This window comes from Euleptes europaea, chromosome 21, assembly GCF_029931775.1.
Source record: "Euleptes europaea isolate rEulEur1 chromosome 21, rEulEur1.hap1, whole genome shotgun sequence".
In the NCBI taxonomy this organism is placed as follows: Eukaryota; Metazoa; Chordata; class Lepidosauria; order Squamata; family Sphaerodactylidae; genus Euleptes; species Euleptes europaea.
In genome coordinates this window covers 7093998-7163125 of record NC_079332.1, presented here as the reverse complement: position 1 = coordinate 7163125, position 69128 = coordinate 7093998, and the positions used below count along the sequence as shown (strand labels likewise).

Here is a 69128-nt window from a genome sequence, read left to right as displayed (position 1 = left end):
TTGGGCATGCAGGGGGACGCCGATTCAGAAGCAGCCACGTCCGTCGCAGGAGGATACTTGGCTTGAAACATCCCGACGTCTTGTGGAGCCTCCCAGCCCTGGGTGATGGACCCCCCACCCGTCGCCCTCACGTCAGCCGTTTTGTGACGGGCCCCATCCACGTGGCAACCATTTCCCACTACCTTTTCTCAAGCTCCTTGCTGTAAAACAGCCTGCCTGTTCCCCCTGCCCCCTTAGGAACAGTTCTTGTGATTCACAAAGAGGAGGAAAAATAATAATGGGACTGGGGGTGGAAGATAACTTTCAAGGCCAGACACTGCAGCCTCGATGAGTTGGGGAGGGGAGGGGGCTCTTGTTTGCCGGCACCCCTCTCGGACAGATAAAGCACGGTGGCTCGCTTTCTTGGCAGCCATCGCACGCATTCCATTTTCAGTAGCTCAGAGACAGATTTAGTGATGGTTCCAGGACGAGGAGCGCTTTTCCATAAACAGGATTGCTCCCGCTCTCTGTCTGTCTTGCCAGACCCACCAGGATCTTGATGTTCGGGCCACAGTATGCACCCATCAACTGTTCCCTAGAAGGGAGAGGACAAGATGTCTAAAGGCAAGCCTTTCGGAGGGTGAGAGCAGAGCTGTGGGAATGCATTGCACCCCAAAAGGAGGCTGTTTGGGTGGTAAGGGTAGAAAAACTTCAGGGCGGAGGCATGAAGAGCTCCTTGAGATCCTGGAATGGGGGTGAAAGCCCTTCTTTTCCAAATAGGGAGGGGGCTTTGACAGTCATGTGCCTCTGAGCATGTGCAGAGTGATTTCCTCCAGGGCTGGCACCATGAGGAGGTGCGGTGTTCAGGTGAAGGGGTATGCCTGTGACTTCCAGGAACTCCGAAATGACTCAGTGAACCTAAGATCCCTGCGGGATCATACCAGGGGCCCATCCAGTCCATCATACTGCTCCCACAGTGGCCGGCCAGATAGCCCCAGAAGGCTTACAAGCAGAGAACAGAGCCTTCTCCACCGCGGCTGTTATTCAGAGGTAGACTGTTCCTGGATGTGGAGGTTTCATTTAGCCATCATCTCTAATAGCTATCTGTGGATCTCCCTTTTAAATCTCCCTTTAAAGACATGGCTATGGTAATGGCCGTCACCACATCCGGTGGCCATTCCACAAGTCAGTTATGCATCATATGGAGAAGAATATCCTTTGGTCTATTCCAAAGCTACTGCCTGGGGGGGTTACCCCCTCCCCTTCCTAGTTCTAGTATTATAGGTGAAGGAGGAAACCTTTTCTCACTCCACTTTCTCTACCCCATCCACAGCTTTATAAATCTCTACCATGCCTCTCTCCGCCCTGCTATCTTTTTTTGCTGAAGTAAGATTAAGAGTTGACGGCACTTTACACACACACACACATGGGGGATTTTGCCCATCTTAGAGCCATCTCCCAGCAGTTCAATCTATATGTGCCCAGTGGGCCCCTGAGTCCAAAGACGGTTCTCCCTGGGAGTAAGTCTGTGCTGGTCTTTCCTAATAATTGTGCCACCCGCTCCGGTCTTCATGGCTAGAGTTACAAAGATCTGCCGGTTCGGGCAAGAAAGGTCAGGCTGCTGCCGGAACGCCGTTACCCTCCTGTCAGCTTCCCTTTCTAAAGCCCTGGAAGATTCAGTAACAAGATGCTAAAGGTCTGCCCCGGATAAGCCTTCTCCAGGACCAGCCACGGGCTCAGGCTGCTGGCTTATCGCGGATTTAGAATCGTTCTCCCCCAACACACCACTTGATAGATGAACCATCTAAACCCTTGGGCCAAGTCAGAACGGTGGTCCTGGCTAGCTCAGTGTTGACCTCTTGGACAAGCAACGATACTTCAGGGTGTCAAACATATACAAGAGCTATCTTAGATACCTGCTGAACCCGGCATTTCCTGATAGACCAAGGGAAGGTCAACAGAACTTACACACCTGGATGGAAGCCTACCACGAGGTCAGGCCGAGCAGCCTGCTGAGTCTCCACTTGCAATTCCCAGAAGTCGTGATAAAGGCCTTTGTAGCTGCTGAGGTAGACCCTCTCCCGAGGCCCAAAGGCCACCAACGGAGGTCTCATGATGGGCCCGTCAACCACGTCGACTCCTACCATCACCACCTCGATGCCCTGGTGTTTAGGAAACATGCGGGACAGCTCGTCGTAATCCGTTACCCGGGCATTGAGGGTCTCCACGTGGGAAGCTCCAATCACGTGCACAACTATCGGCTTAGCGTAGGGGTCAATCTGAAATGCTCGCAGCCCTAGGCCGATGGTGGCTGGCCTGGACACAAAGTCTGCGGTCACCCTCTTGACGGACTCCACCAGTTCCCCCTCATCTGGTTTTGGCTTCCCGGCGTTGGCCCAGAGGATGTTCATGTAATGGCTAGTCAGTATGGAGCTGAGCTTTTCGTCCAGATCTTCTTGCATGGAGAACCAGTCCTCCCAGCCTCTTACTTCCTGGATGTGTTTCGTCCAGCATGTCGTGGGGAAAGGGATGTCACCTACAGAAAGAATCGGGGAAGTATGGAATTTACAGATCTGTACCTTTTCTTCAACCAAGCAACCAAGATCAGGTTAATTCATGCTATTGTATTCCCTATTACTATGTATGGGTGTGAGAGCTGGACAATGAAGAAAGCTGATTGGAAGAAAGTGGATTCCTTTGAAATGTGGTGTTGGAGGAGAGGGTTACGGATACTGCGGACCGCCAAAAAAACAAATCAGTGGGTTATAGATCAAATCAAGCCGGAACTGACCCTAGAGGCTAAAATGACTGAGGCTATCATATTTTAGTCACATTATGAGAAGACAAGAGTCACTGGAGAAGACAATCATGCTAGGAAAAGTTGAGGGCAGCAGGAAAAGAGGAAGACCCAACAAGAGATGGATGGACTCAATAAAGGAAGCCACAGCTCTCAATTTGCAAGATCTGAGCAAGGCTGTCAAATATAGGACACTTTGGAGGACATTGATTCATAGGGTCGTCATGAGTCGGAAACGACTTGATGGCACTTAACACACACACCCTTTCTTCGAACGCCAGGATGGTGTCTTACAGAACATTTCATTGGCTACGATAAGACTTAGCATTTATATAGCGCCCAAAATTGTTCTGAGTGCTTTATACGCACTAATCTTTGTTATGCTCTGACCTGGATGGCCCAGGCTAGCCTGATTTCGTAAGATCTTGGAAGCTTAGCAGGGTTGGCCCTGGCTAGTATTTGGATGGGAGACCACCAAGGAAGTCCAAAGTCGCTACACAGAGGCAGGCAATGGGCAAAACCACCTCTGTTCATCTCTTGCCTTGAAAACCCTATGGAGTCACCGTACGTCGGCTGTCACCTGAGGGCACTTTCCCCCCTCACCCATCTTTCTAACAAAAACTAGGATGGTCACAATATCTCCTCCAGCCTCAGGCTTACCTGTGAACACGAGCCACTCCATCAGCCGGTCCAGGGCCACCAGCTTCAGCTTCTTGCAGAACTTCTTGTGGACGGGCCAGTTGGCCCGTTGGCACTCTGAGCCACAGTAATAGACGTTTTGGCACCTGGGGGTGGAAAGGAGGGCAAAAGGTTACCGCTGCCAGGTAGGGTTGCCAACCTCCAGGTACTAGCTAAAGATCTCCTGCTATTAAAACTGATCTCCAGTCGACAGAGATCAGCTCCCCTGGAGAAAACGGCTGCTTTGGCAATTGGACTGTATGACACTGAAGTCCCTCCCCTCCCCAAACCCTGCCCTCCTCAGGGTCCGCCCCAAAAGCCTCCCACCGGTGGCGAAGAGGGACCTGGCAATCCTACTGCTGGACCACATTTGCCATCTGCGGCCACAACAGTGTCCACCGGCATTGGGAGCCTCTGCAGAGGTGGGCCAGCCCAAATCTCTGCCGTATTGGCCCTTCTGAAGCCTGTTTTTCAAAACCAGCTCTGGAAGAGATGAAGAAATAATACAGGAGAGTGCCTCTAAACATACCCAGGGTATTGTCGAAGGCTTTCACGGTCAGAGTTCATTGGTTCTTGTAGGTTATCCGGGCTGTGTGACCGTGATCTTGGTATTTTCTTTCCTGACGTTTCGCCAGCAGCTGTGGCAGGCATCTTCAGAGGAGTAACACTGAAGGACAGTGTCTCTCAGTGTCAAGTGTGTAGGAAGAGTAATATATAGTCAGAAAGGGGTTGGGTTGACAATGATTCAGCTCAAACCCAACCCCTTTCTGACTCTATATTACTCTTCCTACACACTTGACACTGAGAGACACAGTCCTTCAGTGTTACTCCTCTGAAGATGCCTGCCACAGCTGCTGGCGAAACGTCAGGAAAGAAAATACCAAGACCACGGTCACACAGCCCGGATAACCTACAAGAACCAATACCCAGGGTACTTTCCCCTGATTTTCGAGTAACTATAGGCTAGTTATTGGACTCTGGGGGGGAAAGACTGACTTTTGGGCTCGCCTCAGCATTCGTTCTGGGGTGTTTGCACCTTTAAAAAAATGGTGTGCTTGACAGGTTCCTTCAGAGCAGTAAAACAGAGTTTGGGGAGGGGAAGGACCTCGGTGGGTTATAATGCCCCCAGAGTCCACTCGCCGAAGCAGCCATTTCCTCCAGGGGGACTGATCTCTGCAGTCTTGGAGATCCGTTGCAAACCTGGAAGAACTTCAGGCCCCACCCTCTAGACCCTGTGGATCCAACAGAGTTATGTTTACCTTTTGCACCTCCGCAGGCTTTTGGGATTGGGCAGCGATTCGGGAAGTTTCTTGCACTCGACGCAGAATTTGAACGTGTCCTCCATTTTCTGAAACATCTCAAAATACGACCGGATGCCGAAGTCCACGCTCCGTTTCTTGCCTTCCATCGCAGACCTGTAGAGAAGCCCCCCCCCCCCCAAGCAAAAGAGTTTGGATACGGAGGCAAAGGTCCTGATGCAGCTTTAAAATTCCAGGAATTTAAAGAGAACAGCGGTAGTTAAGTTTCTCTGCCTCTTATATTTCAGAAGTAGGGCATCGCGGTCCATGAAGAATTGGGGAGAGGGAATGATTTTTAAATCCTCCCCACCCCAAATCTCCCATTTCCAGGATGCTTTAACCTCTTGGGGGCTTCTGCCGGCTATTTTCCCATCCGCCCCCCCACCATATCTCTCAATTGCTGGTTTGGAGTTTTGTTGGGTGGGGCTGGCCAGCCCAGGGTAACCTGGCGAGCTAGCTCTGTGGCAGACTGGGGATTTGAACTCCTGGATATCGTTTCGACTGTAACCACTACACCACCCTAGCTGTCCTACCAGGAGTTGCCGTTCTGCTCCAGTGTGGCACTACCCAACTGACTGCTTTCAGACCTCTGTCTGGGGGATACCAGCCTGTCCACCTAGATCCTAACACCTTGGAGAGCCAGCGTGGTGTAGTGGTTAAGAGCAGCGGACTCTGATCTGGAGAACCGGGTTTGATTCCCTGCTCCTCCACATGAGCGGCGGATGCTAATCTGGGGAGCTGGATTTGTTTCCCCGCTCCTCCACACGAAGCCAGTTGGGTGACCTTGGGCTAGTCACAGCTCTCGTAGAGCTTTCTCAGCCCCACCCACCTCACAGGGTGTCTGTTGTGGGGAGGGGAAGGGAAGGTGATTGGAAGCCGGTTTGAGTCTCCCTTAAGTGGTAGAGAAAGTTGGCATATAAAAACCAACTCTACTTCTTGGGTTAGGCTTGTTACCCAAAAGAAGAGCTTTTGCCATCCTTTCAGGTGGGGCCACCACTGTGTCGATCATCGGGGCTCACCTGTATTCATCGTAGCTCTTCATGTTGAGCTTTTGAAGGATGACTTGCGACAGGCCAGGGACGTTGCTATCCATAGCCAGGAATCCCAGAGAGTCCATGTTGGGTCCGTTGACCACAGGGGTCTCCATGGGGCCGTCCTTCGAGCAGCTTTGGACTTGGGAAGGCGTGCTCTTCTTCTGGTGAGCCATCTTGGTGGGGGAGGTAGAACCAGATTGGAAACAATGAACACCCTGGCTACGGAAAGGTAGCCTAGCAGGGTTTTAGTCACTCCTTCCTGACATGCTAGCCTTCTAAGCACAGAGGCTTGTATGGCAGTGCCAATATTCCATTTCCATCAGTAGAGCCCCTTTTCAGTTTTCTGTTGTGTTGCCTTTCATGCCAAGGGGTCTACATCGTTTTGATGTGTTAGCCGCCTTGAGCGCACCAATGGGAAGCAGCAGGTAAATCAATTAGAAAATAAGTATTCATTGGTGGTGAAGCACCTACATTCGGAAGTGGTATGGTCCCAGCAGGGCTTTTTCTGAAGGCACAATTTGAGCTGTAAATCTCGGTGGCACTGATTTCCTTTCTGTATTCTCACAGCTCTAACAACCTGTTTTCCTAGGTGTTTGGAAGTCTTGTGTGTGTGTGGGGGGGGAATCCAGTTTTGTTCATTTTTTTCCTCCCTCCTGTTGGTGCAGGGGACCCCACCCCACCCCGTCTTCCTCCGTGTGCATTTATTCATCCCCCCCCTTTCTTTTTAATTGGTCTGACCCAGCACAAAATGTTCACGGGGGAAAACTAGCCGCCCCAAAGTTAGCAGCAGAAACATTCCCCATCAGCTAACGGGCCGGCCCCCTTTCTCCGCACCTGCTTCCATAAATCATCCCATTACACGATACCCTGGGGTAGGGAATCTGCCTCGGAGCGAGGCAGATGGCGGGCCCAGAGCCAGGAAGGACTGCCTGTATGCACAACTGATATCCATTTGATAGCATGCCTATAATCCGACAGTTTGTCACTCTTTAGCAGTGGACTTATGGGCACCCACTGAGAACTGCAGGCATTACGGGGCTTCACCGGAGCCTTGGAACCCGTTTCTAGAGTTGGTGGCTTAATAAAAGTAGGGCTGCCAGGTCCCTCTTTGCCACCGGCGGGAGGTTTTGGGGGCGGAGCATGATGAGGGCGGGTTTTAGAGGGGAGGGACTTCAACGCCATAGAGTCCAATTGCTAAAGCGGCCTTTTTCTCCGGGAGAACTGATTTCTATCGTCTGGAGATCACTTGTAATAGCGGGAGATCTCCAGCCACCACCTGGAGGTTGGCAACTCTAAATAAAGGGTACATCTGAGCGTGCACAGTGCTGCTGGATAATTCCCACCTGCACTAATTCTGTTGGGGGTTTTGGGGTGGGTTTCTCCTAGAAGCTGTCAGAGCTAGAACCCACAGATGTGTGGGTTTATTTTATTTATTTATTTATTCATTCATTCATTCATTCATTCATTCATTCATTTGATTTAGGACCCGCCCTCCCCGGCCAAGGCCAGGCTCAGGGCGGGTGACATCACTTAAAACTAGGGCTGCCAGGTCCCTCTTCGCCACCGGCGGGAGGTTTTTGGGGCAGAGCCTGAGGAGGTCGGGGTTTGGGGAGGGGAGGGACTTCAACGCCATAGAGTCCAATTGCCAAAGCAGCTATTTTCTCCAGGTGAACTGATCTCTATTGGCTGGAGATCAGTTATAATAGCAGGAGATCTCCAGCTAGTACCTGGAGGGTTGGCAACCCTAGCTATTGGCCGCCTCTGATGTGTGAGGACTACAGAGGTTTCCTCGGTCAGGTGGCAACTTCTCCCGAGTAACAGAGGGATTCACCATGCCTGATTCCTGAACCGGCTGTCCCTCTGTGGCTGCCTGTAGACCAGCACTGGCAACTTGAAACCAAGGGCCTTCCGTACCGGCTTGACCCCTGATCCTCTATTGGAGCCCCTTCCTCGTGAGAAAAGGCGAATGGGTTTGAGGCCTTTCAATGAAGAAAGAGGATGGCTGAGGAGGGACTTGGCAGAAGCTTGTAAAATGACGCCCAGTACAGAGAAAGCGGATAAAAACAAACTTTTCCTCCCTTCTCCTATAATTCCAGAACTCCCAGCGAAGTAGGTTAAGGACACCTTCCCGGGAGGTTTTTAAGAAGAGGCTAGATGGCCATCTGTCAGCAATGCTGATTCTATAACCTTAGGCAGATCATGGAGGGGGGGGCACCTTGGCCATCTTCTGTATATGATGGGTCACTGTGGGTGTGTGGGGGGAGTTCAGAATTTCCTGCATTGTGCAGGGGGTTGGACTAGATGACCCTGGTGGTCCCTTCCAACTCTGTGATTCTACGACAGGCAAAAGGAAGCCCTTCGTTACACCGTGTGGCTCTTGTGGAAGTCTCTGCCTCAGGATGAAGATACAAAGATATGTTTCCCCTGCAGGATCGACAACACATAAGTAGAGCTGGAAGGGGTCTCAAGGGTCATCTAGTCCAACCCCCTGCACAATGCAAGAAATTCACAGTTTTTGCATTAACTGTTTTTGCAGAATGCACAGCATGCCATTGATCATTCCCGCATTCGCAGAGGATAGCCAGACGCACTGGCCCCCGCAGTGCAGGCAGATAGGTGATCAGTTTGGTGAGAAGCATCCTGAAAGCCTCCCGGGGGGTGGGTGGGGGTGGAATCAGACCTGCTGAAGACAGAACCTGTGCCTGCGGTCTTCAGAAATGAGAACCAGAGACAACCCTTGCGGGAGACTTTGGGAAAGAATGGCAGAGGGAAATGAAGGTGGATCCGGACCTGGGATTTGGGGCCACTCCAGCAAGAGATGCCAAGGTGGGGGGTGGGGAGAGACACTCAAATGTCAGTCGCCAAGATGATAAAACAGCCTCGGCCAATTTGGATGAGGTAGCAGTACTATTCCAGTCTCATGCTCGCCACCAAGCCAGCCAATCGAAGTGATAACACACATATTTTCCAACATTTCAGGGACACCGTTGTGGACTCTTTCCCACAAAGAATCACTCTCCCCTCCCCGCACAGACACAAAAAACACACCGTTATGGGCTTTTCTCCCCCTGCCGCTCACTGCTATCAATTTGTCTGTTCCTTCCCATCCCTGATCTAGTTTCTGAAGCAGGGAGTCTTAGTAAACGGGCCATAATTCTTTACAAACAATAAAAATGCAAACATTGAATGGCACACCTTTGTATCCACCTGAATTGCAGCTATTTCCAAATAATTTGACGTTTACCCTCTGGAGCTTGTGTGTACCTGTTTTGCGTGCAGTTGTCCGTTAATTTGGAGTTCGCAATCCCTCGGTCCAACATCTACGTTGCTTTTCTAAATAATAAAATATGTACCCGTGCATCGGCCAGAGAACTGAGATGCATCCTTTTCCCTGACCTCCGAGAAGGAACTTCTAGAGAACCTGGGGGCAGCATGTGTCTGTTCTCACCGGCCACATTTTTAAAAGGCATTCTCCAAATCTTTCCGAAAGGCAAAACGGGGACGAAGATTGCCCTGAAGAAGGGAGCGTGAAATAGGGATTGCCCCTGATCAATGGGACAACGTAAAAGACGGCGTTTTCTAAGTCATTTGGGCCCTGGTGTTGATTTATGGAAGCCCACAGGGAGCTAGTTGGCAGTTGGACGTGGAGGAGAACGTGGAGGAAGAAAAGAAGATTTGGGTACTATTAATCAAAACTCTGAGGAAGGTACAAGAACATCAAAGCATTCCCAAAAAGGACATACTGAAAGTCCAGGTAGCAATGAGGGTGGACTTACCTGTTTGTGCAGGTAGCGATCTTCGGCTGTTCGAGCACTCCCTGCTTGCTCTCCGCTTCCCACTGGAAGATCTAGACACGTCTCTCTCGCTGGACAGAGGGATTGCGAGACCCCGAGAGGCGGCTAGCCAGCCTCTCGGCAGCCCAAAGGCTGTCACGGGAGGTCTGCCTCCCACAGGGAAATGCAGGCTGCTACAACCCGTTCTCTCCTTTTCAGGGCCATCTTCCGAGAAAGGGAAATAATCCTGGTTCCCCTGCACAAGGCGGAAGAGTTCAGTGAAACTGGCCTGAAGTTAAGATTCCCGTCTGACACTATAAATACCCAGCTTTTGTACAACAGCTTCTGCCAGATGTAAGTAGTAATGCCCAGCAAACGGCAGTTTTGTCTGACGTGGGCACTTTCCTGTTTCTTGGCAGGGGGAAGGATATACAGGCAGCCCCTATGGAACAAATCCCAGTTAGTCCAAAGAGCAGTTAGCCAACCAGCTCCACACCTTTGTTTGAAATCCCAGCTTGGCGCCAGTCAACAGAAGTCTTTTGGGTCTGGCGGTTTGCATTCAGACATTACGAGCTAGCAGGGTTTAATCAGATTACCTTTGACCGTGAACACAGCTTTGGGGGCATGCTGATCAGTACAGGCCCATGGGACTGGCAGCTACTCTGCAGGGTTTCAGGCAGAGAAACATATCCCCCCACATTCTGATAAAAATCACAGGGTGGCAGTAGTCTGCCTTACAAGATCGTTGTGGTGACAATATGGACGGTGGAGGAACAGCCCTGAACTTCTGGGAGAGGGGTATCTACTCCAGGTGGGGTATGGAGTTTTGGATTGCAACTGATCTCTAGACTACATAAAACCATTCTGATGGGGTGGGGAGTTGCACAGTATGTAGGTTTGCCAACTCCAGCTCGGGAAATTCCTGGAGATTTGGGGGTGAGGTTTGAGGGGAGGGAGCTCAGTGGAAATGCGATCCCAGAGAAGTCCACCTTCCATTTGGTCCAGGGGGAACTGATCTATCAGTTGTAATTCTGGGAGATCTCCAGGCCTCACCTGGAGATTGGCAACCTTAACTGTGGTATGCCATAGCCTCATGGAGAAACTGGAGTCCCTCCCAAGTAAGGTTGCCAGCTCCGGGTTGGGAAATACCTGGGGATTTTGGGGGCGGAGCCTGAGGAGGGCGGGATTTGGAGAGGGGAGGGACTTCAATGCCATAGAGTCCAATTGCCAAAGTGGGCCATTTTCATCAGGAGAACTGATCTCTGTCACCTGGAGTCATAATAGCGGGAGATCTCCAGCCACCACCTGAGTCCTTACCTAGAGTGGAAGGAATTCAGCATCTTACCCCTTATGGGGAAGCATAACGCACTTTACTCCGGAAAAGGTTATTAGTTTGAAACCAGTTAGTATGGATAGTGATATATAACTCCACACTGTATTTTTGAAGAACTAAAGAAGGATCGGGCTCCATGCTCCGAAACGATCGTATTCTCCTTGAACTTCTTGGAGCTGATATAACGAGGAATTGCACCCAATGAATTTTTACTATGAACTTTGAACTACTACTTACCTGTTATAGGGACGTATTTAGACTTACCTGTTAGGATTATTAAAAATTGTACATCCTTTCTTTGCAGTATATAGGGTGATTGGTGGATTTTTTACCACATACTGTGAATTGCATAGCTACAATATATTTGGCAATGTTAACAGCTATTTTACTGTACTGATTTTCTCATCATTCTGATATATGTACAGAGGTGTCTGTTTTCTCCCTCACCACCTGGAGGTTGGCAACCCTACTCCCAAGGCAGTGTATGTGTGTGTGTGTGTGGGGGGGGGGTTCGCATTCAGCCAGAGGCCAATGTTAGCTCATAGAGGCAGCATACGATCAACCACGGACTACACTTCAGGTTCCCATTCGAGAGGCATCATTAATCGGGGGTACCATGCAGAATTGAGGAGGGGCCGCCTTTCTACCCTGTCCTCAAACTTCCCTGGCGGTCCTGCCTTGTTTCTTAGGAGATAGAATTACCTATTTCTCCACCCCGCTATGATGGATGGATGGATGGATGGATGGATGAATAGATAGATAGATAGATAGATAGATAGATAGATAGATAGATAGATAGATAGATAGATAGATAGATAGATAGCAAGGTTTGCCCCGCATGTTCGAAACCAAAGTGTCTGTAAAATCATGGTTCTGTCTTCCAGCTACCCCTTGGGAAGTAAATATTTTTTGTTTCTTAGGAGAGAATTACCTATTCCTCCACCCCGCTATGATTGATAGATAGATAGATAGATAGATAGATAGATAGATAGATAGATAGATAGATAGATAGATAGATAGAAAAGGGCCAGAGTCCAGTAGCACCTTAAAGACTAACAAAAATATTTTCTGGCAGGGTGTGAGCTTTCGTGAGCCACAGCTCACTTCTTCAGATACAGCTAGAAGGTGAATCCATCGGCCTTTAAGAAGAGGAGAGTGAATCCTCTACTTAAAGGCCGATGGATTCACCTTCTAGCTGTATCTGAAGAAGGGAGCTGTGGCTCACGAAAGCTCACACCCTGCCAGAAAACATTTTTGTTAGTCTTTAAGGTGCTCCTGGACTCTGGCCCTTTTCTACTATTGAAAAGAAAAGTGTGTGTGTGTGTGTGTGTGTGGGGGGGGGGGAAGTGCTTCCGAGAAGGGGGAAAGCATAGAAGCGACGCCAAGCCTTGCCCTTGACAAATATGGCGCGCGCGGGATGGGGGGGGAGAGTTCTGAGATGTCCTCCCGCGAGACTTGAGCGGCGGAGGAAGGCGAGGCTGGGGGGACGCCGTCGTCGTGGCAACGCAGGAGTCCCTGGCAACGGTTGCCGTGGGCCGCGGTGCCTTTGTTCTCGGGCAGGTAAGCGGCCGGTTGCTCTCGCCTCTCTCCGGCCCCGTTGTTGCCCAGCCTCGCCTACCTCTCAGGGTTGTTGTTGAGAGGCTTTTAAAAGTGGGGGGGGGGGCGTTGTCAGAACTCAGGGGGAGAGGAGAGACCTTAATTGACGGCTGTGTGTGTGTGTGTGTGTGTCGGGGGGGGGGTCTGAATGGAGCTCTAGGCTAGGGTTGCCAACCTCCAGGTGGTGGCTGGAGACCTCCTGCTATTACAACTGATCTCCAGCCGATAGAGATCGGTTCCCCTGGAGAAAAAGGGCCGCTTTGGCCATTGGACTCTATGGCATTGAAGCCCCTCCCCAAACCCCGCCCTCCTCAGGCTCCACCCCAAAAACCTCCCACCGGTGGCGAAGAGGGACCTGGCAACCCTACTCTATGCCCAGAGCTACTTGAGAATCCCAAATTATGATATAGGGTTGCCAGGTCCCTCTTCACCACCGGCGGGGTTTTTTTGGGGTGGAGCCTGAGGAGGGCGGGGTTTGGGGAGGGGCTTCAGTGCCATAGAGTCCATTGGCCAAAGCAGCCATTTTCTCCAGGGGAACTGGTCTCTATTGGCTGGAGATCAGTTGCAATAGCAGATCTCCAGCTAGTACCTGGAGGTTGGCAACCCTAACTTCAATGCCATAGAGTCCAATGGCCGAAACAGATGGTTACCGGACACCTGTCGAAGAAAGAACCTGCAACACTCCTCTTGGACAAAGTGATGAGCTACACATGCTATGATGCACAGTGTACTTTTTGAATAATTATACCTGTATTATTTTTGTACTAATTTTTGTAATGGGCAAGGTTGCCTCTCTATAGAATTAATTTTCCTATGCAACAGTGGATATGATAAATTAATACCACTTGTATTTTTCACATAAGTTGCTGTCTTTTGTTTGCCAAAGTACCTGGAGGTTGGCAACCCTAACTATGAGGGGTAACTGTAACCGTGAGGACCTTGTGTTTCTGCCTCCTTATGTCATAAGTACGTAATCAGCAGGCCAATCCTAAGCACATTCACCCACAAGTAATTCCCATTCACCCCAGCGGGCTTTACTCTTTAGGAAATGTGTTTAAGGTTGCAGTCTTGATTTCTATCGCCTGCTGCGCGCAAGGAAGGTATGAGAACCTGACAGCAAGCAGGATTTATCCATGTCCTGGCATAATATTGATGAAAAGTGACATCCAACCGTAGCCCATCCAGACTCAAACACTGTCTTTTATTTCATAGCCATAAGTAGGGTTGCCAACTTCCAGGTACTTGCTGGAGATCTCCTGCTGTTACAACTGATCTCCAACCGATCAAGATCAGTTCCGCTGGAGAAAACGGCTGCTTTGGCAATTGGTCTCTATGATATTGAAGCCCCTCCCCAAACCCCACCCTCCTCAGGCTCCGCCCCAAAATCCCACCGATGGCAAAGAGGGACCTGGCAATCCTAACCATAAGTGGGGCAGACTTCCCAAGCACCCAGCCTGCCAATTGTCTTGTCAGGTTGATGAATATTGGATCATTCCTTATCCTCTTTTTCTTTTTCTCAGGTGTGTTGCTTTCTCAGTTTGCTGGCAGGGTAGCTGAGGTTTACTTCTTATGGCGGCCTCTCTTTCCTATGCCTATCTGGAGAACATGCAGAATGTAGCCAAGCCGGTGAATATCACAGTGTTGGAAGGACACGATTTGGTAAGTGTTCCCTCTGGGTGCTGGGAACAGACAGCCCTCTGATCGGATCCGGCAGAACTCCGGCCTGACGTTGCCCCTTAGCACTAAAAGGAAAATGTTTTCCATGTTCTTGCAAATTCTGCATCCAAAAAGTCGAATTTTGCAACCTCTGCGAACCATGGAAACTGAACAAAGATCAGCGATAGGGCATCCACTTGGCATGCAGAAGGTCCCTGGTATCTCCAGTTTAAAGAATCTGGCAGTAGGTAATGTGAAAGACCCTGGAGAGCCGCTGCAAGTTGGAGTAGACAATACTGACCTTGATGGACCGAGAGTCCGATTCAGCCTGATTCATAAGGCGGCTTTATTCCCTCTAGTATCAGAGGAGCATGCCTATTATTTTAGGTGCTGTGGAACAAAGGCAGGACAATGCTGCTGCAGTCGTCTTGTTTGTGGGCTTCCTAGAGGCACCTGGTTGGCCACTGTGTGAACAGACTGCTGGACTTGATGGGCCTTGGCCTGATCTAGCAGGGCTTTTCTTATGTTCTTATGTCCATGCGTCTATGTGAGTTTTTGCTGATTTTGCATAACTGATCTTGTTTCTATTAATTGTCCTTAAGGGGCAAGGAATTCTGAAAATCCTTCTGGCCGGGAGAAATTACAACTGAGCGCCACCCCACCTGTGGCTTAGGAGGTTCTTCTAGGCAGATGGTGTGATAGTTCATGATCTGTTAACCCCTTGTGCCAATGGTATAATACTTGGACTGGCCCTGGAGGAAGGAAGCTAATTGTGCGCTGATTGACTTTTCAACAGAAAGGCATCAAAGGAGACACTCCGGTGACCTTTGTGCGGGCTGAGTACAATTCCCTCATCCTTGGTGACTCTCCGAAAGTGGACGTCTCCTCAGATGGGAGTGTGAAGTACAATTTCTCCACCTCCTTCGACGTCCACCCAGAAGGGCCACATGTGCTGGATGATGTGGCGCACAAGCCCTTGTTGTGTGAGTAAGAGGATCTGCCTCCTGTTCAAGTGGGTTTCCTTGAGGAACCCACCAGCGAAGCAGTAAAAGAAAGCAGAGATCAACTTCTCGAGGAATAAAGGGAGCTTGGGTGGACGGTGGGAATGGAGGGCCTGGTAAAGAAGGGAAACAAAAGGGGTGGTGGAGTGGCGGATTCCTTCTCTCCTGCTCCTTTTTAAAGTGGTCGGCAGGATTTCTGGTTTGACAGGCAAGGAGCTGGGCTACAGTCCTCTGAGATTCTTAGAATCATCGAGTTGGAAGGGACCACCAGGGTCATCTAGTCCAACCCCCTGCACAATGCAGGAAATTCACAACTACCTCCCCCCACACAACACCAGTGACCCCTACGTGCCCAGAAGATGGCCGAGTTGCCCTCCCTCTCATGATCTGCCTAAGGTCATAGAGTCAGCATTGCTGACAGATGGCCATCTAGCCTCTGCTTAAAAACCTCCAGGGAAGGAGAGCTCACCACTTCCTGAGGAAGCCTGTTCACCTGAGGAACCGTTCTGTTAGAAAATTCTTCCTGATGTCTAGATGGAAACTCTTTTGATTTAAATTCAACCCGTTGGTTCTGGTCCGACCTTCTGGGGCAACAGAAAACAACTCGGAACCCAGCTCAATATGACAGCCCTTCAGGTACTTGAAGATGGTGATCATGTCCCCTCTCAGTCTTCTCCTCTTCAGGCTAAACATACCCAGCTCCTTCAATCTTTCCTCATAGGACTTGGTCTCCAGACCCCTCACCATCTTGGTTGCCCTCCCCTGGTCATGTTCCAGCTTGTCTACATCCTTCTTAAATTGTGGTGCCCAAAACACAATACTCTAGGTGAGGTCTAATCAGAGCAGAGTAAAGCGATACCAGCAGCCAGTTCCAGGCAGGGTCTGTGTCCGGCTGCTGGGGGTTACATACGACCAAGAGCTATTGCGGGAGATCCTCAGAGGCTTATTGGTGTGGGCGGGTCCTGGGTGAGAAAATGGGGGGGGGGAGTTGTCAAGAAAATGGCCAATGTTTCATTTGTTTGCGCCACTGAAAGCTGGTGCCGCGTAGATCAGGGAGGAGCATAACCCCTTCTGCTTGGCGTTCCCAGTCACTGTGATCGAAGTCCTGCCAAAGGAGAAAAAGCAGAAGGAGGAGAAGACGGTGACTCTCGGCCAAGCGGCATTGGACCTGCTCCCTTTGATGAAAGGTGAACATCAGAGCTGAGCGCCCTTTGGAATCACACACGCCCCTTCTCCTTTCTTGCCTTCATGTTCCGGTGGGCCAAAACGATAATCCGAGCAGCACGTTCCCTGTGCGTCCCTGCTTGGGGGCAAAGGCTTGTCCCCATGATGAGACAAACCTTACAACCTTTTCTCACACTGGGGCTCAGTGGCAGAGCATCTGCTCGGCATGCAGAAGGGTCCCAGGTTCAATCCCCAGCATCTCCAGCTAAAGGGACTAGGCAAGTAGGTGATGGGAAAGACCCCTGCCTGAGATCCCGGAGAGCCGCTGCCGGTCTTAGACAATACTGACTTTGATGGAACGAGGGTCTGATTCAGTAGAAGGCAGCTTCATGTGTTCATGTGTTCCCTGTGTCCTAGTCTTATTACTTTGCTTATCTGATGTCTTACACGATTGACTGCACTGACTTAAATGGTGTAGTCTGCCTTGAGTCTCAACAAGAAAAGCAGGCTGTACATTACGCGAACAAAGGAATAAAATTTTGCATTTTCCCAGGAGTCCCGGCAATCCAGACCCCTCCATATGTGCCCCACCAACATTTCCTCGGGGAGACCGTGAGCGTGCTGGTCGGTCTGTTTTCTCCCCCCCCCCCAGGTCTTCCGTCCTGCGTACCGTCCTCCTCCTGACTTTCTCACGCCCTGTTTTTATTTCGCAGGGTCCCGTGACTTTAAAGCCACTCTTCTGCTCTACCCTACGCCTGGCTCTCCCCTGGAGACCCTCCGACCAGATGCCAAGGTACTAAAAAATAGCCACCCTCTCAGAGGCATTCTTGCTAGTGACGACTCAAAGTGCATGCGGAACTCATTTCGTATGGTGGTTGACGCCCAAACCCCAAGTATGTTGAGCTTGGAAGTGTTGGCTGGTTCATTCATGTGCAGTCATCATTCCGTGATTATTTTATTTATTTACTTATTTATATTTGAGAGAGCCAGCGTGCTGTAGTGGTTAAGAGCAGTGGTTTGGAGTGGTGAACCGGTTTTGATTCTGATCTGGAGAACCGGGTTTGATTCCCCACTTCTCTACATGAGCTGCGGAGGCTAATCTGGTGAACCAGGTTGGTTTCCCCACTCCTCCACATGAAGCCAGTTGTGTGACCTCGGGCCAGTCACAGCTCTCTTAGAGCTCTCTCAGCCCCACCTACCTTGCAGGGTGTCTGTTGTGGGGAGAGAAAAGGAAGGTGATTGTAAGCCGATTTGAGTCTCCCTTAAGTGGTAGAAAAAGTCGGCATATAAAAAACAACACTGCTTCTTCTTCTTTAGACTTATAGCCTGCCCTCTGTCCCCGGCCAAAGCCGGGGTCAGAGCAGGTTACATCAGATAAAAACAATATGCATAATAAAATACAGAAAAATTAAGTTGCCAACTTGGAAAGGGTTATTCATGGCTACTACTTAAAATGGATACTAGTCATGATTCATGCCTATTCTCTCCAGGATCAGAGGAGCCTGCCTATTATATTAGGTGCTGTGGAACACAGGCAGGATGGTGCTGCTGCAGTCGACTTGTTTGTGGCTTCCTAGAGGCACCTGGTTGGCCACTGTGGGAACAGACTGCTGGACTTGATGGGCCTTGGTCTGATCCAGCAGGACCTTTCTTATGTTCTTATGTTCTTAAGTCCTTATTAAAATTACTCATTTCAAAATTTAAAACTAAAACAGTGGCACTCAACTGTCTGCACGGAGGAGCAAGAACCAGCCTGAGGGAAGCAATCCGAATCCCCAGAAAGATCAGATGGAAAAGAGATGAGAGGGGAGGGAGGCCAGCCATGATGGGAAACCATTGCTGCCCCCAACCTGGTGGGACATTTCAGTCTCGCAGGCCTGATTATAGCATCGGAGAGATCCTGCCCTGATTGACAGTCCCCCCCTCCACACACACACACACACACACCAATTTCCCTCTCCCCCAGGGAACCTGCGGATTGCAGTTCTGCAAAGGGGATTTTCTAACACTGAACTCTTAACAAACGACAGTCCTGTAGAGTTCTTTGCGGGATACCCAGGAAGGGAATCGGATCTCAAAGTGGACTTTCGCCTTTGTTTTCCAGTGTAGCCTCAATGTGGTGGTGACCGTCCAGGACAGCCTGCTCTCTCCGTACCAGCTGTCGGAAGGCAATCTTCTACGGGTCACGGTGGAAGGTGCTTACGCGACCCCGGAAGCATTTGTTCCCACCGGACCCCTGCAGAACTACATGGTCGGCTTCCAAGTGCCAGCTGTGGGCGAGGTGGGTGGGCCGGTTGCCAAGCTCCCTTCTCCCACTGTAACCCCCCTAAGTGGCTTTTCCTACCACAAAGGGAAAAGTGGGTGATGGGGGAGAAAAACACCTGTCTTGCTTCTCCTTTCCAGAAAGAGTGCCCCTTTGTCTTCAAGAATGGGGCCCTGAAGATTGGTGGCGAACGAGAGCCAGTGCCCCGGCCCAAGAGATGGCCGGTCAGCAACATCTTAGCGATGGGGGCTCAGAACATCCCGGATTGCTTTGTCGCCGGCTGCAATTATGAGGAGGAAGATGGAGAGCTGACCGCACCGGAGGTGCTGGGCAGAGTCGGGGTGGGGGGAGAGGGGAGTTGCTCCCAACCCTGAGGCGATTAAGGGCTGCCTTGCCAAGGGAGGCAGGGGGTCAGGCCTGGGCCTGTGAGGCAGAGGCATGCCGTGGGTCACATGAAGACAGGAAGATGCCTTACCCGTATACTAAATCTGACCCTTGGTCCGTCAAAGTCAGTATTGTCTACTCAGACCAGCAACAGTTCTCCAGGGTCTCAGTCTGAGGTCTTTCACATCACTACTTGCCTAGTCCCTTTAACTGGAGATGCTGGGGATTGAACCTGGGACCTACTGCATTCCAAGCAGAGGCTCTACCACTGAGCCACAGCCCCTCCCCATCTTGCTCCATCTTGCTCTGGTGGTGATTCTATGCTGATTCTGTGACCTTAGGCAGTTCATGAGAGGGAGGGCATCTTGGGCATCTTCTGGGCATGGAGTAGGGGTCACTGGGGGTGTGTGGGAGAGATAGTTGTGAATTTCCTGCATTGTGCAGGGGGTTGGACTAGATGACCCTGGTGCTCCCTTCCAACTCTGTGATTCTAGGTCTTTCTCAGTTCCTGCCAGCCCATGGAGGATTGAATTGGGAACTTGGCACATGCGAGCCACAAAGCTTGTGCAGCCATCCCATTCCCCCCAGAATCCCATTATTTGGCCAGCCATAGGGGAGCTCCAGAGGTGCCAACAATACCCCCCTCTTTGGCCAGTCCCTTGTGCAAAATAGGCATAACTGGCTGGCTTATTTAAAATACTGTTTTGGGGGAGTTTTCTTGATTTCTAGACCCTCCAAAACTCTGGGGCCTTTTTTTTTCCAGGATAGAGAGATCAGGATTCAGGGAGAAACTTTCAAGAAAAGGATCATGTGGGACTTGGAGAGGCGCTGTTACCTCGATCCTGGAGCTGTGATCTGGTGAGAAAACACAGGCTGTACTCTGGGGGTGTTTGTAGCTTAGGGGGGTGGGATAGATCAGCCCAAGGAAAAGGCAGGAGATCCGTAGTGCAGCAGCTCTAGAGGATGTCCTGAGAGCTAGGATCTCATCATAGTCATAAACACCAGTGGTGGCCTTAGGAGAGCTCCTTCATTGGAGGCTGACGACGATTCCTCAGCGTCTTTCTGTTCCTTTGTGCCTCAGCTTTCGGAAACGTATTGCAGAGTGCCGGTACTGGCCTGTGGAGGTTGCCAGAATGCCGGCGGTCACATCCACCAAAGGAAAAGGCGGCAAAGCAGAGAAGGTGAGGCGTCCGGGTACCATTCAGGCACGGGAAGCTACAAACGGTGTGTTAAAACAGTAAAATCCATTTAGGTCCAACAGGACATTGTATTGTACATAATTCAATTTCTTTCTGTATTTCTGTTTGTTTATTTTTTTCTGTGTGTTTGTTGGGGGGGATTCTTTTTTAGCCTCAGAATTTCCAGAGGTCTTTCACATCACCCACTCCCTGGTCCTTTTTAACTGGAGATGCTGGGGCTTGAACCTGGAACCTTCTGCATGCAAAGCAGAGGCTGTTGCACTGAACCACAGCCCTGCCCTGTTAAAGGGAGAGAAGCAATAAAATAAATAAAATCAAACAAAAACTTAGCACAGCAGGAAACAGGTGATAATAAAAAAAATCTCTCTGATATACTGGGGGGTTCCCCCCACACCTTGCAGCGAGTTTTATTTGGTTTTGCTGGGGATGGGGGAAATTTGCTTTTGGTGCTTGTCTTTAGGATGGCGGGAAAGGGAAGAAACTAGACATCTAAACCAATTGATCGGTTCTAGGGAGGAGGTGGCGGCAGCAGCGCCGGCGGCGGAGGAGGAGGAGAGGAAGAATCCATTTCCTTCCACGGGGTTGCTTATATCAACATGGTGCCTTTGCTGTATCCGGGGGTGACGAGCATACGGGGCGCATTCCGGGTCATGCCCTTCCACGAAAGTGATGTGTTTGAACGGGTAGGTAGGAGCTCGCTGCCCTGGCAGACTTCCCTGGTGTCGGCGAACAGATTTTGTTCACTGAGGATGACGGGGCATCTTTCGGAGGGGTGTCCATTCACTTGGGGGGCCATTCACTGCAGAAGCAGCATTGCCGGCTTTTCCCGGGCAGTGGGTACAGAGGAGGGGGAAGAAATCAGGACTGTGTCACGCCTGGGCTGTTGCTGGCTTTTCCCTGCCCATTGTCCTGCCTCCTTGTTGCGCTTTAGAAGAGTTAGCGCTATTAAATGTTTTGTAGGAGCAGCCACGCTGGATGGGAACCAGGGTCCCCTCTTGACCGGCATGCTGTTTCACACAGAGGCTGAGCAGTTGCCCCCATGGGACCTTCAAGCCGAGCACGCTGGCCTCCCCACCCCCTTTGTTGATTCCCCAGCGGGTTTTACAGCCTCTGAGATTCCATTGAGTCCTTGGGGCTGATGGCCACAGATGGCAGAATCTGCCAAATCTCCCTTTTCAAGCCAACTAAACGAGCGGCCATCGCTGCATCCTGAGGCCACAAATCCCACAAGTTAACAACTCTTTGAGGTTCTTCTTCCTCATTTTGAGAATTGTCACGGCGCGAGGTCACCGGCCTGCCCGTGGTTCCCCCCAGTCATGCTGCACTCCTCTGGGCAGCCACTGCTGGGAAAACCTCCTTCTGCTTTGGGAGACTCTTCCCGTGTTCTTTCCGAGTCCACTTTCAGGTGCCCCCTGAGCACCGAGGCAAGGGGCCAGTTCCGTAGAGCCGAGAGCCACGCAGTCTCACACCATCGTGGGCTGTGAAATGTTCCATGGGCCAAATCCCCAAGGATGACCACTTCCCCCTTCCATTGAGCAATGTCTCTCGAGTGCCCGCATCTGCCGTACTCGCCTGGGTTATCCGCCAGGCCTTTGGCGGCGGCGTTGCGATTCCCCTTCCACTCTCCTTCTTCCAGACCAAGTGCACCACCAGCCTCTTCCGCGAAGGCCACCACTTGGCGGCCAACAGGTTTGGGGCGACGGGGCTGCCTGTCAAAGTCGGGGGGAAGAATATGAAGGAGGAGCGGCCGACCCGGGAGAACGTTGTGAGAAAGGTGAGGCCGCTGGCAAAGAAGGGGAGTCCCCGATGGGCCTGCTGGGAAAGAATTGCTTGGGAACAGGGCCACGAGGCGCAGCAATGAGCTTGCGCTCCTGACCCCCTGGCCGTCTCCACATCTAGGATAGTGAGACCCGGATAGTGACCGAAGAGGATGGGAGAATGACCCAGCCCTGGGGAGGGGCTGTGGCTCGTTCTTTGCCCCCAGAAGCCGGTATTCGGAGGCATCCCTGTGAGTTCGACTCGCTTGGGTGTTTCCCTTCCGGGCCACTCAAAAAAACTAGCGCCTCAAACCATTCCTGCCTCGAAGGTGTGCTGAACCCCCAAAATCTGAAGCTCGGCGAGATGTCCCACTCAAGACCTCGCTGGTCATCAGTGGACACAGATTTTGACTGGGCCCAGAGCTCTGAACATCTGTGGGGCCCTGGCGTGTTGATCCGGTCACTGCTCACAACCCCGCTCGCCTGGCTCCGGTTGCCCCAGAGAGCGAGCGGCGGAAATCAGTCCTGCTTGGGGGGTGTCGAGCCCAGGAACCGGTGAAGACGTAGTTGTGGCCCCGCAAAGCAGAACCGTGTCGCTCTCTTCCCCCCCTGTCAGATGTCCAATATTGTGAAAGCGCAAGGCTCCGAGATCGCCATGGAAGCCGTCATATCAATGTGTCAGAACGTGGAAGGGCAGGTAAATCCACTCCCGAAACCATCTGGGGCTTCATCAGAGATGTCTGCCCCTCGAAGCTGGAAGCGAGTAGCAGCGCCTCTGGGTATGTGCAGGGTGCCTCTGTGTCCGAGCTTTATTTTCTCGGCGGCGAGAAGGTTGTGTGGGGTTGGAGAGTATACTCTGTTTTCTGTTTTTTTAAAAAGAAACACCGGCTCAAGCATCCTTGGGCATAGCAGCAGAGGCTCAAAGGCTGAAGCCGCTGAAGTGCGTGTTGTAGTGAGGTTTATGTCCTCAGAGACCCAGCGTGGTGTAGTGGTTAAGAGCAGTGGTTGGAGCAGTGGAGTCTGATCTGGAGAGCCGGGTTTGATTCCCCCACTCCTCCACATGAGCGGCAGAGGCTAATCTGGGGAACTGGTCTGGTTTCCCCGCTCCTACACACGAAGCCCGCTGGGTGACCTGGGGCTAGTCACAGCTCTCAGCCCCACATTCTGCACAGGGTGTCTGTTGTGGGGAGGGGAAGGGAAGGTCATTGTAAGCCGGTTTGAGTCTCCCTTAAGTGGTAGAGAAAGTCAGCATATAAAAACCAACTCTTCTTCTTCCTCTTCTTCTTCTTCCTCTTCTTCATGTGTTGCAGCAATACGTGGATGCCGGGACATTTTTGGTGCTGGAATTTGCGCTGGACAAAGCCTTGGTACCCAAGCGTTTGCCGGAGGAACTCGCCAGCCGGTGCGCATAGGGAAGCTTAGCGGTGGGGAGGGGCGGCAGGGTCAAGGAAGATGGCATAGGATGTGGACTTTGTTCAGTGTGAGCAGGGAGAACTTTAGAACCCTGCATGATTCTAGTTGCATTTGGATCGAACAGGGCTTTTTCAGTGGTGGCTCCTAGCTTGTGGAACACCCTTCCCGTTGAGGCTCGCCCAGCAACCTACGCGACTCTCTTTTAGGCAGTGGGTGAAAATGTTTCTCTTCATCTGGGCTTGTAAGAAAAGGGTTGATCTCTTAACACAGTTTAATGGAACTTGGGGGAATTGCGGTGTGTGAGAGACTAGAGAGAGGGCAGTTGTATCTTAGCAGTGAATCCTCTTCGCCCCTGACTAGCGATGCTTCTTTCTTTGAGGAAATCCCTGAGAGTTAAAAGGGACCCAAAAGGGAGGTGCCATGGCTCAGTGGGTGAGCATCTGCTTGGCATGCAGAAGGTCCCATGTTCAGTCCCCGGCATCTCCAGTTAAAGGGACTAGGCAAGTAGGTGATGCGAAAGACCTCCGCCTGAGACCCTGGAGAGCCGCTGCCGGTCTGAGTAGACAATACTGACTTCGATGGACCAAGGGTCTGATTCAGTATAAGGCAGCTTCATGTGTTCATGTGTTCAATGTATGTTTTTGATGTGGATAGAGCCACAGATTGTTCTTTGTTAGAGGAGAGAGCAGTTTCACTCCCTGCTCATTAGAGCCTTTTAAAAAATCTCTCACATGCAGGGTGCAGGAGATGATCCCTCCACGTCCTCAGCTCCCTCGAAAGACCACAGGAGCAAAGAAGGTATGGAGCAGAACCGGCAATGCATACTAGGCGTGAGTGTGTGTGTTTGGGGGGGAAGCGAAATCCCACCACACCCAAGTTCCACATCGAGCCAAAACTCAGTTATGTGACTGGATAAAATAGGCAAAATGTGCCCAATTTCTCCTGTGGTGTAATATTTCTGTTTGCGGCTTTGCACACATTTCCTAGGTTTCCTAATCAACAAGCTAGGCATAGGACATTACATAAAGTCCCGTGCCTGCCTCATGGGAATTTTTGTTCTGCCACCACCTCTCTGATTTCTACAGGGTAGTGGCAGAAACAATGGACATGCCATGCATCCCTGGCAAGAAACGTCATATGAATTGGGGGACGGTTCCTCACCAGGGCAGGTTTAGATGAGTCACTCTCTGTGCTGACATCTTTCTTTAGGTTTTTTCTTGTTGTTGTTCTGTATTTTTAAGGCGGTAGAAGATTACCACGCTCAGATTATCAGCATCGCTGAGACCCTCCTAGAAGAATACCACGAGCTGTTCGGGAGACAGTTGGCCGAAGGCCTCGTGGTTGACCACCAAAACCTGGAGGACCAGAAGTGCCAGCTCAACTATGAGCTGAACAGCTCAGGGAAATATTTCGCTTTTAAGGAGCAACTCAAGGTATTCGCTTGGAGCTCTTGGAGTTGCCCAGTTGCCGATTCCCCGGTCCTTGGCTGAAACTCACAATGACATTTGGGGATGCCAGAATTTTTTGGAAACGGGGAGCAGACGAATTGTCAGTTGCCAGCATGGTGTGGTGGTTAAGAGCGGTGGACTCTGATCTGGAGAACCGGGCTGGTTTCCCCCACTCCTCCACGTGAAGCCAGCTGGGTGACCTTGGGCCAGTCACAGTTCTCTCCTAACTCTCTCAGCCTCACCTACCTCACAAGGAAGAGGTAGAGACAGGAAAGAGACTAAACCGGTTGGATTCTCCTTAAAAGGTAGAGAAAGTTGGCATATAAAAAACAGTGTGGTGTAGAGGATAAGAGCGGTGGTTTGGAGCGGCGGACTGATCAGGAGATCCGGGTTTGATTCCCCACCCCTCCACATGAGCGGCGGAGGCTAATCTGGTGAACTGGATTCGTTTCCCGCTCCTCCACATGAAGCCAGCTGGGTGACCTTGGGCTAGTCACAGCTCTCTCAGCCCCACCCACCTCACAGGGTGTCTGTTGTGGGGAGGGGAAGGGAAGGTGATTGTAAGATGGTTTGAGTCTCCCTTAAGTGGTAGAGAAAAGGATATAAAAACCAACTCTTCTTCCTCTTCTTCTTTGATTAAAGCGGGTGCTTTGCACTTTCCACCAGCCAGAGAGCTTGTAGCTTCCACCCCCTGCCAATAAGAACTCTCTTCCCTCTGCCAGTGGCTTTGCAACTGGCTGGCCTCTGCCACCATCCTGGCGAGAACGTTGGCGGGGCCTGGTAGGGGGCGTCTGCGAAACAAGGCGGCGGAGCAGGTGGTCCGCCGGCGGCCCGCACTGACGTCGCCCCTCTCGCGTCCCTTGCAGCACTCCGTGGTGAAGATAGTGAGGGAGAAGTACCTGAAGACGACTTCCTTCGAGAATCTGGACGAGCTCCAGGCCTTCCTGAGCGAGCTGTACGTGTACCTGGTGGACCAGATGCACGTGGCCCTGATTCAGGTGCGGCACGGTAGGAGGAACGCCCGCCACGTTGCACGGCTGTCCCATTCTGGATGAAAACTTGGATGGGTGGGGGAGGCCACCGTGGGTGCTGTTACTCTCCTGCGGTTGATGTTGGGAGGGGGGCACATGAGGGGGTTCCCTGTAAAACACGGGCCTTTGGTTTGTGTATTGATGGTGGCAGCAGTGTGGAGGGTCTGGGAATTTTGTTTCTCATACAGTGCGGAATGGGAGGCAGAATTGGGGATCTCTCCAGGATCAGAGGATCATGCCTATGATATTAGGTGCTATGGAACACAGGCAGGATAAATGCTGCTGCAGTCGTCTTGTTTGTAGGCTTCCTAGAGGCGCCTGGCTGGCCACTGTGGGAACAGACTGCTGGACTTGATGGGCCTTGGTCTGATCCAGCAGGGCCCTTATGTTCTTATGAGGATAAGGCTGTTTGTGGCTACTAGTGAAAATGGATACTAGTCATGATGCACACCTATTCTCTCCAGGATCAGAGGAGCATGCCTATCATATTAGGTGCATTGGAGCACAGGCAGGATGGTGCTGCTGCAGTTGTCTTGTTTGGGGGCTTCCTAGAGGTACCTGGTTGGCCACTGTGTGAACAGACTGCTGGACTTGATGGGCCTCGGTCTGACCCAGCAGGGCTTTTCTTTCAACACCGGGATCATATTCTTGGTGTCAGCTGTGACTCCTGCTTGGCCTCATTGAATGTGCCGCGTGTTTCTTGGGCAGGTGCTGTCCCAGCAAACCCCCAGCCCGCCTCCTCCCATCTACAACACCTCCGACCACCTCCTGCTGTTTGCTCGTGAAGCCCAGATCAACGGGGACTTTGACTTGGCCTTGACTTACTACCAGGAGGTGAAAGAATGGGACTTCTCCTTTCCCTCGGGAGAAACCCCTGTGGGAACTGAGATCCCTGTGGGTCTCAGAGCAGATTTGGGAGGCATCAAACGGGGGGGGGGGTCCGTTTAATTTTGTTCCAATGCTCCGTTGTTGACAAAGTTGTGGCGGGGGGAGGAGCATACCTTTGCCCGAGTTTCCACACCAGAAGAGACTGGGCACGGGGGTATTTGAACTGGTATGCCCTATTAAAATGCCCCGGTTACATCATCACATGAAGCTGCCTTGTAGTGAATCAGGCCCTCAGTTCATCAAGGTCAGTATTGCCTACTCAGACTGGGAGCGGCTCTCCAGGGTCTCAGGTAGGGGTCTTTCTCATCACCTACTTCCAGATGCCTTTCCTTTATTATTAGCTCATATGACCAAAGATCTCGAGCATGAATACTTCCAGGTGCTTTAACTGGAGATGCCGGGGATTGAACCTGGGACATTCTGAATGCCAAGCAGATGCTCTGCCACTGAGCCACGCCCCCCCCCTCATTGCTGAGGGTCAGGCAGTTCCCCGAATCCAAGCCCTTCCAAAAATCAGATCAGCCACTGTTAGAGAACACACTTTGCATTCAATCCCCACCTTTGGTTCACAGAAACTCTGGCAGGAGGTCCTAGAGATGACCTTTCTCTGTCTGAGACCCTGGAGAGCCGCTGCCGGCCGAGGAAGCCAGATTGAGCTAGGTGGGCCTAGGCCCCGCTTCTTGTGGTGGGGGATGCAACCCTGAGGCCGACTGGAGATTCTCTGCTGATTTTCTGCCCTTTCTGCTCCGAGCCCTGGAGCCCTGACTCCTCCCCTGGTATCTCTCTGTGCCCAGAGACTGGCCCGTGACCGGCAGGATATCCAGAGCTGGCTTGACTATGGAGCTTTCTGCCTGCTGACCGAGGAGAACCTCAAAGCCCAGGAGTGCTTTCGGGAGGCCGTGGCCCTGAATCACAACCACCTGCCCAGGTACTGAAGGGGCATCTAGGGAAAAGGCATGGGTCAGGTGCGTTGCAGCACTATTCATGTGCTGGAAGAGGGTGTGGTGGAAGAATCACCTCTCCACGTGGTGGAAGAGTCACCCCTTCACGCAGTGGAAGAGTGGTGTGGTGGAAGAATCAACTCTCCACGTGATGGAAGGGTCATCCCTTCACGTGGTGGAAGAGTGGTGTGGTGGAAGAATCACCTCTCCACGTGGTGGAAGAGGGGCGTGGTGGAAGAATCGCTTCTTCACGTGGTGGACGAGTCACCTCTCCCCTCACAAATAATGTGTAACACGGATGCACCACTGGGAGGCCCACGAGCACTTTGAGGCGATCCTTCCCCTCGTTTGTCAAGAGGAAGAAACGCGCACACAGGGCAACTGCGCATGCGGTCCTTGGGTGGCGCCCTAGTGTCGTATGATACTTTAGGTGCATGATGGCTTGTCGCCATTGGTGAAATTCTGCCCCGGCACGTTGTTTGCTTGTATGTCTCGTTTCGACACTCTTCTTGTCCATCTCAGAGGTTTATTAGCGTCACTCAAAGCACAACAATAAAGCCAATTAGACGAGCAGCTTCACAAATGAAATAACACAGCCTTTTATGTTGAAAAGCTCAAAATAAAGAGACACTGGACAGTCTTCTTGGAAAAACAGGACCACCCTAACGCGCTGCTTTGGTCTCGCCCACCCAGCCTGCTGATGTGTGGTGTCATGGCAGTGATAATGGAAAATTACGAAGAGGCGGAAGTTTTCTTTGAGGATGCCACCTGCTTGGAGCCCAACAGCGTCCTGGCCTGGACAATTTTAGGTATGGGGCCTACTCGGTCTGCTGGGGGTTGTTCCTGGGGTGCCCCCTTCCGAAGCTGTTGTGCCAGAGGACATATGAACACATGAAGCTGCCTTATACTGAATCAGACCCTCGGTCCATCAAAGTAAGTATTGTCTAATCAGACCGGCAGCGGCTCTCCAGGGTCTCAGGCAGAGAAAGGTCTTTCACATCACCTACCTGCCTAGTCCCTTTAACTGGAGATGCCGGGGATTGAACCTGGGACCCTTCTGCATGCCAAGCAGAGGCTCTACCGCAGAGCCTCAGGCCCCTCTCCATGGCTCTCCAGGGTCTCAGGCAGAGACATCACCTACCTGCCTGGTCCCTTTAATTGGAGATGCCAGGGATTGAACCTGGGACCTTCTGCACGCCAAGCAGATGCTTTACAAACTGAGCTACGGCCTTTCCCCAGAACATAAGTAAAGCCATGAACACATGAAGCCGCCTTACACTGGATCCATGGTCCATCAAAGTCAGTATTGTCTACTCAGACTGGCAGAGGCTCTCCAGGGTCTCAGGCAGAGGTCTTTCACATCACCTACTTGCCTGGTCCCTTTAACAGGAGATGCCGGGGATTGAACCTGGGACCTTCTGCATATCACGCAGATGCTCTACCACTGAGCCATGGTCCCGCATGTCTCCTCGTGCGGCAGGAAGGTGCCTCTTGAGCGGAGTGGCAGGAGACATCCAGATCTTACCCCCCTTAGTTATAGGGCACATCGATTACCTTGATGGTCGGCCAGCTACTAAAAACATGTGTGGTAAACCCAAGGGCTTATGGCTCAGGGTGCTATTCCCCCCCCCCCCCAAATTCCCTTCCCAGGCCTGTTCTACGATATCCAGGAGAATGACATTCGCGTGGAGATGGCATTCCGGAAAGCGACCAAGCTCTTGAAAGCTCGTCTGGTCAAGGAGAAACCATCGTTGGAGGTGCCCCCCTCTGCCTCCCCAATCCCACAAACGCAGTCTGTCTCCTTTTCCAAGGAAGAGCTGGGTAAGCTAAGAATGCCATGGAGAGAATGGCAGCAAAATAGCAGCCGCGTAACCAGAAAAGTTTGCCTGGTTTTTGCAAAATGCTTCAAATTCACAGCTAGCGAAATGCGAAGACCAGGGTAGGGTTACCGATTTCCACTTAGGAAATTCCTGGGGATATGAGGTTGGAGCCTGAGGAGGGACCTCAGCAGGATATTATCTTGTAGCGTCCACCCTCCCAACAGCCGTGTTCTGCAGAGGAACTGATCTCTGTAGTCTGGAGATCAGTTGTGATTCTGGGTGACCTACAGGCCCCACCTGGAGGTTGGCAACCATGGACCAGTGCCAGAGGATAGTTGTAGGTGACCTGTCCCCATCAGATGTATCATAGAATCATAGAGTTGGAAGGGACCACCAGGGTCATCTAGTCCAACCCCCTGTCCAATGCAGGAATTTCGTAACTACCTCCCCCCCCAACACACCCAGTGCTGACAGATGGCCCTCTAGTCTCTGCTTAAAAACCTCCAGGGAAGGAGAGCTCACCATCTCCTGAGGAAGCCCGTTCCACTGAGGAACCGCTCTAACTGTTAGAAATTTCTTCTTGATGTCTAGATGGAAACTCTTCTGATTTAATTTCCACCCGTTGGTTCTGGTCCAAACTTCTGGGGCAACAGAAAACAACTCGGCACCCTCCTCTATATGACAGCCCTTCAAGTATCATAGGCTTCTTCCCCCGACCCTTGTAAAAAAGCTTTTTTTAAAAAGAACCTCCCTTTTACCCAGGGCGAGGCGAAAATCTACAAGCAGTTTTCTGCCCCACTAGTCCCAAAGATGTTCGTTTCTTCCTGCTTTCCCAAGGTCCGGCCAGCAAGTAAAATCCTTGGTCTTTGGTCATTTATGCATGGGAGTTTTGCCTGAGGTTCCTTGCTGGCTGGACCCACACTTTCCTGTAGGGAAACTCTGCACCAGCAGCCTCCAGGCTCAAATCAATCTCCTGCCCCTTGAAATGCTGCTTTGTAATTGCGGCGCTCACTGTGAGAGAAGATTCCCCCCCCCAAAAAAACCAATTGCCGCATAAAAAAGCATTTTAAGAACAATAAACAAAAAACGGAGCAATCCAAAGGAAGGAGGAGGGGAGAAATCCAAACCTCAGTTTTAAAATGTCTTTCTTTTGCTCAGAAAGAGCTCTGAGGAAGTATTTGAATCTCCACCTGAACGTGAGTCTAAGGGCCCATGCATAAATGACCTTTATTTGGCTTAATTAAAACTGAATTCAACCAGAGGAAGGTGCTGCGATCTTAGCATGACCCCCCAGCTGCAAGATTGTGTGTGTGTGGCTTGTTCCCACTGAGCTGATGGTTTTTTTTTATTATTATTATTCAGTTTCTGAAGATGCTGTGGACGTCCCTTTGAGACTCCGCTCGGAGTCCACAGAGCCGACCATCTCCATCCGCCGGCCGGAAGATGAGGGGGCCGTGGCCAAGGTCTCCAAGCGGCTTTCCATCGCCCCCAGCAAACTCCGGGTGCCTTCTGTGAGAGGTTCGGAAGGGAGACCGTAAGCGTGGATGGGTGGAAGGAGCTCCTGCCATCCCCATACATGGAGAAAAGGGGGGGGGGGCTCTGATAGCAGCTGAGCTAATACGTTCAGTTGGACATAGGTGGGTCTGGATTGTGTGGGGCGATCTGTGTGGGGAGGCCAAGCAGCCTGAGTAAAGGTGGCACTGTGTGTCACTCGGTACCTTGCCGCCTCCTTCCTGGGCAGCAGCGCCAAACGTATCAGTGGCTCCGGCCTTTACTTGCCTGGGTCTTGAACGCAGGCTGGTTCGGCCAAGGCCTTTGCATGGCACCCTGGCACTTGCCCGTGTGTTTCCTGGTGCCCGCTCTCCTCTTGAGCTTTGGGGACAAAATCCAAAGACTGTCGAACAGCAAGGGAAGACAATCCCGAGTGCTTTGGACCACTCCGCCCCAGCTGACAGATGAGCCAAGTGGCACGCTTGTCCAAAGGGTGCGCGGCACCACTGCACTCCTTCAGCTCGGCCAGGGAGATGGACATCCGTATGCCTCTGGGCTTGGTGATCTCTTGCTGTGGCTATGCAGGGGGCAAGAAACTGAAATCAAACACCGGTGTCTTCCTCAAAGCTGGTCCCGGTTTGCTGAACCCTTCTCGGGGCATTCAGGCGTTTGTTTCAGAACAGCCCCGGAAGGGATCACCTTTGCACCTGCAGAGAGCCCCCCCCCCCCAATGCAGAAACATCCTCCTCCATCGTAGTAGGACTCTCAGCTTGGAACCCCCGACTCTGAACATACCATACCCAGACAGGACCTGTCCTTGCTCTTCTGGCTCTATTGATTCATTAGCTCAAGCCCTCTTGGAATGCCGCTTTTATGAGGAACTTAGATCACATTATATCTCTCCCCTTTTAACACATAAATCTAATGCCTCTGTGTCTGACATAATGCCTTTTTTATTAAGCGACAGGGATCCCAAGGCTACCTTGGCGGTGGCAAGATTTATCTCAGTCCTTATATCCCTCAAACATTAGATTTAAAATGACGCTGCTCAAGATCAATGGATCAAGGAGCTTCTAAGGAATAAAGGAAGGGAAGGGAAGGAACCGCCCAACATCTGGGGCCTGGCCTGGCCCCACGGCGGCAGCGGCGAAACCCAAACGAGGGACTGTGTGGGGAAGCGGCTTGGGGGGGTGCGAGCTTGGGGGACTCCGAGGATCTTCCTTGCGAAAATGGACTTGAAACCGTCCTCTTCAGAAAACCAAATTGTTCCATTCATTTGACAGGAAGCGCCCAATGAGAGGGCAGCGATTCAATGTTGCCCCCTTTGTTTCAGATCCTGCCAAGGGGCCAGCGCTTATCTTCGAAGTAGAGAGTGGCCCTCTGCCTCCCGCCCCGGCCCCCGTCTCCATCTTCAGGGAGACAATCCGCTTCTTGATGGACGTCAATGCCTTCCAGGTGAGCGTAGGCCCCGCCCCGGGGTGGGGGCAGCTCCCGGTTGCGAATGAGCTCAGATCGGTGGGGTAGAGACGCCCAAAGTCCTCAAGGCAGCTGACGGCGCAATAAAATGCAAAACGAGTCGATTTGGAAAAAAACCCCAGCAGAATGCAATAAATATTTTGTTAAAATGCAGTAAAAATCAATAAAAATCAGTTTCTCAAGTGCAGCTCCTTTTCCAGTGTGGAGTCAGTGTGGTATAGTGGTTAAGAGTGGTGGTTTGGAACGGTGGACTCTGATCTGGAGAACCGGGTTTTATTCCCCACTCCTCCACACAAGCGGTGGAGGCTAATCTGGTGAACTGGGTTGGTTTCCCCACTCCTACGCATGAAGCCAGCTGGGTGACCTTGGGATAGTCACAGTTCTCTAGAGCTCTCTCAGCCCCCACCTACCTCTCAGGGTGTCTGTTGTGGGGAGGGGAAGGAAAGGTGATTGTAAGCCGGTTTGAATCTTCCTTTAGTGGTGGAGAAAGTCGGCATAAAAAACCCAACTCTTCTTCTTCCTTCCCACTGGTCATACCATCTCCGGTTAATTCAAAGGCCCTTGAGAAAGGCAGGTATTCGTACTAGGGTTGCCACATCCCTCTTCACCGCCAGCGGGGTTTTTTTTGGGTGGAGCCTGAGGAGGGTGGGGTTTGGGGAGGGAATTCAATGCCATAGAGTCCAATTGCCGAACCGTCCATTTTCTCCAGGTGAACTGATTCCTATCAGCTGGAGATCAGTTGTAATAGCAGGAGATATCCAGCTAGTACCTGGAGGTTGGCAACCCTACTTCGTACCAATCCAGAAGGGGAGCAGCCGTTCTCAGCTGCTGCATTCAAAGGGCCAGAGGTTTGGGTCGGCAGCGTTTGGACATCAAGGCCACAGTTGCTGCTTTTGGACCGTGGGGAGGGCCTGGGGGGCAGGCAGGGAACAGACAATCCTGCTTGGAGGAGGCCAGAGAGGCAGTGTGGAGGGTCCCGCGGGGCCAGCGAGTGAGCCCGGTTTCTCTGTGTCAGTTTGTCCACAAGGCCTTGGCGCATGAACTGGTCAGCCCGCAAGGTGGGCCCAGCTGCGAGTATTACCTGGTGCTGGCCCAGACGTACCTGCTCAAGATGGAGTACGACAAGGCCGAGGCGTGCCTCGAACAGGCCGTCCAGATCGATTTCTTGGCAAGTACCGCTCACGTTTCCTTGGGCCCCTCCTCGGCCCGGCCTTCCTGTCAGCGCGAATCCATGGGCCCCGCTTCCCGGTCAGACACATCCTTTTGAAGCTCACCCCCCTCTTTCTGCCCATCTGGTTCGCGCAGTGTCCAGACGTTTGGGCTCAGAAAGGGCATCTCTGCTACCTGACCAAGAACTTCGGCGAAGCGAAGGACTGCTATGAGCGGACCGTCAGTTTCGTCAGCGATGCTTCCGACATGCATTCTGTGTACCTGCGTCTGGGATCCATCTACCTGGAAAGAAAGGAGGTGGGGCGGCGGAAATCCCTCCCTTTATCCCTCGTGCAGTTTTTGTCCTGCTCGTGTGCATCTCCCTTCCCCGTCTTTAACCACACAGCGACCCAGTGAGGTAGGTTAGGCTGCATGGCCTGTCTCGGAATCACCCAGCAGGTTTTGTGGTGGAGCAGAGATCCGAACCCAGGCCTCCCTCCCAGATCCTAGGTCCAGCACACCAGCCGCTACCCCAGAGGGGCTAGGTGAAAAAGAGAAGGGTTGGGTGGGATGGTAACTAGGGAAGCCAACCTCCAGGTATTAGCTGGAGATCTCCTGCTATTACAACTGATCTCCAGCCGATAGAGATCAGTTCCCCTGGAGAAAATGTTCAGGGGTGGTGTACTTCTGAACACCAGCTTCCTGGTAGGCTTCGGCCCCCTTGTAGGCCTTCCAAGTGCTTGTGTTGGGCTGCTGTGGGAAAACAGGATGCTGGAGTAGATGGACCGTCGGGCTGATGCAGAGCAGGTGCTCTTTTTAATTCTTCTGACAACTGGACATGTTTGCCTGCCTCCCTGGTTATAAAGGTAAAGGTCCCCTGTGCAAGCACCGGATCATTCTTGACCCATGGGGTGACGTCACATCCCGACGTTTACTAGGCAGACTTTGTTTACGGGGTGGCTTGCCAGTGCCTTCCCCAGTCCTCTTCCCTTTACCCCCAGCAAGCTGGGTACTCGTTTGACTGACCTTGAATGGATGGAAGGCTGAGTCGACCTTGAGCCGGCTACCTGAAACCAACTTCCGTCGGGATCCGACTCAGGTCGTGAGCAGAGCTTGGACTGCAGTACTGCAGCCTACCACTCTGCGCCATGGGGCTCCTGCCTGGTTAGCCTCACAGTATCAGCCCCGGGGGGGAAACACCTCTGTTCTTCTTTTGGCAGTACAACAAAGCGAAGAACATCTTCCTGCTGGCGAGTAAGAAATCCCCGTCCTGCCTCACCTGGCTGGGTGTGGGAATCGGCTGCTACAGGGTAAGTCGTAAAAGCAACCCCGGTTGGCCCTTCCGCAGTTGGGAACCATTTATGTCCATAGAGGCGGGTTGGACATTTATTTGCCTTGCTTTGCACCACAGACACATCTTACCCGCTGCCTGATCCCACTGGACCGAGGCAGAGAAGTTGTCCGAGATTCACTGTTCTGAACACATCGGCCTACGACAGGATTCCCCAGCAGGGTGCCCGCCGGTACTTCCCTTGGCCTCCACCGAGCTTTTCCAAAAGTGGGTGGAGCCATTATAAGGCAGGGCTTGTGAATGGCTTCCCTCATTCAAATGAAAGAGTTCTCCAGCTGAGGAGGACTGGGACTCATCTGGGCTTCCCTTAGTCACTGCGTGTTTCCATCCCTGCTCTGAGATTTCCTTCTTCCCGGGAGGTGTGAGGAGGGAGGTGTTTTGCTTTGCTCCACCTCCCAGGGCAGCCATTTTTGGTTTGGCTCCACCTCCTTGGGGAAAATATTTGGGGGTGGTACTCACCACCCCCTCTCAAAAGGGGAGGGGCTGCGGCTCAGTGGCAGAGCCTCTGCTTGGCATGCAGAAGGGTCCCAGGTTCAATCCCCGGCATCTCCAGTTAAAAGGACCAGGCGGTAGGTAATGTGAAAGACCCCTGCCTGAGACCCTGTAGAGCCATGGAGAGGGGCTGTGGCTCAGTGGAAGAGCCTCTGCTTGGCATGCAGAAGGGTCCCAGGTTCAATCCCCGGCATCTCCAGTTAAAGGGACTAGGCAGGAAAGTGATGTGAAAGACTCCTGCCTGAGACCCTGGAGAGCCGCTGCCGGTCTGAGTAGACAATACTGACTTTGATGGACCAAGGGTCTGACTCAGTATAAGGCAGCTTCATGTGTTCACTACATCGCACCAGCTTTTGTGAGAATTCAAGCGATTTGGGCACTGGTGAACTGGCCCTCGGGGTGATCAGATTCTCAAGTGAAAGCCGCCAGATCTCACTTGTGGAACAAATGGAGCAGTGGTCTTGAAGTCAGGGCCTCTGAACATGTGCAGGCTGTCCGTTCCTCACCTCTGACTGTCTGAAGTCCTTTCTCCTAGGTGTAAACAGGGGATATTAAGCAGCTGGGATTCCCTGGCAGGCCATGAAATGCTTTGCCTGAAGTTCACTTGTTTCCTGGTTTATCTCTCCTTCAAGCTCAAAGAGATGGTGGAGGCCGAAGACGCCCTCTCTGAGGCCAACTCCTTGAACAACAATAACGCCGAAGTGTGGGCCTACTTGGCTCTCGTCTGCATGGCGGTGAGCACCCAGTTCACCTTCTCCTCCTCAATCCCTTTATTGCTTTATTGGCAATTGCGCTTTGATGCCAGTGGACGGATCCGAGGGTGCTCTCCATGGAAACAAGCGCTCCAACGTTAGGAATCTCCTTTTGTCGGGCCGTGGGTGTGTTTGAAGAGCACTAATTGGTAAATGGACAGGTTCAAGGATGCTCTGGGTGAAACTAAAAGGGCAGAGGCGTTTTGAAGTCAAACGAATTCTGGCGACGTCCCTTTCCTTTGTCCTTCTCATCCTTTCAAAGTTGACAACTTGCCCATCCTCGGGCAATGCCTCTCTCTGCTGTCTGCCCTTGATTAAAAAATGTAATCAAGCCTTTTCAGGATCTTACAATCCCCGTTTTGTGTAGCCGAGTCGCTTTATTGTGGGATTGCTCTTTTTTCAGGGCGGAAGGCAGCTGGAGGCTGAACAGTCCTACAAATACGCCGTCAAGGTTTGTGGCTTCCCCCCACCCCCCAGTCGTACTATTTGTGGTTTTTAAGTTCTGACTGTATTTGGAAACCAGGGCAGAAAGCGCTGCCCTCAATCCAGGTACAGATCTTCAAAAGCAGTTGTATATTTGGCCTCCTCTCTGTGAACCTTCCCAGAAAGGATGTCACATTAACCGGACGTTTCCGAGCCGGCTTGTTGTATCATCCTCATCCTCACCAGCTGAGCTAGACGGACCGGCCGTCTGCCGGTCAAACTCGGCACCCAGCAGCTTCACGTGTTTGTGCGATTCCGACGTTTGGCAGACGGCTGCGGAAACCATTTCCATTCGTCTCCCTTGAAATCAGATGAGCAGCTCTTTCAAGAATCTCCCTTCTCTTTGCAGCTGGGTTTGGCCAACGAGGATCTTCTCCGGGAGCTCAAAGAGGTGCAGTTAGAAGTGGGCTTTGGCGACCCGTCATTCTGAACGCCTCTGGTTTGTGGCCGCTTGGACCGTTCGAACGAGGGGCAGATGGGCTACCGGGCACGACGTGGGAGGAAAATCTGCCATGTGGCCACGCCATTCAGCCACCCGGTCCGCAACTGATTCGGCCCGGTTGCTTTGTTGACCCTGCTCGCGTCCCAAATTCATCGTGTGTCATCATGGGACTTCCAGAATCCTTAGCTTCTGAATTCAGCTGTTCTTGCACCAGGACACTCCTGTTATCTTTTTTCCCCTTAGGATATCTCCACTCTTATAGCAAATAATTCACTGTGTGGAGCGTGTAAGCCCTTTTGTTCAGCAGGGAACCGCAAAGCCTTGGGATAGACCCTCTCATCCCAAGTTTAGCTTGTGTTCCTTAAGTCCGTTCAAGTTCCCAGAGCCCAGCTATCTGCAACATGTAAGGGTTGGTGGGGGGGACACACACCATTTATTGGCACAGCGGAAGGAGTGGAGGGGCTTGCTTAGGAACACGTTGTGTTAGATTGCATACCCAGATCTCTCCCAGTTCAGAGGCTACCGGAGTGAAGAGCTTCCAAAAAGATTCCAAAATAACTAACGGGGAGTCGGCTGCGATGTACTATTTTGACCTACAGCTGGTAGGACGATATCCGAGCACACGGAAACATTTTTGATGATCAGGAAAAGTCCCGGTAAGCTGAGGTTCACTTCCAGGAGCCTGTTTGCAACAACCAGCGTAGCCGATTCTTTCTGGCGAGAGCCCTGTTAGCTGTGTTTTATTGTTTTAGACTGAAGTTCAAATGCTGGGTTTTGTTTTTAGCTTGTAAGCGGCCTGGGGTACTAAGCAGGAAGGGAGGGGAAACGTTTTAAATAGCATCTTTTCAATATTTCATTAAAGAAAAACGCGCACTTTGTTTTCCAGTGTTGTATTTGTAGAGATCGGAATGCAATAGTTGAGCTCATGCACTGAGTCTTGGGTGAGAAAGGGGTTACAGATCTAGCCCACTTTGGATTTCCCAGGAGGTGGAATAAACTTCGAAAACTGGAGTGGCTTATGAAGCTAACAGATCTGTTTAGCCCAATTGCCAAAGCGGCCATTTCCTCCAGGTAGGGTTGCCAGGTCTCTCTTCACAACCGGTGGGAGGTTTTTGGGGTGGAGCCTAAGGAGGGTGGGGTTTGGAGAGGGGAGGGACTTCAATGCCATAGAGTCCAATTGCCCAAGCGGCTATTTTCCCCTAGGGGAACTGATTTCTATCGTCTGGAGATCAGTTGTAATAGCAGGAGCTCTCCAGCTACTACCTGGAGGTTGGCAACCCTAAGCTAGTACCTGGAGGTTGGCAACCGTACCTGGTCTCCAGGTTACAAATATCAGTTCCCCTGGAGAAAAGGGCTGCTTTAGAAGGGGAACACTATGGCATTATACCCCAGTGAGGTCCTTCCCCTCCGCAACCCCGCTCTGCCCCCCCCCCCCCAAAAAATCACCAGGAGTTTCCCAACCCAGAGCAGGCAACCCTATATTTAAGGGAGGTGGTGAAGCTCTCCTTCCCTGGAGGTTTTTAAGCAGATGGCCATCTGTCAGCAATGCTGATTCTATGAACTTAGAAAAGAGCAAGAGTCCAGTAGCACCTTAAAGACTAACAAAAATATTTTCTGGCAGGGTATGAGCTTTCGTGAGTCACAGCTCATTTCTTCTGTGACTCACGAAAGCTCATACCCCGCCAGAAAATATTTTTGTTAGTCTTTAAGGTGCTACTGGACTCTTGCTCTTTTCTACTACTGCAGACAGACTTAACCCTCTGTGAATTATCTATGAACTTAGGCAGTTCATGAGAGGGAGGGCATCTTGGCCCTCTTCTGGGCACGGAGTAGGGTTCGCTGGGTGTGTGTGTGTGTGGGGGGGAGGTAGTCGTGAGTTTCCTGCCTTGTGCAGGGGGTTGGACTAGATGACCCCGGAGGTCCCTCCCAGCCCTGCGATTCTAAGGCGCCGCCGGACTCCGTCTCGTCGAATGTCAACCCGGCGTTCCCCGCTGGGCCTCTAGGTGGCGCCGCCGCGCCGCCCGCCCCGCCGGCTGCGGCTTTCCCGTCCTTTCTGGGCGCTCGCGGTGTCGCTGGTGAGGCCGGAACCGGAAGTGGGCATGGAGGCGGCGGCGGCGGCGGGGCCGGGGAGCTGCCGTGCCCTGTGAGGAGAGTGGGGGGCGAGGTGGGGGGTCCGGTAGGGCGGGAGCCCCCGAAGCCGCGATGAGGCGGGACGTGCGGATCCTGCTGCTGGGGGAAGGTAACAGCCGGCTGTGTTGGAAGTGTGTGTGTGTGTGTGTGGGGGGGGGGGGCGAAGGAAAGAGGAGCCCTTGGGATGGGGGTTGGGGCAGGCCTTGTGTGACAGGAATTGGGGGCGGGGTGGTTGGCATCGCGTGGTTGGGGGTGGGGAGGAATAGAAGATGTACAAAAAGGAATTGCAAAGAGGAGTCTCAGGCAGTTCATGGGAGGGGGGGCCTCTTGGCCATCTTCTGGTCACTGGGGGTGTGGGGGGGAGGTAGTTGTGAAATTCCTGCATTGTGCAGGGGGTTGGACTAGTTGACCCCGGTGGGTCCCCTTCCAACTCTATGATTCTATGACAAGAAGCAGATCATGGGAGGGAGGGGCACCTTGGCCATCTTCTGGGCATGGAGTAGCGGTCACTGGGGGTGTGGGGGGAGGCAGTTGTGAGTTTCCTGCATGGTGCAGGGGGTTGGACTAGATGACCCCGGTGGTCCCTTCCAGCTCTACGATTCTATTGAATGAGAGAATTGCCCATTTGAAGCAATGGGAGAGAGGCTGCGCAGCCCGTGGAAGGTAACGGGAGCCAGGGTCGCCCATTGACTTGCATGGGCTCCGTTGAAACGGGTCACAGCACAAAAAAAGAGTTGCAAGAAAAAAAAATGCTGCGTGGATATTCCACTAAGGTCTCTGGGCCTAGCTACATTACTCTGGCACTGGAATGACAGCCCCCCCCCCCCAGAGTGCAGACATGTTCTGGGACTGGAATGGCAAGCCCTGGAGTGGAATGACAGCCCCTGTCATTCCAGTCCCAGAACACTTCTGCTAGTCCCAGGGGCTGTCATTGCACTGCGGGGGCTGTCATTCCTGTCAGTTTTGGGCACCGCAATTTAAGAAGGATGTAGACAAGCTGGAGCATGTCCAGAGGAGGGCAACAAAGATGGTGAGGGGTCTGGAGACCAAGTCCTATGAGGAAAGGTTGAAGGAGCTGGGTATGTTTAGCCTGCAGAGGAGAAGACTGAGAGGGGATATGAGAACCATCTTCAAGTACTTGAAGGGCTGTCATATGGAGGAGAGTGCCGAGTTGTTTTCTGTTGCCCCAGAAGGTCGGACCAGAACCAACGGCTTGAAATTAAATCAAAAGCATTTCCATCTAGACATTAGAAAGAATTTTCTAACAGCTAGAGCGGTTCCTCAGTGGAACAGGCTTCCTCGGGAGGTGGTGGGCTCTCCTTCCCTGGAGGTTTTTAAGAAGAGGTTAGATGGCCATCTGTCAGCAATACTGATTCTATGACCGTAGGCAGATGATGAGAGGGAGGGCACCTTGGCCATCTTCTGGGCATGGAGTATGGGTCACTGGGGTGTGTGGGGGAGGGAGGTAGTTGTGAATTCCCTGCATTGTGCAGGGGGTTGGGCTAGATGACCCAGGTGGTCCCTTCCAACTCTATGATTCTAGGGATGCTCTAGGATGACCCTGCATTAAGGAGGAGTTTGGACTAGATGGCCTGTATTGCCCCTTCTATGTTGTGACCCTTGTTCAGAACCTTCACCCAGGAAAAACCCCCAGTGGCGCAAACTAGCTTATGGAGGATTTGTTTGTCGCAGAGCGGAATTAGGTCTAAAATTAGGAGCATCCGGACAAAGGGCGGGGTCCCCCCCACACTTGTGTGGCCAGAAGGGTTTCCTTGGGATCTTCGGGAGAGGCTGATCCAAATAAATAAGAGCACAGAGTTTGGCCTGATTTGATGCAGAGCGTGGCCTTTTTTGTCCAGCCTTTGAACCCATACAGGTTGAGAATCCCTGATCCAGATAGCTGATACCCAGACTGATCCGAAAACGACTTTTTTGAACCGACATAACAGGCATTACTCATAGGCCCTCAGTTTGCTTTCTGGTGGTTCCATGTCCACAAAATTGTTAAAAAATACTATTTAAAATTACATTCGGGCTATGTGTATAAAGTGTATATTAAAAAGGTAAAGGTCCCCTGTGCAAGCACATCCCGACGTTTCCCAGACAGACTTTGTTTATGGGGTGGTTTGCCAGTGCCTTCCCCAGTCATCTTCCCTTTACCCCCAGCAAGCTGGGTCCTCATTTTATTGACCTCGGAAGGATGGAAGGCTGAGTCCACCTTGAGCCAGCTACCTGAAACCGTCGGGATTGAACTCAGGTCGTGAGCAGAGCTTGGACCGCAGTACTGCAGCTTACCACTCTGCGCCACGGGGCTCTTAGAAAGTGTATATTAAATGTATATAAAACATAAATGACTTTCGTGTTTGGACTTGGGTCGCATCCCAAGATATCTCATTATGTCTATGCAAAAATTCCAAAGTATTCTAAAATATGGAAGGATCCAAAATACGGACCACTGCTGGTTGGTGTGAATTTCCTGCATTGTGCAGGGGGTTGGACTAGATGACCCTGGTGGTCCCTTCCAACTCTATGAATCTATGGTTCCAAGCAGTCCTGTAATAGGGTATATTCTGGTATTAATGGTTGCCCTGCAGTTATTTGCTTCAGGTCTAATTATTTATTTTTTTAAAGAGAAAGGACTGTGAGATCTAGCCTTCTGTCTCCAACAGCAACCAGCCAAATGTTTCTGGAAAACTCACAAACAGGAATAAGCCAGTGATGGTTATCCCTCATTGATGGAATGCAGAATGCAGTAGTCAGGCGTGCAGCCTCCAGCATGGAGGTTTACATTCCTGGCCACCACATCTAATAGCTGTCAAGAGACCTGTCCTCTCTGAACAAACCTAGCTTGGCTAGCTGAAATCACTTGTGTTTTTCCAAGTTCCCTTTCAAAAAAAAATTATTCTACATACTTATTTTGTAGTCCTCCTTTCTCGTGGAGAGCCAAGGCAGATTAGGGGAGGGGCCGGGGCTCAGTGGTAGAGCCTCTGCTTGGCATGCAGAAGGTCCCAGGTTCAATCCCCGAAATCTCCAGTTAAAGGGACCAGGAAGGCAGGTGATGTGAAAGGCCCCTGCCTGAGACCCTGGAGAGCCACTGCCGGTCTGAGTAGACAGTACTGACTTTGATGGACCAAGGGTCTGATTCAGTATAAGGCAACTTCATGTGTTCAACATTTGGGGAGTGGCTGCGGCTCAGTGGTAGGGCATCTGCTTGGCATGCAGAAGGGCCCAGGTTCAATCCCCGGCATCTCCAGTTAAAAGGACTGGGCAAGGAGGTGATGTGAAAGACCTCTGCCTGAGACCCTGGAGAGCTGCTGCCCGACTGAGTAGACAATACTGACTTTGATGGACTGAGGGTCTGATTCAGTATAAGGCAGCGTCATGTGTTCACATTTCAGAAAAACCACGTTAAGCACTGTCAGCCACTCTCTGGGAGCACGCGGCTGCAACGAACGGAGATTTTCTCGTTGCGTAGGCTGCCGGCGACCTTCTCAAATATTAACAGCTCTTTTTAAAAAATACACAGCCCAAGGCTGCTTCCCTTGCTGAAAACGTTAGCGTTTCCATGGGGGGGCAGTTGCCATGCATTATTAATCCTCTGGTTTTCCTCTAGAGTCCTGCATTTGCAGAAGATGCCAATAAAACCCAAATAAGGAAGCTTTAACATGGGCTTTTCTGGATGGGGGTGACCCAAGGTAGCAGAAGGTGGGTTTTCCCCCCAAAAGAGGTTCACATCATATCCCCTACATGACGTCGCTTGAGCGCTTGTGATTCAACGCTTTGTTTTACGTGCTTCAGTTTTTCAGCTAGTATGTTGGCGCCTTTCCGAACCTTTTCTGAAAAAGTCTGCAAAAGTTATCAGCCCGCTTCAAATGGTTTCTCGCCCTCCTGCCTGGCCTCACAATCAATACTTGGATGGCTTCTAAGAATTTCACTATCCGTCCTAAATCTGCTGCCCATCACTTCGCTGGGTTTCCCCCAAGCTACACTATTATTGGAGAGGGCGAGAAAGTTCATTCTCTCCTCTGTTGCTCTACCCTTGCCGGCCTGTTGTGAAATTAAGTAGGGATTAGGCTCTCTATAGGAGCCCCGTGGCGGGGAGTGGTGAGCTGCAGTTCTGCAGTCCAAGCTCTGCTCACGACCTGAGTTCGATCCCGACGGAAGTCGGTTTCAGGTCGCTGGCTCAAGGTTGACTCAGCCTTCCATCCTTCTGAGGTCGGTAAAATGAGTACCCAGCTTGCTGAGGGTAAAGGGAAGATGACTGGGGAAGGCACCGACAAACCACCCCATAAACAAAGTCTGCCTAGTAAACGTCGGGATGTGACGTCACCCCATGGGTCAGGAATGACCCGGTGCTTGCACAGGGGACCTTTACTTTTACCTAAGGCTCTCTGTGTTCTAACACTGTTCATGTGTCTGTGTTTTCCCCCTCCCTCTTGCAGCCCAGGTGGGGAAGACCTCCTTAATCATGGCGTTGGTGGGTGAGGAATTCCCTGAAGAGGTAAGGAAAAGAGAGGTGTGTTCAGCTGCGAGTTACTCTAGAGATCCCCAGCCTGTGTTTGACCGATGATTTCAAGCCACCCTGTATCTTCAAACCTGGCCTCCTTGAGCTTCCTGGCCAGTGGCATGGTTACTGCATTCTGTGTGGGTGGTCCCGTCTGCGTCCCATGCAATGTTCCTTCTGCTGGCCATTTGCTCCTGAGCTCTCTGGCCACCCTTCCTGGCTTCAAACTTTAGCCGTCCTTGAACGGCCGCAATTGCTAGGATGCTGGAAAGAGCTACCTTAACCAGCTTCCCTCTTGCTTACCCTGGAGTCGGCTTCTCTGATCTGCCTACAAGCTGTACTGTGCTGTGTTCAGTTTTGGGCACCGCAATTTAAAAAAGATGTAGACAAGCTGGAACGTGTCCAGAGGAGAGCAACAAAGATGGTGAGGGGTCTGGAGATCAAGTCCTACGAGGAAAGGTTGAAGGAGCTGGGTATGTTTAGCCTGGAGAGGAGAAGACTGAGAGGGGATATGATAACCATCTTCAAGTACTTGAAGGCTGTCATATAGAGGATGGTGCCGAGTTGTTTTCTGTTGCCCCAGAAGGTCGGACCAGCACCAGCGGGTTGAAATTAAATCCAAAAGAGTTTCCATCTAGATATTAGGAAGAATCTTCTAACAGAGCGGTTCCTCAGAGGAACAGGCTTCCTCGGGAGGCAGTGAGCTCTCCTTCCCTGGAGGTTTTTAAGAAGAGGTTAGATGGCCATCTGTCAGCAAGGCTGAGTCTATGACCTTGGGCAGTTCATGGGAGGGAGGGCATCTTGGGCATCTTCTGGGCATGGAGTAGGGGTCACTGGGGTTGTGTGGGGGAGGTAGTTCTGAATTCCCTGCATTGGGCAGGGGGTTTGACTAGATGACCCTGGTGATCTCTTCCAAGTCTATGATTCTAAGCAGATGGTCTCAGTTCCTGGGCCCAGCCGTGACAGTCAGGCCTCCGAAACCAGAAAACTCCTAATCAGCTGTCAGGATCATTCTAAATACCTTCTGGCCTTCTTCCGCCGGGGATCTGGCAGGCAGCTTGATGCTTCTTATCTGGACGCTGCAGGGTCCGTGGAACAGGCCAACACATTAGGGGCTGCAGAAATGCCCAAGCACAGTCAGGCCAGAAGGGGTGCAGTCAGCGGCCTTTTCTTGCGGGGGGGGGGGCATCCCCTGTTTTTCCTATTGCATAGTGCAAGCGTGAAGTTCTGCAGTCATGCTAAACATCTCCGCTTTCATCACACACGTGTGAAGGCACTTCTCATCCGAATGCAAAGTTTCTCAAACTTCAGATTCCTGACGCCCGGTCAGGTGTGGGGTGGTGGTTCATCCCCCTTTATTAAAATCAGAGACGTGGGGAGGGGCTGTGGCTCAGTGGAAGAGCCTCGGCTTGGCATGCAGAAGGTCCCAGGTTCAGTCCCCGGAATCTCCAGTTGAAAAGGGCCAGGCAGGAGGTGATGTGAAAGACCCCTGCCTGAGACCCTGGAGAGCCGCTGCCGGTCTGAGTAGACAATACTGACCTTGATGGACCAAGGGCCTGATTCAGTGTAAGGCAGCTTCATGTGCGAGTTCATTTGTATTTTGCTTGTGTGCTGCATTCCTCGACTGAAGTCTCACCTCAGGGGCCTCCTTCCCATTGGAAGGGGGACAAAGAGGGCCCTTTTCTTTCTTTTTCTTTATATAATTTTTATTTTATATGATGGGATACAGAAACAGAAAGGGGTAAAAGAAAGAAAACAGACATATGTCTGTGTCCAAGCATTGACAAGATAATATATTCATACATCAACTTCAATCTCACCCTTTAAATTCTGAAACTAAGTCTTGATAGTGCCCCATAATAGAAGAAGAGTTGGTTTTTGTATGCCGACTTTCTCTACCACTTAAGGGAGACTCAAACCGTCTTACAATCACCTTCCCCTCCCCTCAACAGACACCCTGTGAGGTAGGTGGGGCTGAGAGAGCTCTAAAAGAGCTGTGACTTGCCCATGGTCACCCAGCTGGCTTCGTATGTAGGAGTGGGGAAACAAATCCAGTTCACCAGATCAGCCTCCGCCGCTCACGTGGAGGAGCGGGGAATCAAACCCAGTTCTCCAGATCAGACTTCACCACTCCAAACCACTGCTCTTAACCACTACACCACGCTGGCTCTCTTAGTTTACTATTCCCTTATAAAATGCAATATTTTACGTGATATTTGAAAGCGTTTAGTAGGTAATAATTGATAAACTACATTCTGATGCCTCAGTATAAGTTAGTGGCCTTAATTCTAACCATTAGCTGAAACGATCTACTACTGAATACCAGTTAAGGGAGACAGAGAGGGCCCTTTTCTGATGTCCAAATGGTACAGTCCCCTCCCCAGATTTGGGGAGGGGTGTCCCTACTTCCTCTGTCTTACCTTTCTGCAGTCTGGATAACTCGGTTTTGTTCAGGGGGGCGTCTCCTCTTTGCGTGTTGGGTGGCTTCTCCACTGCGTTATTACTGGGTGTGAACACGTTTGGGCGTTTGATTACACCCTGCTTGCTCTCTGGAGGAAAGGAGCGTAAGACAATCCTTGTCAGGTCTGACCGGCGGCCTGTCAAGCCCCGCATCCTGTTTCCCACCCTGCCTCTGAGCATGGAGGTTCTGCAGGTTCTCCGGAGCCCTTCTGGCAAAATAGCCCTTGACGGCTGTGTCTGCCATGAATGGGACTGCAACGTCAGAGGGGACAATACTCCAGCACCCGTGACGTGTCCTTTGTGCCATGTTCTGGTCATCTCTGCTGACTACTCTCCCCCAGAGATGTGCTTTTCTCTCCCCCTGCCCCCTTCCCCTGCCAGGCACTTGCCTACTGCTTTGTGCCAACGGTCCTCTTTTGCTTCTGCAGGTGCCCCCGCGGGCGGAAGAGATCACAATCCCAGCAGACGTCACTCCCGAGAAGGTTCCCACCCACATCGTAGACTATTCAGGTGGGCAGCCGTCCTTTTTGTGGCTCCGGCAAGAATGCTCTTGGTGCTTCTGTGGATGTCCACAGCCTCAGGGCAACCCCGTGCTGGCCTGTGAGGTAGCCTAGGCTGAGAGAGTGCGACTGGTCCCAGGTCACCCAGCCATGGTACGAGTAGGGATTCGAACCTGGGTCTTCCAGATACTAGTCCGACACTCTGAACCACTGCACCCCACTGGCTCTGATAAAGAGTAATGCCTTTGCTCATGCCTTTGATGTACTTCCACCCTTGGAAGTTGTTATCGAGTATCTCGTGCTTCAGAGATACTTTATGGATCTCCTTACCCGCGCACCGGTCTTGTGAAATGGGTGTGCGCAGTTTTGATTTCTTTTTTTCCAAAATGGAGGCTTAAAAAAAACCAATCCCCCTTGTTTACCTAGAGAGCCCAGGTTTGTGTGTTCATCCCAGATGACTTTCCGACTCCGCAGTCGCTTGCTGGGAAGGGCTGCCAGGGAGCAGAGTGGAGAAAATGCAAGGCGTTTTTCTTGTTCTTTTTTCCAGAAATGGAGCAGACGGAAGAAGAGCTCCAGGAGGAGATTTCCAAGGTGGGCACTGAAAATAGGGCTGTGTATGTGTGAGAGAGAGCTGCTGCCCCCCCGGTCTCCCCCCCTCCTGCCCCCCCCCGGTGTTCTCAATTGCCCTTCTAAACCTCAGCCGAACATGCACTTCGCTCTTTTCATTAACTCTGCTGAGACCCCTGATAGGCCATCCCGGGGATTAAACATGATCAGTTTTGCTAACAGTTGGCCTAATCTTTTGTTTGCTTGTAAGCAGCTGGATGCGATTTGGCCCAGAGGGTTAAACCCAGACCCTGGCGGGAGGAGGAAGAGCTGGGTAGGTGGGGAACGAACAGGGCCGGAATTAGCTAGCAGACAGATTGTGGACTCCTACGGCCGCAGCCTGCAAGAGAGGGCTCCCCAAATGGGCACGTTCTGTGCCATTTCCCCGCAGCGAGAGGAATGTGAGATCTTGCTGTTTAGAGCCGAGCCCGAGAAGTAGCCGTTTTCCCCGGCTGTGACCTAGGCTTTGGTCCCCGGGGCACAGTTCTTCCTGCATTAAAACTGCAGGTGTGTTTTGATTTTTTTTTTTAAAAAAATACGCATTTTCTCGGTCTTACGGAGCAGTGGACCAGGCCGCAAAAATCAACTGGAGCCTTTTTTTTTTTAAAGGCGCAAGTCGATTTGATTTCAAGATCCCGTAGGCTAAAGCTTGGCCCGTCGGAAGCATCTGACGAAGTGGGCGGTAATCCCCCAAAGCTTATACCGAAATCCCATTAGTCCTCGGAGAAGCACCACAAGACTCCACTTAAAATTGTCGCCCCGCGGCCTAGCCTTTCACTGGCTCCGGCCGAGGACGGTGCTTTCTAGCAACGGCGCGGCTCCCCAAAGTGTCAGCTGCTGCAAAGGCTGCACCAGAGACTCTCAAACACCTCACTTCCTGTTTCTTGGAACGGTATAATTGGCACAGGGAGGCTTGGGGGCAAGGCAGTGATTTGTGGGGGCGGCCCGCTAGAGCCAATCGAACGAAGTTTTGTTTGATGTGTGTCCGTGTCCCTGTGGGGGCCGAGGTATGGCGGCCTTAAGACGTTTCTCGAACCTGCAGCTCACCTCTTAAATCCTGGGCTGGTCCTGTGGGCCCCCTCTGAGTTGCAGGCGTGGGATGCTGCAGTCACATGTCAGGAAGAGGAGGACCCCTGCCTTGGCTCAAAAGGAGTCCTCTGCGCCCCTGCGTGACCTCGCTTTCTCCATCCGTTCGCTTCTCCCAGCGCGCTTGCGTAGAGGGATCAGGAGGTGTAGCCCCCTGGCGTTCTGCAGATGCGTGCCAGCGGCAGATCCCCCCAAAAGAGGGGGAGGGGGCTTGGGACTCAGCCGGGGGGGGGGCTCCATGTCCCACTCTGAAGCCCCCGACCTCTGAGTTGAAGAGTGCCAGGCTCAGGCGTACCACGCACCTTGTCTTACGCCAACCAGGATCGTCAGCCCGCCCCTTCCTGTTTTATTAGCTTGGATCGACAGCAGCCCTCTTAAGCTCCTTTTAATGAGAGATGGCAGGGATTTAACTCAGGACCTTGCGCACTGAGAGCATATGTGCTCTTGCCCCTGAGCTGTGGCCCTTCCTCCTCATGGCGGTGCGCGTACAAATGGCTTAGCGCCCCTGTGCCAAATCCCTTGTGCGCTTTTGTCAAGATTAAGCCATAAACTCTGTTCCGAAAGGGGACGCCGGCCACACCATCTGGTTTTCCATAAAAGGCTTCTGGGTTTACACCGTACAAGCAAAGACAACAGTGGGATAGAGGAGGGGGTTTCAGGCCTAGCAAGCTGGCATAGGGGTGCGGCAATTTGGGGTGGGGGTGACTGTTAAAAGGGAGGGCTTTTCTGATAGAGATACCCTCTCTGCATTGCTGCCTGGCACCTAGGAGCCAGTTTAGGCAAACAGTAAAAGTTTTCCTGGACAGGAGGAAGATTCCCCTCCTCCTCCCACCTCAGCCGAGAACCTTTGAGCACGCAACCTTCCTTGCCTGCATCCAGAAAGCTAGCATGTCAGGGTGAAAGGCTGGAGTCTCACCTTCTCCCTGTCTAGTTTTCTATTCAAGGTCCCCCCCCAGGGGAATACATTCAGGCATGCAGTTCATCTGCACTGGCCCCATCTAAAAGAAGCTTTTGCCGATGGCAGGAATTCCCCTCTTGTAGAAAACGAGCCTGTTAGTGAGGGGGAAGGCATTTGAGCCTACCCTTTTTGCTGATGTGCCGGTGTGGAATTTGTATGTAAACCTGCAGCTTCACCACCAGTGGTCTGAAGCAATATGATCCAGAAAAGGTGTATGAATTGGCCATTATAAGCCAATGGTCCTTGGCTAACATCGTAGCCCTAGAACCCAATGTTCTGGGGGACAGAGGGACTTTGTCTATTTGGCAGTCGAATTCCTCAGCGTCACGCTGTTTCCAAAACCGAAAAGGGGTCCGCTTCCCGCCCTCTTCCGGCCACCCGTCAGCGGCCATGCTGAGCAAGCGCGTTGGAACCGCGGCAGAGCTGCAGGCGTTCTCACAAGCCCCCTTCTCCCTCGCAGGCAAACGTGGTCTGCATGGTGTACGACGTGACGGAGGAGTCCAGCGTCGACAAGGTGGGGAACAGGCCCACGTCGATCCGGTGCCCGCCCGCGCTGACTTTCGACCCGTTCTCACAAAGACGGCTGATGGCTCAAAGTGACGCACGCCACCCGATTCGCACGTGCCGCTCAAAAAAGAAAAGGGGACCGAATGGGAATTGGGGGGGGGGGAGAGATCTCTTAGATGGCTTTATGTAACTGTTCCAATAGGACCCGACGGAATGGCCGCTCCAGGAGACGGAGCCAGATGGCAGATGGGCCGGGGGGGGGGGGGCGGGCAGGCTGGCTGGCTGCCTCTGCTGTCCCTCTGATGCAGCCCTTCAGAAAGGCCTTGGCAGGAGACGGTCCTGGAAGAGGTGAACGAGGGGCTTACAGGCTGTGTGGCTCTCCTGTGAAGTTCCCTGGCATGCGGCCGTCTGCAGGGGTGCCCAGGGGCCTTTGCCCTGCCGGCAGCTGGCACGGCGAGCTCTGCCACCCTTCCATACAACTGCGGGTACCTCTTGGCGGCGCACCTGCTTTTGGCGAGTGGCCGGATGTGTTGGTTGAAGGCCTGGCGTGGTGTTTTTATTAAATGGGGGGGGGCTGCAGTCTTTGGGCGTTCCTCAGGCTGCTGATTTTGCCGGGGCTCCCTTTCTCTGCCTTTGTTTCCTGCAGGGGGTTCTCCCATCCCTGATAAAAACTTCTTGGTGACCTTGGGGGGGGGGGATGTCTGCTCTGTCTTTCAGATTCGGACAAAGTGGATTCCCTTGGTGAACGGCGGGGCCGAAAAAGGCTCCAGGTACCACAATATCTAGTTTTCTATGGGCGGGGAGTTGTTGCGTGGAGGTGCAGTTGGCTGTGCGACTTCCCATCAGTTGTCTGAAACAGTTCCGTCCAGGGACAGTTTCTACTCTCGCCTGCTGCTCATGTCCCTAGGGGCCAGATAACAGTTCATTTGCAACATCCGTAAAACCCACCCTTCTCCCAGCAACTGGGGCCCGAGGCGGGTGACCCAGCTAAAACGCTGCATCCCGATCGCAAATGAAACAAACGAGGGACACTAACGAAATGAATAAAAAGTTGTTTCGAACCACCGATACGTATCACCTTGAGAGCATTCCAAGGGGGATCGTGGAAGGCGTTTAACGTTTGACAGACCCTTCGGCTCATGAACCGCTATGCGATCCAAAGGGTTTGTCAGACGTTAAAAGCCTGTTGAAGACTTTCTATTCCTTGGCTCCATCATCAACCGAAAGGGAGATGGCAGCCAAGAAATCAGAAGGAGGCTGAGACTGGGAAGGGAAGCCATGAAGGAGCTAGAAAAGGTTCTGAAGTGTAAGGATGTGTCACTGGCCACCAAGATCAAGTTAATTCATGCCATCGTATTCCCTGTTACTAGGTATGGGTGTGAAAGCTGGACATCGAAGAAAGCTGATAGGAAGAAAGTAGATTCCCCTCCCTGTTCTTTCCAGACGTTTTCTTCCCCTCTTTCCTAGAATCCCCATCATCCTTGTGGGAAACAAGTCGGACCTGCAGACGGGCAGCTCTATGGAAACCATCTTGCCCATCATGAACCAGTTCTCAGAGATCGAGACCTGCGTGGAGGTGGGGAATTGCTGGGGGGGGCGGTTGGGAGGAAGAGGTGGGAGGGGGCCTGTCTGTCACGCGACATTTTAAAGAAAGAAATAATACATTTATGCGCTGCCACTATTGCAGCTTGCTTGCGAGGGGGCCTTTGGGAACGCCTTAAAAATGATTGGCTGGAGTGTAATAAGCCTAAAATGGACTGAGCCAAAGGCAGAAGGTCGGACCAGAACCAACGGCTTGAAATTAAATCCAAAGAGTTTCCGACTGGACATTAGGAAGAATTTTCTGACTGTTAGAGCGGTTCCTCAGTGGAACAGGCTTCCTGGGGTGGTGGTGAGCTCTCCTTCCCTGGAGGTTTTTAAGCAGAGGCTAGATGGCCATCTGTCAGCATTGCTGATTCTATGACCTTAAGCAGATGATGAGAGGGAAGGCATCTTGGCCATCTTCTGGGCCAGGGAGTAGGGGTCACTGTGTGTGTGTGGGGGGGAGGTAGTTGTGAATTTCCTGCTTTGTGTGGGGGGTTGGACTAGATGACCCTGGTGGTCCCTTCCAACTCTGATTCTATTCAGTACAGTGTGAGCTGGGGTTATGGTTAAAGGGGATTGCACAGATAGCGGTTCTTCAGCTGTGACACCTTAGAGTGTTTCCTTGCATCTCGGGCCTTCTTACCAGTCTCCTTTGCCTAAAATCCCATCCCCCCCCCCCGAACTCCTGGGTCTTCCCTTTCTCCCCGCCCCAGTGTTCAGCGAAGAACCTGAAGAACATCTCAGAGCTCTTCTACTACGCCCAGAAGGCCGTTCTGCACCCGACAGCCCCGTTGTACGACCCAGAGGACAAGCAGGTGAGATGCCACGTCTCAGACCTGGAAAGTAGAAAGCTCCACTCTCGGGGAAGATCCCTGACTCCTGCGCTCCAGAAAACTGTCTCCCAGAGACATTTGTGTTGGAGGAAGTGGGGGGGTGTTCCGTGCCTCCCAACTCGGATTCAGGTCCTGTGGTTCTACCGAGCCAGTTCAGCTTTTGCCGTCCGCCTGGGTCGGCAGCTCCATTCCCAGGCCCCCCTTCAGGCCGGACAGTAGCCACCTGTCAGTTCTGACTGGAGCCAGATACACGTGTTTGATACCGGCGTAGCCCATTGTAGTACCAAGATTACCCGCGATTGGCAGAAGCTTGCCAAGGAAGAGCAGTGCCGGAAGGCAGCGTTGACGCTGAAACTGGCATGTCTAGGGGTAGGAAAGGATTTGGGGCCACGCCCACTCCCCCTGCAAATTCCCAGAATCCCCTGATTCCCTTGGGGTGGGGACACAGTTTTGGGGGCATAGCAGACTACAGTAGGAGAAGGGAAGGAGAAAGTTCTTCAGAGAGCACAGCTCTGTTTACACTCAATGGGATCCACACATGCGTCCAGTTGTTACCACTTAATGGACTGGGTCCCCCGCTTTGTAAATATCTCCCCACTACATCACGTCTGCTTCCAGGAACTGACTGTAACTTCTCTCTAAGGGCGTCCCATTAATTTATGATCCAAGAGGGATTTGAACCCGCTCAGTTTTGACTGATTCTTGGTCTGCTTAATCTAGCCACGCGATCTGGCCAGCGGCTCCAATCGACTCTTTGAGCCAGCGTGGTCTAGTGGTTAAGAGCGGTGGTTTGGAGCTGTGGAGTCTGATCTGGAGAACTGGGTTTGATTCCCCACTCCTCCACACGAGCGGCGGAGGCTAATCTGGTGAACTGGATTTGTTTCCCCCACTCCTACACACGAAGCCAGCTGGGTGATCTTGAGCAAGTCACACTCTCTCAGCCCCACCTACCTCACAAGGTGTCTGTTGTGGGGAGTGGGAGGGAAGGTGATTGTAAGCCGGTTTGAGTCTCCCTTAAGTGGTAGAGAAAGTCGGCATATAAAAACCAACTCTTCTTCTTCTAAATCAGAAAGGCAGGATGCTTTTTCTGGCCTGCTTTTCTAAACCACCCCTGCCTTCTTTCCTTTCCCTTTCTGCATCCCGCAGTTGAGGCCAGCCTGCGCACGAGCCCTCACTCGGATATTCAATATGTCTGACCAAGATAACAACCAGATCCTAAGCGACGAGGAGCTGAATTATTTCCAGGTACGTTCTCTGGCGGTGATGCTGTTCAAGGGGTGGGGAGTAGCTGGAAATCTTTGTGGTAATCTCAGGATCATTTGTCAGTGGGCTGAGTTTAGAATTTTGGGGTCCCGGTTGATTTTGAAAGGGAAATTTCTGGCTCTTGTGGCTGGAGAAAGCTTCCTTCAGTCCCCAGACTCTTGGAGCGCTGCTGCTGCCCCTCATATTATCCCCTTTGTGTCTCTTGGGAGGTAGAAGTCCTGCTTCGGGAACCCCTTGGCCCCCCAGGCGCTGGAAGATGTGAAGATGGTGGTGTGGAAGAACACAACGGATGGCGTCCAGGACAACGGCCTGACGCTTAACGGTAAGAGAGCCCTGTGCGAATCTCCCCCCCCCCCCCCGAGGATGAATGCTTTTTTTGGGCTGGCGGGGAAGGGAACGGCCAAGCAGAGCTCCGTGGGTCGCTCGAGGCTCCCTTTCGAAGCTGCAGCCCTCCGTGTGGTTTGGCGCATGAGGCAGAGGTGCTGCTAATCTGTGTCTGCCTGCGCGCTTCATTCTGGAAGTCCTCCTGTCGGAACTCAGGAGTGGTTTGATAAGCAGGGGGACCATATTAGCAGTTGCACCGGTTGAATGGGGGCAAATAGGACAAGTGGTTTTGCTTCTGCATGTTGACTGGGAAGGAAAAACGGGGGCCCTTCCTTGTATTCTTATGTTCTTACGAAGGGAGTGCCTGTTCATGCAGCTCTTGGATGCGCTAGTCGGGGGCGCGTGGTGTGGGGTCTCCCCCTAGCCCAGCTCATGCACGCGCATCATCCCCTGGCTAATCTGCTTCAGTTGCGCATGCTGTGGCTCAGCGGTAAAGCCTCTGCTTGGCATTCAGAAGGTCCCATGTTCAGTCCCCGGCATCTCCAGTTAAAGGGACTAGGCAAGTAGGTGATGGGAAAGACCTCTGCCTGAGACCCTGGAGAGCCGCTGCTGGTCTGAGTAGACAATACTGACTTTGATGGACCAAGGGTCTGATTCAGTAGAAGGCAGCTTCATGTGACCATGTAAATGAGATTTCTGCTGTTTTTGGATGGGGGCCATGGTCGGCATCTGGTCGGCATGCAGAAGGCCCCAGTCGGTGATGTGAAAGACCTCTGCCTGGGACCCTGGAGAGCCGCTGCCGGTCTGAGTAGACGATACTGACTTTGATGGACCAAGGGTCTGGTTTGGTATAAGGAAGCCTCATGTGTTCATGTGTTCCTTTTCCCCGGCCCCAGGCTTCCTGTTCCTCAATACCCTCTTCATCCAGAGGGGGCGCCATGAGACCACGTGGACCATCTTGCGCCGCTTTGGCTATGACGATGCCTTGGAGCTGACCGACGACTACCTGTGCCCGCTGTGCGTAGGACTGTGGCCTTCTAGGATTTTGGTTGTTGCCCTCTCGGACTCTCAGGGAGGGATGGAAGGAACGCTGGCTTTAAGGGACCGCTGGAGGATGTGACCCCCCCCCAAGCCCTACTTGACTCATCATAATAGTCCTCGGTTATTGGTCCAGATTGTTCCTTACCTTTTGGAGTTCCTTACAGAGGCGTACCTTACTGAGGCTTGACATATGCACCCAGTAGATTTCCCTTAATTTGGGGAGGAAAGGAGGAATAGGCTCCAGCTGCCTCTTACACACACTGACTATGCCCATTCACACTATGAGTTACACATATCTGTATCTGTCTGTCTATCTCTCTCTCTCTCTCTCTATCTCTCTCTCTCTCTATATATATATATCTAATCTATATATCTATATATATATTTTAACATGCAATAATGCAAACACCAAAAGGGAAATCATAATCTATCATAAGCTGTCCATCTGCTTCAATAAAATGGTTAAATGTCTCCTTCTTATATAATAAGCCGAGAATGCCACCCAAACCCTCAAATACATGCACTATGATTTGTTCTTAAGGAGACTTCTGAAACCCCGCCACATTCTCCTGCTCCGCCTGCCTTGACCGGCGCGTGCACACACGCTCTGTCTCTTTCAGGATCCGGGTGCCTCACGACTGCTCGACGGAGCTCAACCACTTCGGCCACCAGTTCCTGCAGAAGGTTTTTGAGAAGCATGACAAGGTGAGCCGACGGCCCAATCCTTTAACCGGAGGTGCTGGGGATCGAACCTGGGAACCCTTCTGCATGCCGGGAAGACGCTCCGCCACTGAACCGCAGCCCTGCCGGTTTGGCGTCCGGGGTCCCCCCGTTTTCGGAGCGGCGCTGCGAGAAAAGGGGCGCGCAGAAGACCCTGCTCGGTCTTCGGCTCTTCTGTGGGCCTGGGGACGTTGGGGGTGACACTTCCGCTCGTCTCCCCATGCTCGCAGGACCGTGACGGCGCCCTCTCCCCGGCCGAGCTGCAAAGCTGCTTCAGCGTCTTCCCCTACGTGCCCTGGGGGCCCGAGCTCTACCACACGGTATGCACCACAGATAACGGCCTGCTTTCCCTGCACGGATTCCTCTGCCAGTGGACGTAAGCGCAAAGCCCCTCTTCCCCCCTCTCCCTCCTTGATACCAGTTCTCTCCGTGCCCGGCCGGCTCTCCCCGTGGTCCCTCTAACGGATGGCCGACTCTCTGCTTGGCTTTCCCTAGGCTGGTGGCCTACCTGGACGTCCATCGATGCCTGGAGCACCTGGGTTACCTGGGCTACCCCATCTTCTCTGAGCAGGATTCTCAGGTCCACGCCGTCACAGGTGGGTGTGCCATGTGATTGGGGGGGGGGGATCTGTCCTGACACCCTTCCTCCTCCCGCTCTCAGCAAAGTACGGCCGAGGAGCTTCCATGTTGAAAAAAGAACCGAACTCACACATGAAGCTGCCTTATACTGAATCAGACCCTGGGTCCATCAAAGTCAGTACTGTCTACTCAGACCGGCAGCGGTTCTCCAGGGTCTCAGGCAGGGGCCTTTCACATCACCTGCCTTCCTGGTCCCTTTAACTGGAGATGCCGGGGATTGAACCTGGGGCCTTCTGCATGCCAAGCAGAGACTCTACCACTGAGCCACAGCTCCTCCCCTAGTCAGTATTGTCTACTCAGACCGGCAGCAGCTCTCCAGGGTCTCAGGCGGGGGTCTTTCACATCACCTACCTGCCTAGTCCCTTTAACTGGAGATGCCGGGGATTGAACCTGGGACCTTCTGCATGCCAAGCTAGCTCGGTGTTGTGGGTAATGTCACAGACATCGCTTTCAGGGCAGCCAAACCAGTCAGGAGCCAGGAAAGCTGCCAAAGCTCTGTGCCAAAGCACAGAGCAAATCTGTGCTTGCCGACCTTGGTCTGCCTGAAAAGAGGGAGGATCCATGAATCAAATTGTTCTAACAGAAGAAGCAATGTCTTTTTTTGGTGGTTTTATTATAAATGATTGTAGCAGGGCACGGAAACGGATTAAGGCTGTCGTGCACTCTGGGGAAATTGTGAAGGCCCAGAAATAGAGGTGGCCAAGACATCGTGGCAGATTGACCCTCTGTGTTTCTCTCTGCTCTCTCTCGCACCAGTGACCCGGGAAAAAAGGACTGACTTGGAGAAGGGCCAGACTCACCGGAACGTTTTCCTGTGCAAAGTGATCGGATCCCAGGGGGCCGGCAAGTCCTCCTTCCTGCAGGCCTTCCTCGGAAAGAACCTAGCGGTGAGCCGCCGGCTTCCTTTTCTCATTTTCTGTTCGCAGGGGGGCGGCGAAGACTTTATGTTCTGCCTGTTATTCCGCCATAGCTTGAAGGCAAGCAGAACTGTGCCAGGGGAAAAACATTGCTAGGAAAGCCCTGCATTTCCGGTGTTTGCTAATATTGAGCCTATATAATGGACGTTGAAGAAAGCCGACAGGAAGAAAGTAATTCACAGTGGGTAGCCGTGTTAGTCTGTCTGAAGTAGTAGAAAAGTAGCACCTTAAAGACTAACCAAAATATTTTCTGGTAGGGTATGAGCTTTCTTGAGCCACAGCTCACTTCTTCAGATCAGGAAGAAAGTAGATTCTTTTGAAATGTGGTGTTGGAGGCGAGTGTTACGGATACCGCGGACGGGCAAAAAACAAATCAGTGGGTTATAAATCAAATCAAGACTGAACTGACCCTAGAAGCTAAAATGACTAAACCTGAGGCTATCGTACTTTGGTCACATTATGAGAAGACAAGAGTCACTGGGAGAGACAATCGTGCTAGGAAAAGAGGTAGCCCCAACAAGAGATGGACGGACTCAATAAAGGAAGCCGCAGCCCTCAGTTTGCAAGATCTGAGCAAGGCTGTCAAAGATAGGACATTCTGGAGGACTTTGATTCATAGGGTCGCCATGAGTCGGAAGCGACTTGATGGCACTTAACACACATAACGGCGTGGGTTCAAGTTCCCTCTCTCCCCATTCACTGCATGGCCGTAGCGAAGCCCCTTTCTCTCTCGGGGTCAGTTCCCCGTGGCTAATGCCTTGTCTCACTGGGGACGAACCAGATGGCGATTGCAAAGCCTCTGCGAAAGAGCTATACCCTGCTTGCTTGTTAGCGCAGGTCATTATTCCCACTTTGCAGGTGGGGGAATGGAGGCCAAGAATTCAGGTGCACGTGGAAGGGCCCGGGTTTCAGTCTCCGGCGTTTCTGGTTCATAAACCTCTGCTTGATGGGCTTGTGGAAAAGAGCAAGGGTCCAGGGGCACCTGAAAGATTTAACAACATTTCTGGCAGGGTATGGGCTTTGCCGAGTCCCAGCTCGGTTCTTCAGATACCCGGATGGGCTCGGTGAGTTGGCCAATCAATAGGCAATAATTAGCAAGGTGGACCAAGGGTCTGACCCTCAACAAGACGTTTACAGGCGTTTGCTCAAGATCCAGGGTATCGTGGTGGTGGTTTTGTCCTGGACGTTCATTCCTGTTGCTGTCCTCTTCCCTCTGCCCTGCGCCCCTGCGGATGGCATCGGTATTCTCTTCCGAGACCCCCCCCCCCGGCCTACCTGCAGGGAGTGTTCAGAGCCCTTCGTTCTCACAACAGCCCTGGAAAGTTGGTCGGCATTGCTGTCTCCAAATTGCATCTGGGAGACAGGCTTTTCTGCGGCTGCCTAGCGGAATTATGGACGGAGGCGGGATTTGAAGACGGCTTTCTTTGTTTTGTTGCGTGCTTGTAACTTGGGGGGGGCTGGCCTCCACCCTCCTGAAACAGATGCCCATTCTGGCCGAGTTACAGGCCGGCCCCAAGGCCCTGGTTGAACACCCTCTCGAGGGCTCGTTCATTCTGAAATCTTCGAAAGCTGTGACTGTATGTACGGGCTCTTAAGAGTACTTAAACCTGTCAGTATTCTGCTTTTTCCTTCTGTTTCCAGGCCCAAAAGAAGTCCCCGGGCAGGCAGACGGTCTATACAATCAACACAGTTCAAGTCAACGGCCAAGAGAAGTATTTAATAGTGAGTCTAAAAATAAAAAAGAATACACTTCATCATATTGTGCGTGTCGGATCACAGTAGCAGTTTTTAAAGGCTGAACGCTGGTGTTTTCTTTACAGGCATTATTTTAACCGAGGGGGGCTGTTTATCATAACAATTCCAGCTTCTTGGGAAGGGTGATTTAGAATGCATCAGGTTGAAATATATTCCAGTTCTGTGCAGTGGTGGGTTTTGTGATGCAAGAGGCACAAAATTGCAATTAAATCAGAAGAGTTTCCGTCTAGACATTAGGAAGAATTTTCTAACATTTAGAGCAGTTCCTCAGTGGAACAGGCTTCCTTGGGAGGTGGTGAGCTCTCCTTCCCTGGAGGTTTTGAAGCAGAGGCTAGATGGCCATCTGTCAGCAAGACTGATTCTATGACCTTAGGCAGATGATGAGAGAGAGAGCATCTTGGCCATCTTCTGGGCATGGAGTAGGGGGTCACTGGGGTGTGTGTGGGGGAGGTAGTTGTGAGTTTCCTGCACTGTGCAGGGGGTTGGACTAGTTGACCTTCGTAGTCCCTTCCAACTCTATAATTCTAGGCTGACAAAGAAGTCTGGGGGGAGCCGTTTGGGTATCTGAGGCACTTGAGGTGGGAGTGGCATGTAAAAATTCCTCGAGTGCCCAAAATGGGATTCACGCGCAGGATTTTGGAAGGGGGAAGATGCCAAGGGTGCTTTGCGTGTGTGGTATTTTATAAGAAATTACCCTCGTCTGGATGAAACATTGTGCCCTGTCAAAGCTCAGCCTGCAGTCTCATGGGACTGAACCTTTTCAAAAGCCCGATATCAAATGGAGCGTAATCCCATGCATGTTCAGTCCCAAATCAGCCTTCACGAGGTAAAAAGTATAAACAAACCCACAAGGGTGGCCAGTTTGCTGTGGATTTAGTAGCAAAGCTAAGGGTCACGCTGAACAGAAAAGGACGGCCGTGTCTGTTCACATTTGTAAGCACTGCTTGTTGGCTTCCTGGGGGGGCATGTGGTCGACTACAGTGGGAAACGGGATGCTGGATTAGAGAGGCACCCTTGGTACAGTCCAGCGGGGCTTTTCCTAAGTTCTTGCAATAGGTCCTTGCCCTGAGGAGCATACAGTCGATACGAGGAAGGCAACAGAGAAATCAGAAATGGAGTAATGGTAAGGTGGCTGTCATGGCCGGCTTGGGGTAGGGGCGTAGGAAACAGTTCAGAAAATTATGCCCAAATACATCGGCAGTGAATACATACTCGGGCATTCCTCTTGCAAGAAAAGTGTTCTTGTTTCCCTCTTTTCCCCCAATAAGCTATTGTGGAATTTTCCCCCCTTTAAAATATATGTATATATTAAAATTTACAGTAATACAACATTAAAAACACAACCTTCTTAATAAACAAACATCAACCAGTACTTATACAACCAATAAAACATATAACTTTCTAAATAACCACTCTCTTTATGAAAGGAGCGAAATCTCCAAGCTTAAATAGTTGGTTTGACAAAGTAAGAGAGATCTATGTGTTGATTAAATCAACTATCAAAATCCCAAAATCATAGAGGAATTGGATAGAATATGGAATCCCACTATATCCAGTATGGAGAACACGCTTAAAAGTTTAGGTCATCATCATCATCATCATCATCATAGACCTTTAATGGCATAACTAAAAGTTTAGGTTCTGTTGGTGTTGGTTCATAAAAAGTGGAATATTTTTTTAAAGCCACAAAATTGTCTAGAAAGAGAGCGATCTCCTTTGGTTTCCTCCCAGCTGCAGGAGATCGACGTGGAGGCGGAGTTCACGAAGGCGTCCGACACCTCTTGCGACGTGGCCTGCTTACTGTACGATGTGACGGACTACAAGTCTTTCAACTACTGCGCCAGTATTTACAAGGTAATTGTATGCCTGTGTGCTGCGGACTGGGAGGGGGGCAGGGGTCTGCTCTGGCCCCCGGCGAACCGAGCCCGCGTTTCAGGAGCCATCTCTGAGGGTGGTGGGGTAAGGCCGGTCCCAGAAGAGACGGTGGCGGCGAGGACCGGGAGTGGAAACGAGGCTCGGGTGGCCCCACCCGCAGAGACTTCCCTCGTCAGAAGCGACTCCCGCTGTATCTCTTCCTCCCGCAGCAGCACTACATGGACGGCCAGATCCCGTGCCTCTTTGTGGCTGCCAAGTCGGATCTGCCGCAGACGTCGCCGCAGCGGGGCCTCTCGCCGGCCGAGTTCTGCTACAAGCACCGCCTGCCGCCGCCAATTTATTTCACCTGCAACGGCCACGGGGCACCCAGCCCCGCCGTCTACGCCAAGCTGGCCACGGCGGCTACCTTCCCGTTAAGTACCTTTCTGATTCCTCTTCCGCACTCGGCGCTGGGCTTTGGGCGCGGCGCACCAGGGTGCTTAAGGTGGGGATCCAAATGCCTCCCTCCCCAGTTGCGAAAACATAAGAATTCGCCACCATTTGAGGCTGCCTGGAGGCCGCCAAGGGCAGCCTTTCTCTGCCTAATCGGGGAATAGTTTTGTGCCTGTCCCCGTGGACTTCCAGAGACAATATAACGGCGCTTCTGGCTCAACAGCAGAGTTCCTGCTTGGCGAGCAGAAGTTCCTCGGTTCAGGCCCCGCTGTCTCCCATTAAAGAGATCTCCAGTAGCGGGGATGATGGTGCTCAGTCTGAGAACCCATGACAGCTGCTCCCCATTAGTGGACTGCTCTGAGCTCAATGGGCCACTACTCTGGCAGAAGAAGAGCTGGTTTTTATATGCCGACTTTCTCTACCACTTAAGGGAGACTCAAACCTGCTTTCAATCGCCTTCCCTTCCCCTCCCCACAACAGACACCCTGTGAGGTCGGTGGGGCTGAGAGAGCTCTAAGAGAGCTGTAACTTGCCCAAGGTCACCCAGCTGGCTTCCTGTGTAGGAGTGGGGAAACAAATCCAGTTCACCAGATCAGCCTCCACCGCTCATGTGGAGGAGCGGGGAACCAAACCCAGTTCTCCAGATCAGAGTCCATCGCTCCAAACCACTGCTCTTATCCACTACACCATCCTGGCTCTCTTGGTATTGGGCAGCTTGGCTTGGTATTGTGCAGCTTTGAGTGTTCTTGCAGGTAAGGGGAGGAGCTGTGGCTCAGCAGTAGAGCCTCTGCTTGGCATGCAGAAGGGTCCCAGGTTCAATCCCCGGCATCTCCAGTTCAAGGGACCAGGCAGGCAGGTGATGTGAAAGACCTCTCTGCCTGAGACCCTGGAGAGCCACTGCCGGTCTGAGTAGACGATACTGACTTTGAGGGACCAAGGGTCTGATTCAGTAGAAGGCAGCTTAATGTGTTCATGTGTTATTTTAAGGACACAAGCAGATCCCAGCTGGTCAGAGCAGTGGCCCATCGAGTACAGCATCCAATTTAATCCCAAGTAGAGTTCTGAGCAGCTCCAACCTTCTCACTGCCAGCGCTGCAAACAGGCATCGATCCGATCACAGGCCGTGCCTGGCTTGCCCTGCGTCCTCTCCGCTGTGGGAGCGACGTGGCCGTCGAGGCTTGGGTCTGGCCAGTTGCTCTAACACGTCCAGCGTCTGCTTCCGCCGGCTGGCATACAGGCAGAAGCTCTTCCCCCGAGGAGGGCTGGAAATCCATTATTTATACTTGGCTCAACCGAGAAGGGCAGGGGGAGAGAGAGAGCCGGTCCTGAGCCCTGCATCGAAGAGCTTTATTTATTTATACAGCCTTTCTTTCACTCTTCCCAATTCACATCACACTATAGAGAAGAAACGGTGGGGGATGTGCAGTAAAAGGCAGGTGGGGGGGGCTTTCTTGTATAGGTCACAGTGAGAGCCAATGTGGGGTAGTGGTTTAAGAGTGGCGGACTCTAATCTGGAGAACCGGGTTTGATTCCCTACTCGTCCACATGAGCGGCAGATGCTAATCTGGTGAACCAGGTCGGTTTCCCCTCTCCTCCACATATAGCCAGCTGGGTGACCTTGGGCTAGTCTCAGTTCTCTCTGAACTCTCCTAGCCTCACCTACCTCACAGAGTGTCTGTTGGGGGGAGAGGAAGGGATGGAGATTGTAAGTCGGTTTGATTCTCCTTAAAAAGATAGAGAAAATCGGCATATAAAAACCAATTCCTCTTCCTCCTTCTCCTCCTTCTCCTCGTAAGTGTATTTTTTTCCTTTTTAAAAGTCTATTTTTGCCTTTTTCCATACTATTCAGCTTCTCCTGGGCTGGATGCATGAAAATAGGGAGGGTAATAGGGTAGGGGTTGGTATGGAGATGTGCTCATTGGAGAGGGGCCATAGCTGAAGGCACAGGGGCGGTCCCCTCATGAGCTTCCTTTCCCAGTTTTGTCCTCTTTCCTCCCCCCAAGCTAAAAATGGGCAAATTATGGCCCCGGGGGGCTTCATCCGGCCCCCAAGCAATTGTTTGGGAGCATCGGCTGGCAGGCCAGCACTTCTCAAGAGGCCTCACCTTTTGTGGCTGCGCCCACCCCGCTGTGTCAGAATGACAAGGGCTCCCACAGGCTCAGAAAGGATGGGGACCCCCCACACACACTCTAAGCAGAGCGAGCGGAGGCTCCCTGCCCCTCCCCAAGGCTGGAGCACACCTCCCTTTTGGCCTCGCCGCTTCCTCTCCCTTCTAACATCCGGTTTGTCTGGTCCTCCAGGCACCTGAACGACATCGACCTGGGAGCCGCCTCCTTCTGGATCCGGGTCGCCTTGGGGGCCACAGTGGCCGCTGTGGTCGGGGTCACCCTCTACAAGGCCGTGGCAAAGAACAAGTGAAAGGAGGAAGAGGTCCCGGCCCTCCACCCGTCTCCGGGGAAGGCCAGCTTCGTTTCCCACAGACGAGGGGCACTCCCAGGGAGAAGCGGGGAGGGAGAATGTGACGGGACCTGGAAGAACGAACTCTTTCCCCCCTGCCCCCTTCCTTTGCTCCCTACCGTGGTGGGAGGAGGGAGACCCCCATAGCACCAGCAGAAGCAGAATTAGCCACAGGCTCTTGCCGCCGGCGGGGGCCCAGACTGGCCTTCATTCCATCTCCCCACAGAATTTACCCCCACACTCAGGGAGTGCCCCCCCCCCATTCCCCAACCAACGCTTCAGGTACCCCGTAATCCACTCTGCTGCTAGAGCTTTATTTAATTTATTTTTGGGTTTTTTCTTTCTTTTTAACACATCCTGACGTCTTCAAAGTCTGAAGCAGCTGCAGGGTTTCAGCAAAGTGGGTGTGTGCGGTTTCCCCCCTCCCCCCAAAAAAAGAAGAAGAAAAAGAACTGTTTGTTTTAAGGTTGCTCCGAGCCTCGGAAAACGGCACGCGTCGTTTGGCTCTGTCGGGCCGCTGCCGGATTCTCCCCTCGGCGTCAAATTGCGCGGGGAAGAGGTAGTTTTGTGCATCCCGTCGCGAACGCTGGGGAGGCCGAAGCCTCGTGGGACGTTTTCGGGGGCGGGCTCTTGGCCGTAGAGGGGCTTCACGTGGGCCCCGCTGCTTAAACGGAGGCCTTTATCAGAACATAACTGACAAAGGTGAGTGAGGAAAACATAACGGGCAGTAATTCAGAAGGATGGAGGGTGATATCTAGTGAGCTTCCCCCACAGGCGTCCCTCTGTTGGTAGTAACGCCCTGCTGTTGGTGCGGGCCTGCCACATTCCTTTTGGGCGGTTACACCGGACCTCGCTGCCCTGATTTCCTTGGACAGGCTGAAGCCAACAGGCTGAGGCCTCCGACGGCCTACCGGGAGGCCTAAAACTGGCAGAGGGAGCATCGGGCCATCGCTAGGTTGCCCACTCCCTCCATCTTGTTGGTTGCACTTCCCCCACCACAGGCCTGATTTCGGTTTCAGGGTTTTCAGCGGTGTCGACAAGGATGTTTCCTGTGGTGGAGGGGGGGCAGTGGTGGTAACGGCTATGCGCCCCCCTCCCCAGTACACTTGGTCAATATTTGAATTGTTATCCCCCACCCCCTTTCTGTTTTGTGTTTTCCACTGCAGTTCAACACATAGAACAGGTGGTGCTTTACCTCGGAGTCAGCCCAAAATTTGTATCTGCTAAATTTCTGTGCATCAGGCTGTGTGTCGGAGGCACAAGAGGGGGGCCAGTTAGTGAAAAAAGGGCGTGTGTGTGGGGGAAGTATGCCTAGCCGGTAGGTTTGCGCAGTTGTCGCTGTGGTCCCAGGGCCCACGCCTGACTCCTGTCCGTAGACAGTTGTGTAAATATGTACATGATGAGAGGAAATCATTTCTGTGCTTTCCTTTGGCTGTGCAGCTCAAATTAAAAAGGGACTTCTTCGAAGACAGGTTTGCTGGGCTTCGCTTCGTCCTTACGGCAACCACCCTCGGTCTCCCGTTCAAATCGGAAGCCGCCTTGTTTCGGTTTCTCTTGGTCCGAGCAAGTATGCTATTGGACTGTCTTGTTGATCCTGGTTTTTGGTCGCTTTGGTCCTGCTCTTGGCCCTAAGACCCTCTCTGGGTTTCCCCAAAGAGGATGATTCCCATCTCCGGTTTCTAAGCCTCAGTTCTTTCTGCTTATTGTTAACCGCCCTACTTTTGACCTGTCCTATATCAGCCGAACTGGGGAAATCCTGGGCGGCTAATTAAATGGCCAGCGCTTTGGTAGGCGCTAGCAGAGAGGGCGTGACTTGCAGCATGCTTGCGGGAAGATGCCGGGCCGTGTCTGTCTACCTCTGTGCTTCTGCAATTCCCCCCTCCCCCCCACACCAAACCCCACATTTCAGAGTGTCAGGTGTGAAGACGTGTGCTAGTCCTGGGTCAGAACGTCTCGGGGATGTTCCGGCCTCAGGGTAACCTTGTGAGCTTGGCTTCCTTACCGCGGGCACCCATTCCGCAGGCGGACTGGGAAGGGCCGAGTGGCCTCCCTGCCAGACCTGTGGCGGAAGGTCTGTGGCAGTCTCTCCGGGGCTGGTTGAAGGGGTTTGCCCTGGTCAGAGCAGATAAGGGGCGCCGGGGGCCATCTTTTCTGCGACCCTGTGCACGTGTGCGGTGCGTCCTTTTCTTATGGGTTGTCAGCAAGCAGGTCTCTGCCTGTTCTGAAGCTTTGCTTTGTATGTGTCTGCACGGCAATTCCACACCTGCAGTACAATACCAATCGGTTCTTTTCTCCTGCTACACCGTGTAGACCAGGCCTCAATCCGAGCCGGAGCACAGGGCTTTAAGGCCGAGTCCCTTTTTCTAACCCCAGTTCCTTCAATCTCTTGCTACTACCTCGAGGGTATCCCATAGCTGGGGAAGAGTGTAAGTTTCGTAGGGCCCTCTTGCCTGTCCCATAAAGGGAGCCCTCAGGACAAGGGCAGGTGGGGGGAAGAAGGACATCGGCTGGGGTCTGAAGTGAGCAGCTGAGTTGTGTGGGTCGGGGTGGTGGTGTCAGATTTGGTTCGTGGGGTGCCGGCAGCTTACTCCTGTCTTAATTGGCCCTGAAGATCGGAGGGGTGGCCCGTAACGCTTGGCCGGCGAGAGACAGCACTTTCTCACGGGTCTTCAGGAACGGCCTTTGGACTTGAGATTGCCTCTCAGAAGTAGCCCATTAAACTCAGGAAACGGACTGCTGGACCACAAACAACACCACTCCCAGCGAATTCACAGCACTCTTGAAATGTTCTCCGAGCTCCGAAAGTACCGACGCTGCATCTTTTCCGCCAGCAGACTAAAAGGGAACATTCAGTGCTTGGTGGATTTTTGGTCGCTGGGGTTGGGGGGAATTGCCGTGGGTGCTCGTGAAAATTAAAGAAAAGCATCCATTGTAAAACTTTACATTCCATGTCGGAGGGAAGAGGGACCAGTGACGGGAAATGTCACCTGCCCACCCTCTCGTGCCCGCGTGTTCATTCTCCTGGACCTCTATCCATTACTTGAAATGAATCGGGGCCAGATTTTGTCCACCAGCCTCCCAGCATCTTTAGTGTCAAAGTCCAGGTCACGGACTGATACCCGACGCAGGATTGCACCTGAATTCTTCCTTTCCATGTGGCCTCTTTGACGGACGCCTGCACGGTCCACTAAGACTTATCAGGTCTGAACTGGTTCCTGGAAGCAAGTGGTGATTCTGCATCGCTCGGGGCCAGCTCTCCTGATTCCCGTCCTTTCCTGCATCGATGAGGCCCTGAGTGATGGTTTGAGCCCCGATAAGGCCGTTGCCTTTTTGGCACGTCTTTCAAAACCGAAGTGAGTAAGTGTCCATTCTTGTGTGACTGTGAAACGACCGGTTTCCTCCTGCCCGGTGCCTAACTCAGGCAGACAACAACAATGACGTGTTCCGGGGCTGTGTGCTGATTTAGATGGGCGAAATACACGGTCAAGGACGTCCCTGTGGAGAAAGATATTCACCTGCCTGTAGAGAACTTGGAAGAGGCCGCTTTTCCCCATGTAGGCAGATATCTGTTCGGAGGAGTGTTCAGTCCTGCCGGCCCCCCAAATGCAGGGTCGAGGGGTGCCGTCCAGGAACTCTTTGTCCATCTCACTTATTATTTGTGCGAACCAGGCTGGTGTGGGGCATAGTCAACAGGCGAATCGGCCTTAAACATTGCTGGCAAAAGCTAACCAGCGTCAGCTGAGCTCCCGGACCCCTCTGGATTCGTCGGCAACAGCCAGGAATTCCTTCCACAGCGCACCAGGGAACGATGTACCGTTGCGTGTTGACCTTTCCCCTCCTTCCTCACTGCGTGTCTGGCGCGGCATGGTGCATAGGGCCCCAGGCGAGGATGGAACGGGCTTGCGGCTCCACAACCCCCCCTTGTAGCCAGAATCTCTCGTATGGCCATATGGCTTTATCAGCCGATTACTGATGACTGGAATAAATTTTTATGCATCCGATGGTTGGTCTAGTTTGCCTTTCTGGGGGGGCGGGCGGAGGTGGAGGACTGTTCCAGTGGAGGGGGCTGGTCAGGGGCAGTGCTTGCAGTTCCTCAGCCGCTGACATCCGAGGGCCAAAGGATAAGCAACACTGGCCACGGGTCCCTCCTGTGGCTGCCGACACCGTTTTGGAAGGGGCCGTCGTCCTTTAAAAATTGCCGCGAGGCCCCAGTCTGGATCAGGCGTGCGGTGCACCAGTTCCAGGAACTCTTGTTCCCCCTCCCACACACCCCTTTTCAAGTGCTGAAACAGCCGTGCGGGGGAAACAGCCGCTGCGCGCCTGATCTGGATTGGAGCCTCGCTGTGATGGTGTAAAGGACCGTACTGCTTCTAGAGTGCCGTCGGCCACCGGAGTGGACCCGTGGCTACCATCTTGTAGATTGGCCACTTACGGGCAAGGCAGAGGGGACTCTGCTGACTTGGGCCAGAGTGGTGTAGTGGTTAAGAGCGATGGTTTGGAGCGGTGGAGTCTGATCTGGAGAACCGGGTTTGATTCCCCCCTCCTCCACATGAGCGGCGGAGGCTAATCTGGTGAACTGGATTTGTTTCCCCCACTCCTCCACATGAAGCCAGCTGGGTGACCTAGGGCTAGTCACAGCTCTCTCAGCCCCACCTCCCTCACAGGGTGTCTGTTGTGGGGAGGGGAAGAGAAGGTGACTGTAAGCCGGTTTGATTCTCTCTTAAGTGGCAGAGAAAGTCGGCATATAAAAACCAACTCTTCATGGGGAGGGTCCCCAGATGTGCAAGGAAACATGCCTTAAAAAATAAACTAAGCCCTGTTGAAGACTGAGCATGCTTCTGAAGGGCCAGGATGCTGACAGCAGCTGAGATTTACCAGGAAAGGTGGTGGTGGTGGTGGTGGTGGTGGTGGTGGTGGTGGTGGTGGTGTAACCTGCCAGGCCCCTGAGAGCTCCAAGGTGCTCAAGGGGGGGAATTGGAGTCTTTCCAAACGGTTCCCCTTTTTCCTGCCCTGGTTTCTTCTTCCCTCTCTCTCCCCCCTTTTCCTCGCTGCTTTGCCATCTCCCTCGCCCGCTTTTTCCTCTCCCCCCCCCTTCCCCGCCACTCTCTCCGTGGCTATTTTTGTCTCTGAAAGGGTCAGCGAGAGCCGCCGCGCAGCTTGCAGCAGGCCTGCCGGAGGGAGCGCAGCCGCCCGGCGCTGGAGCGTTTCCTTGGAAGCTTTTCCTGAGCTTGATGCGAAAAGCGGGTGTGTTGTTACCGAAACTGCTTGGCAACAGTGTGTGTGTGTGTGCGCGCGCGCGTGCGTGTGTGGAGACGACAATTTTCCCTCGTTGTGGATTCACCAGGCTTTGTCGCTGACGCAAACAGCGCAGACGGCCCATTGGGTGGTGGGTTCGAGTCCTCGTTTGCATTGGGTTAAAGTTGCCAATGCACAAGAGTCTAGAATTAT

At 52.4% G+C, this 69128-nt stretch overlaps 3 protein-coding genes across 3 annotated transcripts in view; 2 read left to right on the top strand and 1 right to left on the bottom strand.

Annotated features, from left to right (window-relative positions):
* The window catches only part of MSS51 (MSS51 mitochondrial translational activator), a 13867-nt gene extending 7908 nt beyond the window's left edge, over nucleotides 1–5959 (bottom strand). The window contains exons 1-4 of the mRNA XM_056866588.1: nucleotides 5772–5959; nucleotides 4714–4869; nucleotides 3437–3561; nucleotides 1952–2515 (exon numbers count right to left, since the gene is read on the bottom strand). Coding sequence (XP_056722566.1) covers nucleotides 1952–2515; nucleotides 3437–3561; nucleotides 4714–4869; nucleotides 5772–5959 — 1033 coding nt within the window. The remainder of the gene's footprint in view (nucleotides 1–1951; nucleotides 2516–3436; nucleotides 3562–4713; nucleotides 4870–5771) is intronic.
* Nucleotides 5960–18542: 12583 nt separating this feature from the next.
* CFAP70 (cilia and flagella associated protein 70) lies at nucleotides 18543–37086 on the top strand. Its single transcript, XM_056866168.1, is given in 23 exon segments — nucleotides 18543–18590; nucleotides 18713–18895; nucleotides 19720–19844; nucleotides 19993–20137; nucleotides 20668–20838; nucleotides 21792–21929; nucleotides 22529–22609; nucleotides 23223–23314; nucleotides 24063–24123; nucleotides 24567–24758; nucleotides 25640–25771; nucleotides 26513–26638; nucleotides 27487–27620; nucleotides 28327–28442; nucleotides 29284–29454; nucleotides 30816–30971; nucleotides 32278–32399; nucleotides 33436–33588; nucleotides 33726–33887; nucleotides 34790–34879; nucleotides 36045–36146; nucleotides 36568–36615; nucleotides 36997–37086. Coding segments are annotated over 23 exon segments (2814 nt in total). The 5' UTR covers nucleotides 18543–18557; the 3' UTR covers nucleotides 37078–37086.
* A 2195-nt stretch (nucleotides 37087–39281) lies between these two features.
* RHOT2 (ras homolog family member T2) lies at nucleotides 39282–63648 on the top strand. Its single transcript, XM_056866172.1, has 19 exons — nucleotides 39282–39328; nucleotides 43662–43720; nucleotides 46612–46693; nucleotides 47231–47274; nucleotides 49794–49847; nucleotides 50558–50610; nucleotides 51308–51416; nucleotides 52138–52239; nucleotides 53404–53502; nucleotides 53734–53842; nucleotides 54741–54861; nucleotides 55506–55590; nucleotides 55836–55981; nucleotides 56101–56201; nucleotides 57001–57131; nucleotides 58803–58883; nucleotides 60648–60770; nucleotides 61001–61203; nucleotides 63524–63648. Exons 1-19 carry the CDS (start codon nucleotides 39292–39294, stop codon nucleotides 63639–63641), a joined length of 1857 nt encoding a protein of 618 aa, XP_056722150.1. The 5' UTR covers nucleotides 39282–39291; the 3' UTR covers nucleotides 63642–63648.
* The last annotated feature ends 5480 nt before the right edge of the window (nucleotides 63649–69128 follow it).

Excerpts from the sequence above, each read along its gene's own strand:
- RHOT2 (XM_056866172.1), top strand. The coding sequence starts at position 39,292 with ATGAGGCGGGACGTGCGGATCCTGCTGCTGGGGGAAG. Across the intron at positions 60,771-61,000 it reads ACTGCGCCAGTATTTACAAG|CAGCACTACATGGACGGCCA; the intron begins GTAATTGTATGC and ends TTCCTCCCGCAG. Across the intron at positions 61,204-63,523 it reads GCCACGGCGGCTACCTTCCC|GCACCTGAACGACATCGACC; the intron begins GTTAAGTACCTT and ends CTGGTCCTCCAG.